This window comes from Stylophora pistillata, chromosome 13, assembly GCF_964205215.1.
Source record: "Stylophora pistillata chromosome 13, jaStyPist1.2, whole genome shotgun sequence".
In the NCBI taxonomy this organism is placed as follows: Eukaryota; Metazoa; Cnidaria; class Anthozoa; order Scleractinia; family Pocilloporidae; genus Stylophora; species Stylophora pistillata.
In genome coordinates, this window is record NC_142531.1 from 22,638,066 (window position 1) to 22,699,114 (window position 61,049).

The 61,049-nt window shown below is 39.5% G+C and overlaps 8 protein-coding genes and 1 pseudogene across 16 annotated transcripts in view; 4 read left to right on the forward strand and 5 right to left on the reverse strand.

Annotated features, from left to right (window-relative positions):
• Positions 1–3,244, reverse strand: part of LOC111345658 (GDP-fucose protein O-fucosyltransferase 4) — an 8,549-nt gene extending 5,305 nt beyond the window's left edge. The window contains exon 1 of one of the 3 annotated variants that reach the window (XM_088743297.1): positions 3,120–3,244. The gene's annotated coding sequence lies outside the window, so the exon portion shown is untranslated. The remainder of the gene's footprint in view (positions 1–3,119) is intronic. The other 2 variants (XM_088743298.1, XM_088743299.1) reach the window with 2 other exon arrangements.
• Positions 3,245–6,284: 3,040 nt separating this feature from the next.
• On the forward strand, positions 6,285–17,075 carry LOC148718195 (GDP-fucose protein O-fucosyltransferase 4-like). Of its 2 annotated transcripts, none has more exons than XR_015994767.1 (2): positions 6,285–7,007; positions 16,658–17,075. XR_015994767.1 is itself a non-coding variant. In XM_088743483.1 (2 exons), the coding sequence occupies exon 1, from the start codon at positions 15,081–15,083 to the stop codon at positions 15,888–15,890; it is 810 nt and encodes a 269-aa protein (XP_088599609.1). In that variant the 5' UTR covers positions 15,014–15,080; the 3' UTR covers positions 15,891–16,451; positions 16,658–17,075. The 2 variants fall into 2 exon arrangements, 1 of the variants encoding a protein (XP_088599609.1); XM_088743483.1 differs by lacking the exon at positions 6,285–7,007 and adding an exon at positions 15,014–16,451.
• On the forward strand, positions 7,015–10,019 carry LOC148718196 (uncharacterized). The gene is made up of 2 exons (XM_088743482.1): positions 7,015–7,621; positions 7,982–10,019. Exons 1-2 carry the CDS (start codon positions 7,500–7,502, stop codon positions 9,264–9,266), a joined length of 1,407 nt encoding a protein of 468 aa, XP_088599608.1. The 5' UTR covers positions 7,015–7,499; the 3' UTR covers positions 9,267–10,019.
• LOC148718197 (uncharacterized) lies at positions 9,395–11,571 on the reverse strand. The gene is made up of 2 exons (XM_088743484.1): positions 11,318–11,571; positions 9,395–11,178 (listed from the first exon to the last, which is right to left on the reverse strand). Exons 1-2 carry the CDS (start codon positions 11,489–11,491, stop codon positions 10,570–10,572), a joined length of 783 nt encoding a protein of 260 aa, XP_088599610.1. The 5' UTR covers positions 11,492–11,571; the 3' UTR covers positions 9,395–10,569.
• A 4,696-nt stretch (positions 17,076–21,771) lies between the features above and the next one.
• On the reverse strand, positions 21,772–29,918 carry LOC148718198 (uncharacterized; annotated as a pseudogene). Its single transcript, XR_015994436.1, has 16 exons — positions 29,885–29,918; positions 28,679–28,806; positions 28,157–28,259; positions 27,538–27,758; positions 27,312–27,443; positions 26,919–27,089; positions 25,260–25,401; positions 24,838–24,932; positions 24,652–24,735; positions 24,341–24,521; positions 23,967–24,062; positions 23,758–23,844; positions 23,592–23,643; positions 23,342–23,407; positions 22,745–22,923; positions 21,772–22,600 (listed from the first exon to the last, which is right to left on the reverse strand). The product of XR_015994436.1 is annotated as an uncharacterized LOC148718198 (transcript).
• Positions 29,919–33,059: 3,141 nt separating this feature from the next.
• Positions 33,060–38,580, reverse strand: LOC148718199 (core alpha-(1,3)-fucosyltransferase-like). Of its 2 annotated transcripts, none has more exons than XM_088743377.1 (2): positions 38,454–38,580; positions 33,060–35,031 (listed from the first exon to the last, which is right to left on the reverse strand). In XM_088743377.1, exon 2 carries the CDS (start codon positions 34,998–35,000, stop codon positions 33,849–33,851), a length of 1,152 nt encoding a protein of 383 aa, XP_088599503.1. In that variant the 5' UTR covers positions 35,001–35,031; positions 38,454–38,580; the 3' UTR covers positions 33,060–33,848. The 2 variants fall into 2 exon arrangements, with proteins under 2 accessions (XP_088599503.1, XP_088599502.1); XM_088743376.1 differs by having other exon boundaries at positions 33,060–36,753.
• A 3,927-nt stretch (positions 38,581–42,507) lies between these two features.
• LOC111343455 (GDP-fucose protein O-fucosyltransferase 4) lies at positions 42,508–50,087 on the forward strand. Of its 4 annotated transcripts, none has more exons than XM_088743971.1 (2): positions 42,508–43,222; positions 49,702–50,087. In XM_088743971.1, exons 1-2 carry the CDS (start codon positions 43,108–43,110, stop codon positions 50,085–50,087), a joined length of 501 nt encoding a protein of 166 aa, XP_088600097.1. In that variant the 5' UTR covers positions 42,508–43,107. The 4 variants fall into 4 exon arrangements, with proteins under 4 accessions (XP_088600097.1, XP_088600095.1, XP_088600096.1 ...); XM_088743969.1 differs by having other exon boundaries at positions 43,069–43,222; positions 48,873–50,087; XM_088743970.1 differs by lacking the exon at positions 42,508–43,222 and adding an exon at positions 44,998–45,154 and having other exon boundaries at positions 48,873–50,087.
• Positions 50,088–50,264: 177 nt separating this feature from the next.
• On the forward strand, positions 50,265–52,791 carry LOC148718200 (uncharacterized). The gene is made up of 2 exons (XM_088743966.1): positions 50,265–50,397; positions 50,754–52,791. The coding sequence occupies exons 1-2, from the start codon at positions 50,276–50,278 to the stop codon at positions 51,994–51,996; spliced, it is 1,365 nt and encodes a 454-aa protein (XP_088600092.1). The 5' UTR covers positions 50,265–50,275; the 3' UTR covers positions 51,997–52,791.
• LOC148718201 (uncharacterized) lies at positions 52,163–54,352 on the reverse strand. The gene is made up of 2 exons (XM_088743967.1): positions 54,095–54,352; positions 52,163–53,955 (listed from the first exon to the last, which is right to left on the reverse strand). Exons 1-2 carry the CDS (start codon positions 54,266–54,268, stop codon positions 52,879–52,881), a joined length of 1,251 nt encoding a protein of 416 aa, XP_088600093.1. The 5' UTR covers positions 54,269–54,352; the 3' UTR covers positions 52,163–52,878.
• Between the last annotated feature and the right edge of the window lie 6,697 nt (positions 54,353–61,049).

Genomic DNA, 61,049 nt, shown 5'->3' on the forward strand with positions numbered 1-61,049 from the left:
CTTGTTAATCATATAGTCAGGTAGTCCATAGAGAAGGGAATTGCAATTATCCAATTTAGATGTAATATAAGCATGAATCACAATTTCAGCAGTTTCCGGACTGAGATATTTTCGTATCTTACTTATGTTCCTTAGGTGATAGTACGAAGCTTGACAGACTTTCTTAACTTGCTCATCCATTGTTAGATGTTGATCGAAAACCACTCTTAAATTTCTTGTAGATTGAGCTGGGCTAATCTTTTCATCACCAACTTCAAAAAAACTGAGTACAGGAGATTGACTAAACCTGGAATTGACGAGTAACAATTCGGTTTTATCTTGGTTGAGCTTCAAGCCGTTCAATATCATCCATGAATCAATGTGTTTTACACACAATTCCACTTTAGATTTAACTGTTGATAGTTCATCTTGCGAACTTGACAAAAAAGACACACAAATTTTCGTGTCATCAGCGTATAAATGATATCGTAGACCATAGCTCTTAATAATATCAGCTATTGGAGAAGTATATAGTACATACAATAATGGGCCCAAAACAGATCCTTGTGGAACGCCATGTACCAATTTGCGAAACGTTGACTTGCAGTTTTCAATTTGTACAAACTGTTCACGGTCCATGAGATAAGACTTAATCCATTGGATTACTTTTCCTTTTACACCAAATCTTTGCTCTAGTCTTGACAACAGTATAGAATGGTCTACCGTATTGAAGGCCGCAGGTAAGTCTAATAGTAGCAAAACAATAGAATGGTTTGTAACAACAGCGCGCAGAATATCATTCTGCACTTTAACTAAGGCGGTTTCTGTAGAATGGAAAACTTTATAGGCAGAATGGAACATCTCACCCAAGTGGTGCTTCGTTATGTAATCGGTAAGTTGAACCGCCACAGACTTTTCAATGCTTTTAGAGACAAGGCTTAGGTTTGATACTGGTCTAAAATTAGCAAATTGGTTGTGATCAGCATCGGGCTTCTTTAGGAGAGGAGAGACAGTAACAATCTTGAGGGATTTACGTACAGTACTAGTAGCTGTATCGAGTGACATGTTAACTATCTTCGTAATAACTGGAAATAGCACTTTAACGCATCCTTTAAAGACGATAGATGGGATAGGATCTAAACAGCAAGATTTATTAGAAGATTTGGCGGCTACTCCACAATGTGTTTTTCTGTTACCTCAACGAAATCGCAGAATGACGTTGAAATTTCAGTAGGTGGCTCTAAAGTGAGATAATTGCTGATTGCATCTTGTTTAGCTAACAGTAAATGGTGGATTTTGTCAATCTTCTCCGAGAAGAAATCAGGAAATGAATCGGCCAGCGCTGCGTTGTCATGTCAGATAGGATACCTCTTGGGAGTTGATTTCTGCAAGAGCTTATTTACGGTAGAAAATACCACCTTTTCATCAGATGAGTGCTGTTCGATGATAGATGAATAGTAATCAGATTTTAGTCTAGCAGTGAGATTAACAACAACATCGCACTGGTTTACATAACGCAGACGATCAGACGGCAATCTTGTTAGCCGCCACTTTCGTTCAAGGTTCCTTCTAATTCTCTTCTGCTCAGTCACTTCAGGTGTATACCATAGAGCCTTTGGTCGAACTGTAATCCAACGATGTTTTACTGGAGCGTGTTTGTCAATTAGAGAGAGCAGTGTAGTATCATATTTATCGACCAGTGAGCTCAGATCAGTGCATTGTTCATCAGAGAAAGCATCAATAAAGTCAGTGCAAAAACTCTCCATATTCAAAGTGCGCAGATTTCGACTTGTTACCGGATACTAGAAGATACGAATGCCAAGTCCATGGCATTCACAAATACTGTAATGAGATAAGTGTAGTTTACTCTGTATGCTCCACTTGTCACCACTGTATCGGGATCGATCAGGTTTTAATAACTGGGATGCGAAAATGTATCGGTTTTGACAGTTTTGCATGCGGTCAATTTTCGGTTTTGATCGATTTATGTTTCGGTTTTTCGGTTTTGGATGATTTTTTTTTCTACGGTTTTGCGGTTTGGGCTCCAATGCCCCCCTCCTAAAGCAGCAAGGTTCACACTATTTTACGTGGAACGTGAAAGGGTGAGCTGGCGTTTGCCGCCTCATGCAAACGCGGTGCTACTGATCTCTATAGTCGGTAACATCTAAACATGGAAGACGGATGAAGCGAAAATTCTAGAGTGTCAATGATGTGAATGCCTGTTAATTTAATTAGTTTTTGCAGCAGACTACTGCTTCAAAAGGATCTTCCTCAATATGAACCAGTCTTCAAAGACAAAGAAAATTTCAAGAACATGAACTATAAGAATAGCCAAAAGAATAGCCACTATAAGAATAGCCAACATCAAAATCTCCTAAGCTTTTGTGCCAAATCGCTAAGTCTCCCCCGCAATATAGCGGCCTCGAGGTCACGCAATTCTTCGTTTACTCAGAGTCCTTGAAATTATTTTAAAGCCGAAGGGTCTCGGTAAAATGGCACGGTGTAAATCTCCGTTCGACCTCTGTCTAAAGATGTTGCTGTTACCATTTAGTGGCAGAAATGTCGCAGAAAAGTACGTAAAAGAGAGTATCCCAGTAACTCTGATGAAATGCAACAATTTTCTTCACATCATATACCATTGTATTAGTCCGAACAAAAATCGCAGTTTAGGAGCTACAACAATTTTGCCATGAAGACTGATTCTCTGAATCAGGGCGATCATACTAACGTCTCGTAAGTCTAAGATTTTACAAAATAACATCGATGAAAATCAATATGGACTTGCTTCAAAATGAAGGACCCTAACCCTCAAGATAAGAATCATGGCACTTGTCTTACCGGTAGCCCCTGTTACGTTTTGTTTTTAATTCGTTTTTTAACCCATTTAAGGCATTTTACAATGATTTAGCATTGGGAAATTCAAATAATGTGGAAGGTAAAAGTATATGCATACATCCTGCAAAAACTAAACTCCAATTTGGTCATCTGACTTCCTTTACAGCAATTTGTGAATACTCTGGCCTCTTTTGGGAGTAAACATACGCAATGAAAGGCAGTAGTTACCGGAATTAAACTTTCAATATCATACATTTTCCGGCATTTGCTTAACTTGATGAAAAGGAGAGAAGATTGGAACTCACCTTACCACAGTTAACTCAGGAGCTTAAAGTATAGACATAAAACACACGTGTGTTGTGAACGCTCGCCGAAATGCCTACGTTGAGCGGCAAACAACACGATATTTCAAGACCATCACGAACCAATATATCGTAGATGTAAGGCTGAGAGAATTCACACACTTGTACTTAACGCGAAATCTTAATTTAGACTATCGAAACTTATTTGTCACTTTATTCATGGCGGGGACTAAGTCCATTTTTCACTGAGTTTAGTTTCGCGGCAATTGTCTTCATCTTTATAAAAAACTGGTTGACTTTCTCGATTAATATATGTGATAAAAAATGAAAATGAATAAATATGCGTCAATGGCCAGACTTGAGGTTGAGATGGCTGGATATCGGCCGATTTCTTTTTTGCATTATTATAATATGGGCCAAGACGAATCTATAAAAGTGTAAAAAATAGAACGAGGCTAATATCCAGCCATCTTGACCGAACAAGCTTGGTCAATAAAGGATTTATTATAAAGCAAAAAGATGTTGCCTATTAATAAAAAAAGAGAGCCACTGTGTTTGTAGCACAATAAAACCCCCCTTCGGTTCCTCCTCGGGCCGGGAGGGGGAAGTACGGCTACACGTAGGCTAGATAGCACGCGATATTTAAAAAAAAAAAAAACAAAGAAAGCAAAGCAAAAACACAAAGGAGATTTGGGTCGGATTGGGTAAAAGACGCCGCTAGAAAACTTTATAACCAAAGGTCGTTCCGGTCAGTATCAGAATCTTGTTTACCCTCTGATTATCAAACTGTAACAGTTGCTTTCAAAAGGCAAAGGTCGATTAAAAATTTGACAAATGAATTATCGATCAGGCTACGCGTGAAAAGCAAGGTTCCTAATACGCTATAAACAACTGCTTAGAAGCTTTCCCAGTATTGCTTCGCAACAACAGCTAAATTGCATTATAGTAATTTTGTCGCTGGGAGAGATCTATTTTAATCCTTGTAACGAGTTTCGGAAAGAGCTCGATTTTTCTGCTCGTTCTTGCATAGTCAGCGCCACGAATGGACGTACGTGTCCCGGCAGAAATTGTTTCAAAGATCTTCGAGGTTAACCCACGAGTGGTTACAGTGAAAGATCAAGAGGATCAATTTTGACTCCATTGTTTTCGATTGTAGGCCGACGTCGAATGATCACCACGTTACACGTATGACGTCACGTGGCAACATAAGAAGCGCTTCGCCTGGTTCAGGGACCTCGAATGGTCCAATTCAATTTAAAAGTGCTCGCAAAATTTGGCCTTGGCTCGAATTGCTCGCAAAAATTACACGGGTGCTCGCTTGCTTGTGCTCGCAAAAGTTTTGTAACTGCTCGCATGCTCGCATTCTCGTTAGCATGTGCTCGATTGCTCGAAATTTCGTTCATCCTGCTTTTTAGTTATTTTTTATTTATATACAAACGATAATTCAGTTATGTTATGGTTAAAAAAAAAAAGGTTGAAACATCCTTACCTCTGGCTTCAGTCTTTCTTCAACAGTTCAGCCCGTAACTGTTTTGGAGGCGCGGTATATATTATCGGGAAAACGCACGAAGCTCCATGAAAAGCATTTACTTTATTAGTTAATTCTTTATCATACTTCATCGCCGCAGACTTTCTGCTGCTTGAGAGGGGTACAGTTCCGCAGTTCAAACATTAAAATTCTCATAGGAAGTTCGACATGACGGAAGGTGACATAATCCTATGTGGAGACAACATTACTTCTAAACCTTTGTTGATCTGAATTCCCATTTAATTGAGTAAATTATTAGGGTTTGTCGATATGATGGATTTTCCAGTGGGCAATGGGAAATGAAATGGAAAGTAGCAATAATAACTATTATAATCTGATGCCAAACGGTGGCATATGAAACCCGATTAAACAAAACAACATTAATAAAAACCCCCTCCCCTTGGGCTTAATTCACCGGCTTAGGGAAATTCTTCGATGAAATGTTGCTTTAGTTGTTTTGATCAGAAACTAAAAGCCTAGCCAAACGAGAAGACATATCTCTAAGCTATGTCTCCATGTCTCGAGGAAACACGAAAGAATTCTTCTCGAAAGGCGCCCGCGAAGGTAGAAAGTAATCTAGAGAAATATACTATCACCAGCACTAATTGACCTTCGGAGCTACTACTAGAGCTTGTCAGATCTGTACAGCTGTAACTGGTTAGATTCTAGAAGCCTCCAAATGAATAAAACTTCATTACGTTGAACTTTTTTCACTCAATCTGAAGCCCGAAATGCTTGTTAGATCGAATTTCACGTTATTTACATTTTATAGGAACCATACAACCGAAAAAAAAACAGACCTTCCATTTTAGCGTCGGGTTAGAAGAGATGGAAAACTTTACATCTCGGGATTTGGATTTACTACATCTTCTTGAGAGCTCTTGAAGTTCTTGAGCGTCCACCTTGACTGACCCACGTGAGGCTACGCGACGTAATAGTCCATTTTACGGTTGTGTGCTTGGTTGCCAAGCCTTTGAATGGGAGTGAGGCTAGAGATGACCTTGTTATGATACAAACCTTGCTGCCTTTCAAATGTAAATTTCTTTCAGGTCGGATTTTCACTATTGCTCAAATAGTGCTTTACTGCGAAGGATCGTGCACATATACGTAAATCACTTTGTTATCATGCTAAGTAGATACAGGTCTCTATCACAACAAGGTCATCTTTAGCCTCACTCTGAATCAAAGGCTTGGCAACTAAGTACACAACTGTAAAATGGCCTATTTGGCATCAAGCAGGGCACAATTGGTTGTAAGATGCTGTGACTGGTTGAACCGCCCTAGCTTTGCACCCATAATTCTGTTTTGTAGGTTTCAGCCAGATTATTAGCTGTTACTTGGCGCAAAACAACGTATCCTATTAATAGAAGACAGATTCCGGCTAGCGGAAAATTTACGAAGTACTCGAAGTGCTCGCTGCTCGCCATCTGTATTTTCTTATGTGCTTGCTGCTCGCAAGAAAAAATTGACAACTGCTCGTGCTCGCAAAAATAAATACACTGCTCGCATGCTCGCAAATGCTCGCAAAGACAATTCGATACCCCTTGGTCCCCCTCTACTAACTATGGTTTGCTTAGCATAACGTGGGACGCCATTAGTAGTTAACAAATGGATCAGAGGGGCGATACAAGCTAATTTGGGTTATCATTTACAAATTTTCTGTCTGTGTGCGAGGTTTTTTGTATATATTGTCTGTGTGTTTGACTATTTACAATTTTGTGAACGTGATTGCCTGTAATTTCATTCCGGGCACGTGTGCGGATGGCCAGGTTGACCGCGTTTCAAGTTCACGTCTCCAGGGAAAGCGTAAGAATATTACTTCATAAAAGCGTCGCGCGTTATAGCATGGAAAATGTTTGCTCGCGATCAATATAAATCTTTTAAGATGCTGGTGTTGCTTAGCCTACGAGTTGGCTCTCATTTTAGCGCTGCAGGCTCAGGACGCGGTTTTTTTTTTATTTTTTTTTTTTTATCTGCGCAAGTTTGCCAGGGCTCTGGCACAAATAAAGAGCATTATCAGCGTTAGGCCTAGACTTGTCGCTGGCTCGAAAACTTAGACGAATGACAATTTTAATACAAGCTATGTTCAAACTTTATTTCCACCTTTTTTGTAACTATTACAAGTTGCAACTGTTAAACCTGCATTAATTCAGAGGAAACTGTTTACTTCCCCTGTAGGTAGTTGCTTTATTACTTCCGGTCACATGGTAAAATAAAATATTCTGGTGACATATTCAAAAGCTTGGCCGGTTCGGTGACAGCATCTCGTCAACGCAATGTAACTTCAGTTGTGTGTTGACTTTGCAGTAAACCTGTTCGGAAAGTTGGCAAAAACGGAGAAGGTTCCTTAGCGGATATTAAGGGTATGAGATTTCTTCTTTCTCTATGATTTTATCAAAATAGTTTTCTGGTAACAGTCTGATTATTCCGATTCAACGATTCGATCCACTCGCACACATGGTTTTGAGGCATTCATACAACATTTTCAGGCACACTCTATTGTAAGTCGCTTTGCGAACCTGAATTTATAGAAATAGAAGAGTTGTTTTTAACAGAGCGGACAATTGGTGGAACTATATCGTCCTTAATAGAGTCCTAAAGTGCTTACGTCACGTTTCCATAGCACCAGAATTCTGTGGTCTAAACAAACCAATATGGCGTCCCTAGCGTGACACATTGTCGTTGACCTCGAGCACTTCAAGAGCTATAATAGCGCATTTTATCCTCCAATAATAGAAATAAGATAAAGAGAATCAAGATAACCTTTGGCCTTACTATTGAAGAGTATAATAAGCGGACAAAAGCACCTGGTGAGCAATAATTCGAGTCAAAACGCCACGGAGACGAAGTTTGCAATGGGCCAGTGTTTTCATCCAGATTGCAATCACACATCTGAAAGCCACTGCTGCCGATTCTTTTCGTTTCCAGACCAGAAAAAACATAAAACACTCTATGATAAGTGGATATCATTTGTAAGGTGAGTATTTTTCGAAAAATATATATTTCGATGCTGTACCATCGATTAGAAATAGCTGTTTTTTTTTTTTTATCTCAAACTGATTCACGATTAGCTGTTTCTCTGTCTCGTCTTATTTGTTTTCTCGCGGCTTCGCCTTTCCTTGTCTTCAGTCTTGATCTAAGATTATTTAGTTACTAAAAAACTATATGATAGTTGTGAGTATCAAAGCTTTTACACTAACTAGTATTAAGTAACAACCTCAGAGAAATACTCGCTTCGCATTAACGTCTTAGACTACAAGGTTAAGCATGTGACCAACTAAACTTTGGGTTTTTTAAGCGCAAGTATAGTAACTGCTTCTGTCTTTTTCTGTTATAGGAGAGGAGATAGAAAGCCCAGCAAACATTCGCGACTTTGCAGTTGTCACTTTAAAGATGGGCGAAAAGAAAATATGCCAACCATCAGTGACAGAAACAGGCACAAGCTGTTTGATAGTTTGGACTTGCTGCCAGGTACAGGACCAACACCTCCCAGTACACCTACCCCCAAGAAAAAACGGAAAGTGTCTGGCGAGCCCACGAAATTACCAACTGTAGCATCTGTGCTTGAAGAGATTAAAGAGAACTCTGAACCATGTTCCACTGAATGCTCACAAGAGGAAAAGACAAGTTCCAAAGAAGCTCTGCTGTCAATAGAGCTTGACATGACGTCAACAGAACTTGCTAAACACAAGGAAATGTCAAGTTACTATAGTGCACACTACTCTGCTAAGAGCTTGAGCCCTGAGATGATACGGATGGAGACAGGTCTACCCACTAAGGATGTTTTTGATATTGTTGTGGGATATGTTTCAAGATTCAAGGGTGAAATAAACTATTATGCTGGATGGAAGGTTGAGGCGATCACACCTGAGGACCAGATATTTAACACTCTGATGAAACTGAAACAAAATTATACCAATCTACATTTAGCCCAGTTGTTTTCGTGCAGTGTTGCAACTGTTGCTAACATCGTACTAACTTTTGTCCATGTTCTGCATTCTCTCCTGTTCAAAGACATCATGACAACCGTGCCATCTAGACAAAAGAACAAGATGTCTTTGCCATCCTCTTTCACTGAGTACAGCAGTTGCCGCATTGTGATTGATTGTACAGACATTGAAATTGCTGCACCTAAGCTCATGTCCCAGCAGAATGCTACATATTCCAGCTACAGGGGAATGAACTCTTTCAAAGTCATTATAGGGGTTGCCCCAAATGGAGTTATAACCTATGTTAGTGATCTTTTTCCTGGCTCAGTCAGTGACAAGGTCATGGTTAAAGAGTCTGAATTTTGTAAACATTTGAGTCCTGGTGATCTTGTTCTGGCAGACAAAGGTTTTCTCATCAGCGATATAGTTCCAAGAGGTGTTTCAGTGAACATACCACCATTTCTCAACAATGGAAAGTTTACAGAGAGTGAGGCAAGGGCGACGAAATCAATAGCTCGATGTCGCATCCATGTAGAGCATGCAAATGCAAGACTTAAGAGTTTTCGCATCCTTGGCTTCATCCCAGCATTTTTGAGGTGCCATGCTGACAAGCTATGCCAACTGTGCTCAGCTCTTGTTAATTTGCAGTATCCATTGATCAAGGATGGCTGCGAAGACTTTGAATTTGACTGAATAGAACTTTTTTTCAACTAAATTATAGTACAATGAGTTTTTAATATTATTTTTGTATTACTAGAAGCCCTACTGTAACAGATCAAATGGTATTGACATAGCTTTGGTCAAAAATATGATGTGGTTAGTTTTACATTTTTCTGATATTCATCTCCTTTATGTTCATTAATACAAACTACTATGTGTTCTGTGAAAATAGATTATAATGAAATCCAGTGACATTCTTAAATTGTCATTTCAACTAAATCCAGGTCAGGGGCATGTGACCAGTATGGAATTCTTTCGTCCAGTAGTTCCAAGTGTGAAAGTCGTGCTGGCTTAAAGGTTTTACTTTTGTGTCTGTGAAGCTGGGAGCCTGAGTCCAGGTGTATAAAACTAAAGCCACACTTAAATTAGCTTAAGGGATGGTGAGAGGTAGTCAGAAAAAATAACCTGTGTCTGCATGGATTTTGTTTTGGCTCCCTCCCCTTCCCTTTGCATTGCTATGCAAGCCTACTTAAGTGTGGCATAAGTTTTATGCACCTGGGCCCTGTTGAGTAACCAGGATAAGTGTTACCAGCTACCAGTAGCCATTGGTTGTAAAAAAAAAATTGTTTTAGCTTGCTTTCAGGAAGAATGTAATTTATTATTAAGTTACTATGCTAAATGGAAAAATGTGGGTTCTTTATCTTGTGTCTCTATCTGAGTGTAGAATATGTAATGTTATATTAAGAAATTAATGTATGAAATTTAAAAAAATACCTTTTAACAATAGCTATTGCCTATTTACATTAGCTCCCACTCCCCCCCCCCCCCCCCCCCCACTCTGATTATGTCCAGTATCTGTGCACCACTTTTCAAAGTTCTCCCTCGGTAATCTTTGGGAATAGTTGATGAAAGTAAAAATCACTCAAGGTAGTAATATTGTGCTCTCAAGATTCATCTCGTTCAATCTTGATAACTACACTATCCTTTGTGGTCCATACAACAAAGTAGCAGAATTTGCGCTTTGTCAGGAACATCTGGCCTTGACACTGATGCCAGTAAACATGTGTGGTAGACAGCGTATAATTCCCTTCCTTCTCCTCCAAGTAAAAGTCTTTGTGCCCACAAGCTTCCTTGATTGTCGCATTTCGATGTGTGTAGGGGCACTTACACTCAATCACCGAGTCGTCTCCCACAAGTCCATCAGGGGAAGCACCCAGAACTCCCGACTCGTGTAGCCAAAGGCCGGTCTGTACAGGTGTAAAGTTTGTGATGTTGGTGAAGGATTTCAGGGCCTCAGTCTCATTGTCCTGTCCCCATGCAATTGCTTTAACTCCACTCAAGTTGTATTCCCCAAGTAGTCGCTTGATAAGAGACGGTGTAACTCTTTTTGCCTGGAGGACCGAGCCAAATTACTGGCAGTCAGGCGGCCTCTACGAGCTTGGTGCCATGCAGGGCTGTTTCGCTGGCCAGCCGTGAGGGTGCTCACAACATTTATGGTTCTCTCCTCTACTTTTGCATTTTCAATCAAGTACTCTAATTGTTTTTCCTTCGTAGATGCCATAAGGAAACCTTCTGAGTAAATGATATCCTCAATCGTCTTGATCGGGAGAGGGGTAGCAGGTTGTGGTTCGGGACTCAAGATCCAGCAGGTCCCTGTAAATTTGCCATAGCGCTTTAGTTCGCTGTACAGCCACATCCGATCTTCTCGGCTAGGATCGCGCGCCAAAGGGCTGTAATCCTTCTTCTTCGGTGGCGCTGGAAACATCTGGCTTGCAGACTGTAAGCTTTCTGCCTTTCGCTTTCGTTTCCATTGGCATTCCAGGTCCGTCCTGCTAAGGTTATGGATGCCATAAATAAATATGGCTGCCGCGTGACTGCACTTGAACTTGCCGCGAGGACACTCGCATTCTGTGTTTTTTATTTCAAGGTTTTCATCGAGATAAATCTGATAAAAAGATAATTCGAAACAGACACGTAAGTTGCAATATATATTCCGCAATATAAACATTAAATTTGAGGTGAAATCGGGGTTGGGAGTTCTTGGAATTGAACACACGTGTTGTGATCCCAAATTGGCAACTTACTGTGACTTTGTAGTCCTTATTTCTCATGCTTGCTTGGACTTCACCTTTGATGACTCCCCTGGAATAAATAAAGCTTTGGACATGGTCTGATTTGAAGTGGTTTTCTCCGCGATCATGCGATTTCCGCTCTCCAGAAAAGAAAGAAACGAGTGAGCATATCGATAAAGACGCCATGTTTGAAGTACGAGTTTAAACTGTTTAGACCAGAAAAAAATGCTGTCATGGCAACGTGACGTCACACTTTAGGACTCTATGTTTGTGTGTCAAACAAAAAGAAGTTGTCACATGACGCCTACAAGGAATTCTGTCATTTCTTCGGATAATGTCCGTAGCCATGCACTTATACAACGGAGAAAAAGAAACAAACCAAGGACAGCTGATGAAACTGTACCGGCTTTGGGTTTTCTATCAACAAACTTAGAGTGTGCGTGTGAGAACGTTCCGGCGGTAAACGGCAAAATACCGGCTACTTATTTACATGTTATTGAATAAGAATAGCATCTATTGTGTTATACCTCGTTCTTCAAAGTCAACTCTTCATTTATTTTCAATTCTAGTTACCTAATGAAAGAGGGGTAAATGAACCCGGAAAATAGCATAGCTAATCTGGGAAGCTTAGTAGAACTAAGATTTATGCAACAGATATGGGAAAACATGAACTTATACATATCTGCTTGAAAATTAAAACATAAAGAGAGGACACGATCATTACATACAAAACAAAGGAATTAAAGAAGATCAAAACCGTAGTTTCTCGGTTAAAAGACGCACTCGGTTTCATAGAAAAGAAGGGGAATAGATATGATTTATGATAAAAATATAAAGCTTCAAATTAAGGACTTATTTATCAGCAAGATGATCTACATCAGCATGAACCCTCTATATGCCAAAAACTGTAAAAATTCAGTCGAAAGGTGTTTTTTTTAAATGATCGCTTTGGTTGGGATTTTGTTCCAGATTCTAGGTCCAAACCTTGTGAAGGATTGGTTCTGCTGTTTTGTTTGTAAATGAATTACATGATACTTATTATTAGCAGCTGCAGATATAGTGAGTACACCTAGTGAGTATAGGTTCTTCAGATTTTAAAGTACAAAATCGTGGTCGATATTATGTATCAAAACGCCCACTGATTTGCAACAGAGCATATCAGAAAGGAAAATATTTGGAAATACATGCTCAGAATTGCTAGAGAAGTAAATTAAGGGTGGAACTCAAGTCTTTTCTGAAGGATCAAGATTTATTTGAGATTTGTTTTTGAGGTTCGGTTCCAGACCACAAGGCCATATGAAAGATATGGCGGGACACTTGTAGCTTTGAAATGGAAGCGAAAAGCCAGACAGATATCTTTCTGACCAATCCTCCTGATTTTTGTCGCAAGTATAGGAATTTTGGTTTTTACAATATTCTCAAATCATTCACTGAACATAGCGGGTATATCTTATCTAGGTAATTGGTTATATCAACTAAGTTGAAATTGTAAATTGGCCACCGTAACGAGTTAAAAAGCTGACGTTTCGAGCGTTAGCCCTTCGTTAGAGCTAACTGACGCAGGGCCTTGTTACCCCCGCCGAAACAGGATCACAGTTTCTTTAGAAACTTTCACCCTTTATTCGTATATCTTGTCAAGTCAAGCTGTCTTTAACTCCATTTTGTTTTCAGAACGGTAATATCTGCACCCGAGGCTTGCATCGAGGTATGCAGCTTCAGAATACCCGTGTGGAATACCTGTGTCGAATATCCAGCCTGAATCATATAAACTTTCTGTTAGCTACGCAAGTTTTAAGAACAACATAAAAAAAGATAAGACACTACTAGATAAATTAAGTTTCGCGAAGGAATCATGCCTGATTACAAACAAGGATGATGACTTTTATTATTTCTGAACAATTTATTTAATTTATTTAATTAAATTTATCTATTTATCCTTTCAGTTACTGATAATAGATTACGATGGACATAGTAATTTTTACATACTCTTAATTTCTTATATACCTCACACTTGTATTTATCCTAGTTAATGCAATTAGACCTTAATGTTTTAGATAGGCAGGTCCACATCAGCCATTTTCTTTTACCAACCTGCATTAACAAATAAACTATGCATGTATGTACCACCTCATTTACATAAGTCGGGAGGCTTTGAAGAACGAGGCATAACACAGTCGACGCTATTTTTATTCAATTTAACCGTAATTTGAAAAAGTTTCCAACAGAGCGTTACCAGTCGTTTCGTGCCCACGGAAGATTTGTAGCCAGTCAGTTTCGTCGTTAATAAAGCGTGCTTTCCATGTTAATAAGTTTGGAATTAGGTTAGTTTTTGTTCCTGTTGATAACGAAAAAATCACAGTTAACTTGCGTGACACAATAATTAGCAATTATTCATAAGAAATTCACAAGTATTAAACAATAGCGTTTTTATTCAAAAGGTCCGGACGCACTGGACTGACAAAATTTTTTTGGCCCTTCCAAAACTTTCGACAAAATTTGTCTAAGCCAAATTTTCAATTTCTTAAGCGTGGGCGCACTGAGACAGCAAAATATGTGATAGCTACAAGTGTCAATCACACGGAAATATATACCATGGCTTGCGCGCTGTTCGCGGGAGAGGTTACATGGGATCTACGGAATTATGGGCTCATGGTGGTCTTTAACCTCTTCGATCGAACATGCTTCCTTGGCATATTATTGCTTGTATTCTATTTATTTTTTCTTCCCTGAATTCGTTCAACTCTAGCAGAGGCAGTTGCTACTTCCACTATGCCAGTGGAGGCTTCACCTTGTTCGACTGCAACTGGTTCTAGAGTACCACTACAGATTTGTCCGTAGAAGGCGACGAAGGCCTCATCCTTATTATTGAAACCAAACTAGGCCTTGAAATTCTTGGTTTGAAATTCATTTTGATAGGCGTCATATCCCCGAAGAATTGTTTTATCGCCAGATGAGAACGTCGCACGATACGTTTGACACTCTGTTGGCTACTCTTCGTCATAAGCTACAAAGGGAAGACACGCTGTTGTGGAACTGCGTCTCACCAGAAAATGTCTCGGCCATCGGACTATATCGCTTAGCACATGGCGGGTCATTCGAAAATGCAGGCATTGCAATAAATGTTAATAAAGCAACTGCTTGTGGAGCATTCAGTAATGTCTGAAATACTCCGACTAAAAATAGATCAGATTTTCTTGATTGACATTTTGCTTCGATTCATGGCGTGTAAATTGACAATTCTGTCAGATTTCATGCCTATCTGTGTCTCAAAAGGCAACGACCAGGTACGAAACGACTCAAGTGAATGGGTATGAATCGATCGGTAACCTTCCTGATATTGTCCGTTGACATATCCAAATCTATTGTCTTTACTAGGTTTGTGAATTTTGTTATTGACAGGTCATTACCAAAACTTATATTGGCGTCAAGAATGGTGGAGAAGTCCTTGGGCTCAAAATTACTGCTTTTTCTCGTTTTTGCGATGATAGTCTTTTTATGGCATCTCGAAGGAAATTATTCTACAGAGAAACTTACACCTTATCCTCCCATGCATGTTAAGATGAAAATACAGAGTACTTTAATTCCCGAAAAGAAGAACTCCATCGAAACAGAACCGTTGTTAATTATTTTCTGGACAACTGTTTTCGGTATTGCGCCACACTATGAGCTTGTATATTATAATGGGAGTGACTGCCCTGTGGCCTGTTAGGTCACATCTGACCGTTCTCGAGCCAGAGAGGCAGATGGGTTCGTGGTTCATGCCAGGGATTCAAACATGATACCTCCGAATGAATCTGTACCATGGATCCTTTACACACAAGAAAACCCAGTGTATACTCCCGTAATGAAAGACGCCAAGTTTATGTCCAAATTTAACTTGTTAATGAGTTACCGTTTAGACTACGATTTCCCCGTCCCAGTCGTTCCCATGCCTCAATTAACACCACCACTTCCATTTAGGGAAAAAACGAAACTCATTATGGCAGCATTTTCAAATTGTGAGGCTGTGCGGACGGAATACATGAGACAATTAATGAAGTTTGTGCAGGTCGATTCTTATGGAGCTTGTCTAAGGAACAAAAATGATCTTGTGGGCCGATATGGATCTAAGAATGGAAAAAACTTCAAAGAATTAAAGGGTGAATTAGCCAGGCAATACAAATTTTTACTGGTATTTTTTAACCAGGACTGTGATTATTTTGTCGATGATCAACTAATCCATGCCCTGAATGCAGGCGCAGTTCCCGTGGTAATGAGTACAGATAAATTGGACGAGTTCTTGCCCGGAAATCTTAAACAATCCGTCATTAAAGTCCATGACTTTAAGACTCCAAAAGATCTTTCAGATTATCTTAAGTTCCTTAGCACAAATGAGACAGAGTATAACAAGTACTTGATGTGGAAATCGAAAGGAATAGGAAACATCACTGGAACCGCCATTGGAAACTATTGGAAACCAAAGTATCCTATTTATTGCCAGATCTGTGTGGCGCTTTCAGAAGGACGAATACACAAGGAAGGACTGGCATCAATGCCGTGTAATGCGAGGACTTACGAAAATTGGGGCATAACAAAGGGGGCCTGATTGTCATTTTTCGTAGAGGTCATGGGTTTGACTCTTGTACAGGCCTGAATTTTTTTCAGGCTTTGATTTTATTAGTGCTTAAGTGACTGCGAAGATTCGCATTTTAATTTATTAATTCGCGATTCATATATTCACGGTCAGAAGTAAATGTCTCTGTGGAAAATGGGATCACGCTGTGCAATTAATGTTTTTATGGTAAATCACATTGAACCTTACGTGTGATTTTCATATTAGTTCATCTTGCTGAAGGGACTTGCTATTGAACCTCATTCGACGAAATCGAGTCGCGCTGCATGCTGCAATATTAACAGCAGATGTATTCGCCTTAACGATTCTTCTGTAGACCACGAGTGTGAGTAAAGTCCAGAAAGTTGCATGTGATCAGTAGCAACCTTAAACCGGTGGCGTGATCATGATGCTTCCCTTGTGTGTCAACAAAGCGAGCTGTCATGAATCCGGTGAATCAAAAATGGCGCAGAAATAAGCACTTTTTTCCTATTTCCATCTATTTAGGGAATGTTTGTAGACCTCTCAAGCAAAAGATATTTAAGATTTCCAAAGGTGAGCCAGTTTTTTTATTTCTGGCTTTGTAAATTTTAACGTTAAGGGTGGTAACAACTCATAGTGTCGGTTTATTGGGCGTGAGAAAGGAATGTGAAATTTGAATGAAACAAAGTGAAGACGCTAGAGTGCAAGACTGATGAACTGTTTGCTCTTTTTAGCATTTAACTCTGACGTGATGAGCTTTGTAACCCTTTTTTACGCAGATACTGAATTTGAAATGCTGTTACCAAGTACGGCCGGAGAAATATCTGCAGTTTCTGTTCTTTTACTACGAACACACACGGGGGAACGTTATGATTGAAGTGCAAAGGGTCCTTACTCTGGCATTGCACCCTTTGTGTCATGATGCAATGAAGGGGAATCGGTGTTTTCGGTCGCTTTTATGAATGGCCTTGTAGGCAACTTCTTGTCAGTCACTCGACATAGATCAACTTCTTAAGGCTGACTTCCCTGATAAGGTGCGACAACGTTTTAGAACTGTGCATAACCAATTGTAACGTGGTTTTTAGAAAATAAGTCTCTTCCTTTTGTAGTTCTTTTGGTTTGGTTTTTTAGCTAATGTGTGAAATCTCAGAAGGCTATAAAAGAAAATAAAGCACTGTTCATTGGGCTTTACAAATACCATTGTCTATCGCATAGTTTCATAACAAAGTTAAGAATACAGCACCATTCGCAGGTATATTTTTCTCTATTTCCATTCACGGCCTTTTTTTAGACCCGAGTTTGGTGTTTTAGCCAACAATAAAATATGCGTTAAACACAGGGTTACTTCCATTATTACATACATGCGTATGCCAATTGTAAATGATATGTTTTAAGTGGCTTAATTTTATGACACTTAGTAAACAGTGTCACACTTGCTGCGTCTGTTGAGGGCATTCGGAAAACTGATCATTAAATGGCTTACGCAGCTTCCCCCTCGAGTATCGTCACTATCTTCATTCAAGCAGTAGTCCAATTCAGGGTGACTAAGCTATGTACTTATAACGCTTGTACTTTACACGTCAATCAATTAGTCACTTAATTAAATATTGTAGTTGATCTTCCTCCACGAATGAACCCGTCTGAACATTTACCCTAATTCTTGGCATTCAACAAGAGTGGCACGTAATAGCACTTTAAATTTTTTAGGATTAAGTAGGGGGAAAAACAGTCACCGCTATTCATTTTCTTTGTGTTGCGCCTACTTCTGGTTAAACGAGGACTTTGTTGCTGTGAAAACCAATTAAAAGACGAAATGAAGACCATTATGGCCCGGGTTTTTCTTGGTCCTTAGCTGATGTAAAAACCCTGGAAAACTATGTGTGTTTTAAACGGTGAACGTTCCCAGGAAGGTATCATTCAGATCATTAGAAACAAGTTCAAGCAGACGTGAATTTATCCAAATTAGTCTTCTCGAACAATGAAAACTGACTCACATTTTTGTGATTTCTGTGGTATATTGGCATTCACCTGCTTAAACCGATTTGAAAAAAATTGTCGTTTTTCCTCAGCTTTCCTTTGTTTGACATGGGATATCAGCAATGACCGTTTTGGACCCATTTTAGCGATATTGGCCAGTGTCAACAACTTTCATAAGATATTCATGGGATATCGGCATAGACCCATGTTGACTGAATTGGCCCATTTGAGTTATATTGGCAAGTTTCAACAACTTTCTTATGACTTTCATGGGATATCGGCATAGACCCGCACTTGGACCGGCCCATTTTAACTGAGTTAGTCCATTTTAGCGATATTGGCCAGTTTCAACAACTTTCAAAAGATTTTCATGGGATATCAGCATAGACCCGCACTTGGACCCATTTTACCTCAATTGGCTCATTTTTTAAGATATTGGCCAGTCTCCACAACTTTTTTATGACTTTCATGGGATATCGGCATAGACCCGCACTTGCACCCAATTTCAACAACTTTCATATGATTTTCATGGGATATCGACATAGACCCGCACTTCGACTCATTTCAACTAAATTGGCCCCTTTTAGCGACATTGGCTAGTTTTAACAACTTTCTTATGACTTTCATGAGATATCGGCATAGACCGCACTTGGACCCATTTTAACTAAATTGGTCCAGTTTAGCGATACAGGCCAGTTTCAACACCTTTCATATGATTTTCATAGGATATCGGCGCAGACCTGTACTTGGACCCATTTTAACTAAATTGGTCCAGTTTAGCGATACAGGCCAGTTTCAACTCCTTTCATATGATTTTCATAGGATATCGGTGTAGACCTGCACTTGGACCCATTTTAACTAAAATGACCCATTATAGCGATATTGGCCAGTTTCAATAACTTTCATATAATTTTCATGGGATATCGGCATAAACCCGCGCTTGGACCCATTTTAACTCAATTGGCCCATTTTAGCGATATTGATCAGTTTCAACAACTCTCTTATAACGATCATGAGATATCGGCAAAGACCCGCTCTTGGACCGGCCCATTTTAACTACTGAATTGGCCTATTTTAGCGATATTGACCAGTTTCCAGAAATTTCATAAGATTCTCATGGGATATCGGCATAGACCCGGACTTGGACCCATTTTAACTGAATTGGCCCAGTTTAGAGATATCATTTGGCCAGTTTCCACAACTTTCCTATGATTTTCATGGAATATCGGCATAGGCATAGACCTGCACTTGGACCGGCCTATTTTAACTGAATGCACCCATTTTAGCGATACTGGCCAGTTTCAAAGACTCGCTTGTGACTTTCATGGGATATCGGCATAGACCAGCACTTGGACCAGCCCATTTTAACTGAATTGGCCAATTAATTTAGCGATATTGGCCAGTTTCAACAACTTTCTAATGACTTTCATGGAATATCGGCATAGACCAGCACTTGGACCCATTTTAACTGAATTGGCCCATTTTAGCGATATTGGTCAGTTTCAACAACTTTCTTATGACTTTCATGGGATAGACCCGCATAGACCCGCATTTGGACCGGCCCATTTTAACTGAATTGGCCCATATGAACTGATTTGGCCCATTTTAGCGATATTGGTCAGTTTCAACAACTTTCTTATGACTTTCATGGGATATCGCAATAGACCGCACTTGGACTCATTTTTACTAAATTGGTCCACTTTAGCGATAGAGGCCAGTTTCAACAACTGTCGTATGATTTTCATAGGATATTGGCGTAGACCCGCACTTGGACCCATTTTCACTAAATTAGCCCATTTTAGCGATATTGGCAAGTTTTCACAGACTTTCTTTTGGTTTTCATGGGATATCGACATTGACCCGTTCTAGGCTTATTTTTAGCGATATTGGTCCGTTGCCACAGACTTTCTTTTGATTTTCATGAGATGTCGGCATAGACCCGTGTTAGCTAGACTCAATTTGCGTTATTGGCCAGTTTCCACAGACTTTCTTTTAATCTTCATGGGATATCGGCATTGACCCGTGTTAGACTCATTTTTGCGATGTAGGCCAGTTTCCACAGACTTTCTTTTGGTTTTCATGAGATGTGGGCATTGACCCGTGCTAGACTCAGTTTGCGATATTGGCCAGTTTCCACAGACTTTCTTTTAATCTTCAAGGGATAGCGGCATTGACCCGTGTTAGACTCATTTTTGCGATATAGGCCAGTTTCCACAGACTTTCTTTTGGTTTTCATAAGATGTGGGCATTGACCCGTGTAAGACTCAATTTGCGATATTGGCCAGTTTCCACAGACTTTCTTTTAATCTTCACGGGATATCGGCATTGACCCTCGTTAGATTAATTTTTGCAATATAGGCCAATTTTCATAGACTTTTCGTTTTCATGAGATGTCGGCATTGACCCGTGCTAGACTCAGTTTGCGATATTGGCCAGTTTCCACAGACTTTCTTTTAATCCTCATGGGATATCGGCATTGACCCTCGTTAGACTCATTTTAGCGATATTGGCCAGTTTCTACAAGTTTATTATAGCCTCAATGGGATGTTGTTCTTGACCCGTATTTAGGTCCCGCTTTAGCAATTTTAGTCAATTTGCCCAAAAGGGGCCCTGATTTTCATGGGATACTTAGACACGTCAATTTTAGTGATTTTTTTTTCCAATTTCTGCGACTTTCTCGCAGCTCTTATGGGATATTGCTATTGACTGCACTTGGTTCAATTTTCCATTTTCGTCTTTAATAATAACTTTGCAATGATTGTCATGGGATATCGGCATTGAACCAGGTTAGACTTATTTTTGCGATATTGGCCAGTTTCCACGGACTTTCTTATGGTCCTCATGAGATATCCGTATTGACCCGCACTTGGACCCATTTTAACTAAATTGGCCCATTTTAGCGATACAGGCCAGTTTCAGCAACTTTCAAATGATTTTCACGGGATGTCGGCATTGACCCGTGTTAGACTCATTTTTACGATATTGACCAGTTTCCACAGATTTTCTTTTGGTTTTCATGGGATATCGGCATTGACCCGTGTTTGAGTCATTTTAGCTATATTGGCCGGTTTCCAGACGTTATGGTCTTCATGAGACATCTGCATTGACCCGTGTTGGACTCATTTTAAGCGATATTGGCCAGTTTCCACAGACTTTCTTATGGTCCTCACGAGATATCCGGCCCGCATTGACCCGAAATAGACTCATTTAAGCGATATTAGCCAGTTACCACAGACTTTCTTATGTTCCTCTTGGGACATCAGCAGTGTTAGACTCATTTTAGTGATATTGGCCAGTTTTCAAATTTTTCGTAGGTTTTTCATGGGATATTGCTCTTGGCCCGCATTTAGGTCCCACTTTAGCGATCTTGGTCAGTTTGCCCAAGAAAGGGGCCCTGATTTTCATGGGACACTTGGACAAATCTATTTTGGTGATTTTGTCTTATTTTCTGCGACTTTCTCGCGGCTGTTATGGGATATTGCTATTGACTGGGCTTGGTTCAATTTTCAATTTTGTGCTAGTCACCTTCCGCAACTTTTTTATGATTTTCATGGGATATGGACTTGGACTTACTTCGTTGATATTGGCCAGTTTTAGTAACTTTCTAGTAATTTTCACTTGGACAAATCAATTCTGGCGATATTGGCCAATTTCTGCGACATTCTAGTGGCGCTAATGGGATATTGTATTGATTTCCGCTTAACTGAATCACGTAAAAATGCACCAAATAATTGTAACTATTCATCATTGTTTTACGTATAAACACTTGGGCCAAATTGCTGGAACGGCTTTAATTTAAACAGGCTAAAAACGTCCTAACAAAGTGACCAGGCAAAGTGCGTTAAGGCAGCAAGGAGGAAAAAAGGAGGTTGTATTAACTTCTGGAGGAGAGCTCTTAGTTGTCTTGCAATGTGACTGACTGATTAACCTAGAGTTTATTTTGTTTTTGTTTGCAGATTGGTAACATTTTTTCGTAGCTTCACGTTTATGAGTGAAAAAAAAAGGAACAGGCAGCTGAGACGATTCACAAGTTAACATTAAGATATTTCTGTGTCGAAATCTGAACTATCTGAATCGGATGCGCTGTCACTTCCGTATTCGGCATAAAGAACGGAACGCAAGTCCTCAAAGATTTCACTTTGGCCGAGCTGTTGAACTACGTCAGCTTCATCAGTGTTATCATCGTCATCTTTTTTAACCTCCTCATCGTCATCATCGGAATCCACTTCAGAGAAAATTCCAAGATCAAACTGAGCTTCACATTTCTTATGGCCACCAGCACCTCCAGAAAATAGACCGTGGAGATGGTGAGTGCATACGGAAAGCTCATCCATTTTAGTGCAAGCAATAGCAAGCAATGCACGAGCTCGCTCCGAATCCTTCTGTTCTATCAGCTCCTTTGACCATGCGTCCAATACCTTCAACTTTCCCTCAAAATGACTGAACATTCGGACCATTTCTTCTTTGGTGTTGGCTATTTCCTCTTGGCATCTTTTGCGTACATGGACCAAATCAATGAGTTGCCTCTTTAAACAATAGGGGACAGTAGAATGCGACTGGATGTCATCGTTAAGTGCAAGCCATAAAGGACTGTCGATGTTTCACGCGTCTTCAACTGACATTGTGGAAGGGTATTTACAATCCAACATGTCAACGTTTTGTTTTGTATTCCTTGACCAGCTGTTTAATGGCTCCTGTTGCCTTCGTGATCTGCGTACAAAGCCGTTTCGCAATGGCTTGTCCATCTGAAGAATTAACACGACAAAAGTCAAAATGATACCATCAAAAGCCGAGACTTACAGCTATCATTTCGCTACGATATGACACTTACAGCTCCAATTGGGCTTCTTGACGACAAATGTTGACACCTGAACATATCAATGCAATACCTGCATATTTCTTCATCAGTTGTAAGAGAAACCACCTTTCTGAGAACTTAACCTGCATGGACAACAACAGGTCCTCTCGACGCTTGTCTTGCAAATCGCGGAGGTATGCAATATACATGCTGCTGTCCGGAGACCACCGGGGTTGGCCGCTTTCAAGGTTCTTTAGCGGTTGATCCAACCTATTACCGCCAAAAAGGGAAAAAGTGGAGAAGCCAAAATCATTTTTGAAATTAAATTGCTTTTGGTTTGGTTCTGCATTGCTTTGCAATGCCATTGCCAAACAACCGTGAGAATCAAGTAAAATACCATTGCTTTGCAATGCCATTGCCAAACTTGCCGCGACAATCAAGTAAAATACCAATAACGACTTGCACGTTTGACTGCGTGGCATTGTCCATAATTCTTATTGCTCGATTGCCTGACTGTTTCAGGTCTCGTAGTATGATTACCTATTTGTAGACGTTGTGGCTGGAAATGATTACTTTGGTTTTGTTTTGGAAGATCTCATTTCTAAACTGTTCTAATAGTTTGATGTAAATATAACTTAGTTCTCAGACTAGGAGAGTAACTTGCAGGATCCAAAAGATGGTTTCTTACCAGTCAAGCTGATCGGTCAATATTTTCCAAGTTTCAGATCCCGGGGAACATTTTTGCAGGTTTGTTCTGTAAATGAACGGTGTGAGAAATTCAGTGGAAAAATTTCAGAAAAATGGAGATGAATGACAGAGAGCCTGGTGATGGACCAAAAAGTGACATAATTCTTGCAAAATTCAGAAACTAAATCACGAGTTGCACATTTGGAGTAAACTGCCTTATATGAAAACCAAATCCTCATGTCACTTCATACCGTACACAGAAGAACTGCCTCAACTTGTCTGGGTAATCGTCTGGTGATGAACCTTTCAAGAAGAAAACGTCCAATCCAAATAACTTCCCCTCAATAAATATGCGACGTCAGATAACATTAACAACACCCGATCTCCATCCTAGTTAAACAGAAAATTTGTACGTACTAGCTTTTCTTGTGCTGGCCGCTTTGTTAGCCGTAAATTTCTCCATCATACTCCACTCTGAGATGCTGGATATGTCCACCTTAATACCTTGGTAATGGAAAAAACACCAAAATCAATAGTAAAACGGGGCTGTATCATCATCTCGACATCCATATATATATTGGAGGGATAACATAAAAATATGACAGATAGTAATAGCAAACCCCGACCTGTTCCGTTCAACTCCTCAAGAAGCAAATTTAGTTGCTCTTCAGTTCCTTTCTCCATTTCCACTGCTTTCTTCAAATGGTCACGAAATGGTTCACCTAAATTTTTGGGAAAAAAAAAATCAGTGAATAACAGCAAGATGATGATGATGACTTTATTTAAACTCGGATGAAAATGAGGCTTGTTAGGCCTCTACCAATAGAGATGCTAATATACCGAGAAAAATATATGAATATAAATTACAGAGTGGTTTACGAAAACGACTGGTTTACGTAACGACTGGTTTACGAAAACATCACAACGGAAATCGGTCACAAAAGGATATATTCTGGTAATGACCACATTTGTAAAACGTGAAGATTGACAGCAACATTACCAAGGTTCGAAATGGACTTTTTTGCGTAGTGCATCAAGAAGTCAGTTAAGGTATCAACTCGATGGGCTGGAGTCATTTCTTTCGTTACTTTTGCTGTTGGCCTTATGTAAGACCACTGTCTCTCCATCACCTCGCCATCACTCAACCCGAACCCTTCTAGCCTTCTTCCGCTGCAGTTAACCTAGTGTTATAATGCAAAAGAACAAAAAATGAATCATGAAAACATTAGCTGCTTTGAAGTAAGGATGCATGTGTTCTACAATAACTATTAACTCCTCAAAAGTATTCAATGGGCATATCTTTCAAAATACCTGACAAGAAACTATGTGTCCATAGCAGTGAAATGCTGGTATCGCAAGAGTAACATTTTCTAGCAATGTTTCCTGGTGCGTATTCTACAGTGCAGATAAAACAATACAACAATCGTTTAACAAGCAAAAATACTAGAGTACCACGACCAAGACTTGATTGAAATAAAACTGCAAAACAAATCTTACTCTCAAATGTGTATCCAGCACACGTGCAGTATCGTAAAAGAAGCGAATGTTGATAGCTTTGTCTTGTACATGACAAATACACAGCATTTCCAATCCTGTTTGATAAAATTATAATCATCATTAATCACCATTTGCATGCTGTAATTGAATCGTGCCCTAGTTTCATTGAGTGCCCTAATGTAATTGGTTTATAACACAGGGTTACACTATACAGCTGTACGTAAGTAACACATAAAAATCTTTTTTTGGGACCCAACATTGGTCATCTAAACTTGCTACTAAGAAAGTAAGTTGTCTCTGAATTTTTACATCTTACAATTTAACATTAAGTAACTCTATAAATTACATATTGCTTGACAATAGCCAAACGAAGATGTAAATATAAGTTTTAGTATATGGTATTTCGTTTCGCATGTACATACTCTTCTCCTCTCCTTAAGCTGAAAAACTTGAGTAGCACCTCATGCTTACAGCCTCCTCCAAAGAGGGCCGTCTCATCCAGCTTTGTGGAATTGTTCTTGGAGCGGAGATATTGGACCCAGCTTGAAACTGCTTACATTGCTCCTACAACAAAAAACTTTGAACTTAAATCTTCAACTTCCTTCACATCTTTCCAATTGAAGGTTTCAAATTAAACCATACTTAATAAAGATAATAAACAGTTCAGTACTGTTCTTGAAGCTCACAATTCACAAGGTTCCTGTAAAGTTTACATACTAGCAAACTAACAATATATTTGAGCAACATGTGTTTTGGAATGGACTAGTACAATTAGAAATTAAACATCACATGATGGAAAAGAGGGCAAGGAAAAAATTAGCAGAAAACAATCATCACTTCTCAATTTGTAATCAAATTCAAAACTTAGACAACAAAATAAATTTACTGCTTGACAACCCCTCCTCTTTTATTTGGGCTTGGGACCAGCAAGAGTGATGGTAGACACCCTTGGCAGAGTTAATTGTGCAAGCATATATCAATATATTACCTTTAAAGACCATAAATTAATTACAAAAAAGAAGAAACAAACTTTACTTGAAAAAAAAAAAGGATAAAATCAAAGAAAAGAGAGGGCTGCAATAAAGGTTATGTACTGTTCTTAACCTGAAAATTCCCAAGGTTCCTGTAAAGTTAACATAACAAACTAACAATATATTACAGCTACATGTATTTTGGGCAGACTTATAAGCAGCCAGAACCAAAGTAACCAACCCTTCAAACTGTACTATATTTGATTAATACAACACCTTCATATATAATAATAATAATAATAATAGTAATAATAATAATAATGTCATTATAGATGTACTTGGAGGATGGTCTAAAGTTATGGAAACTGAAATGAAGGGCTTCTTTGGTACAAAATACAAAGAAATATTGCTGAGAATGCAGAAAGCTGTATTCTGTATTAAGTAGCACTCTGAACATTGCATGAACATTTAAAATGGTTACATCGTAAGAATTTTAAAGACATTATGATTTGGTTTCTATGAACAGTATTTTATGAACATTTTAAGTTAAGGATATTTTAAGAGCCGAACAGTAAATCATGAACATTTAAAAAAAAAAAAAAAAAAAACATCTTAGTATTGGGCCAATTGACACTTTTATCGTTTAATATTGATCATTTATATTTAAGTAGTATTAGATATTATTATAGTTAACAGTCCTGTCATGCAGATAGGCTACGAATTTTCGCCCTATCTTGCTTAGCTCACTAGCATCCAAACATGTATACTGCAAAATAATAATAAAAATAACAAAGACTTTATTTATACAGGGTAGCACATAATAGCCACAGGCTAATAAACTCATGGCCCTGACTTAATCAACTAATTACAAGTTAAAAATAAAAAAAACACTTAAAATTACCAAAAAAAAAACATGCAAAAAAAAAACAAACCAAATCATGCAAAAAAAAATGCAATGTTTTACAGTATTACATGCAATGAACATAATTGTTACTTTTGGTATCTCGTTGCAATGGTTGGGTAGTAGGATAAGTAATACTGGGTAACAAAAGGTAAGGATAAAGCAACAACACACAAAATAAGGGGAAAAGATGGTCTTAGTTAACACACTGTTGACTTGCTGCTTGGTCTTTTGCTGTAATTAGCTAGAAATGTGTCTACTTTTTCTTGGCTAATAAACAGTTCCTCTCCATGATTGGAAGACTTTCCACTGGTTTCAGCACTGCATTTGTGGACACATCCAAACAATGCACCAATGGAGACAAATAAACTTCCATTCTTCTATAATCGAATGCAAAAAAGCAAAATTAAAAATGTCATGTTAGAAATATTTCTTAAGCCAAAATAAATTAAAAAATGAGGAAATAGCTCCTGCTGAGAAGATCCAAATTGATGTTTCTTGTGTAAAGTAATATCATGTCATTCATTATGCCTACATATACAATGATTTTCTTAGATTTACTATGCTAGAGATTAGTCACTGAAGGATAACTCTACACAAACCTTAGGACATGCAGGACATTCATGATCATTCTCATAACGAGGATTGAAATACTTCAGATTGGTGAACATGCTGGACATAAACTGGAACACACAGAAACAATCTCCAACAAGGAGCCGGTAAATGTCCTTTATCTACAGAAGAACAAATCATTTATTTATTGTATAACTTAAGAAGAAAAATTGTATTCCTGAGTATAAGATAAAAAATTTCTAAATGAATACTTACGTAAACCTTGGAAGCAGGTGGGACCAACCATTGTAGTGCCTGACAAATTGATTTTAAAGATACCCTACATTCTAGGAAAATGTATTGGAGCAGGACCATGAATCCAAGGTCAAAGGCTACCTGGGGTTGTTTTGGTGTAGATGGCCAGAAATCATTCCTGATCAGGGTTATGGCTTCTGGTTCATGCTCACAGCATTTGATTTTAATGAGATGCTGCTTCCCTGTACAAAGACAAACAACATAGTGTGTCCATGCTGCTCTTCTTCTATTGTTTATTAATTCTCACCCACACTCAAGAAGAGTGATAGTTATTCTCATGAAAATGAAAAAAGACTCAAAAAATGCAAGCTTCTGCAATATACAGACACCTGTCTAGGTTATAATAAACCAGACTTAGTTATGGAAAATTTGCAGTTAACTTATCAGTTACTCTCTGTAATGTCCTTGCTACAAACCTTTCTAAACCAATATAATCAACACCTTAAAACCAGTAAAAACAGAAATAAAGACCTTCCTAGAAGGGGTAACCTAAACATTTAAATAAAAGAAAAGAACAAGAAAAAATGGAATATAAATCAGAATATAATAGTTACAAATTGCACTGCTGTCAGTTACTTACCATGCAAGCTAACAGCCATAATATCATGCACATATCCATGATCCAAGTTGTTAGGTGTAGTCCAGACACACTCATCAAACTGATATGGTACAAATCTTTCATCCTAACAGTATATTATATCCTTTGTTATTAAGTGACTAGAAATCACTTACCCCTTAAATCAGCCAACTCTTTCAAAATTTCCAAAAACGGACTTAACTACGTTCTGAATCCAGGGAAAACTACATGTACATTTGCAAGAAAACATAATGCTCCCTGCTCTCGCTTTTTCCTCTGTACAAAAATGGGACAGGTTTTACTGACATAATACACATTGAAGTTGAGAAAAACTACATAAGTTTTAAAAAGTAATAGTGCAGTAACAGTAAGAAAAAAGAAAAAAGGTTGCCGCCCTGAAATAAAAACCACAAGACAACATACAACAAATGAAACTGGCAAACGGCCAGTAAAGGTAGCTGAGGAGGTTGTGCTCCGAAAAACTTAAATTCACCTTCCAAACCTCTGGGTGGTGTAGTGATCTACCTCCTGCGCGAACCAAATTGATGTACTTTTCACACATAAAGTGCCCAGGACTGCAGTCAAGGCATCTGCCGCATGCCTTTTCTTCACAAAAAGGAATGACACACATCTGCTCCAAAGGCAAAGCCTGTCTTGTCAAGAGTGCTGAGACAAGCAGCTCTCTTGCATTGAGCCAGGACGCAGCCAGCGTGGCTTTCCTTTCATGGTAAGCTTTCAGCTTGCGCCTCAGCTGTACTTTTGTAACCTTTGATTTTTTTTTAGTTCTTAAGCCATGAGGTTCGTCAATATGAGGAAGGTCCTCTTGATCTGGAGAAAAACCTCTGCCCGCATTCAAAGAAGATCCGGCGACCACAGACGTTGAATCAATAAATTGCTGGACAGCATATCGAACAGGAACACTCAACTTCGCCTTCCTCACAGCTTTTCCCCCTTTGAAAGTTACTAAATTCAAATTATTTTTCGATCTAAAATCTCGTTTAGGAGGCATAATGGTATCTAAATCGCGTTTCAAGGGGTTAGCTGGCTGTGATACCTAGGCCCTAAGAGAGTGTCTCTGTAAAAGCGGTCCGGTCGATTTTGCTCGAGACAAAGATTTCCCTCATTTCTTGTGTGTTGTAAGACATTCATGTGCCTATACTAAAACCACAATCCGTTTGATCGGATCTCTTTATTTTTCAAAGTTTTACAGAAATGAAATTTCACTCGAGCGAAGGCCTGTCGTGACACTTTTCAAGACTTTAATTTGAGACAACTTTGGAGGACAATTTAAAAAAAACTACGGAACTCAGCAAAAAACAAATACCACAGCCATGTATATTCATCATCATCATGTTCATTTGTTCAAGCAGGTTGAATTTATTGGCACCTGTATAAGCTGATGTGGACCTGCTGTTTCCCACCCAACCCACCCAGGGGAGGACATCCAGCACACAGCACACAGTATATTAATTCTACCTTATCCATCGAGGCGACTTTCATGAACATCACATTTCAATCAAAGAAACAGGAAGATTTGAATGACACCTTATCGGTTCGCTTCAGTCACACATGCGAAAACCAATAAAATTTAAGGCAAATTTTTGAAAAAGTGAGGCATTCTTAACTGATCCAACTAACATAGCTAGGAAGAACACGCCATAGAAAAGGTAACTACAGAAAAAAACTTTGCGGCACGACCTTTGGGAAAACTTTATAACTCCACAAACTTACCTGATTTTTGGTAATCTCCCAGTTTGGCCGCCATTTTGAAGGACTTGTAAACATGAAGCGTAAAGGTCGGCACACATGAGGGGACTAGTCCCTGCGTCTAGTCCGTGCAACTAGTCCCGAAGACAAGTCTTTGAAGGGTTTACACGAGGGGACCGGTAGCAGGGACTAGTCCCTTAAGGCGTTCACACGAGGGCACTCAATTGCACAAGAACATAGGAAAATTAAGAGGCAAATGATGTTTCTTAGTCTGGAGCGTTACATGAAAACAATTAAAATTTGGTAACTTTTCATTGTAGCACTTTTAAACATCAACGCAAACGAACTACATTTATTCAGTCAGATTATTCATGCTTTAATGTGTTCCGTTTTTGTTTTTTTTTATTTTATTTTTAACAGACACAGAGTCAAATAGGGTAAAAAAATTCCATCAAAACGGCTCCAAGACATCTGTATATGTTTACAAAACTAGAAATAGTTTTTTTATTCTTCAGTTGTAGAAATCTAGAAGTCAGGGAAAATTCATAGAAACTGCAATGTTTCCAAATACCGGAAGTCACGCATCATACTGACCCGTGATTGGCTTATTTACCGTTTAGTCGTAGGGACTGGTCGCACAAACAGTTCACACGAAGGGACAAATATTTGCTTCATGCGACAAGTCCCTGCGACTGGTCGCACGAATTCAAACCAGTTTGAATTCGTGCGACCACTCGCAGGGACCAAATTTTGGTCCCTGCGACCACAGAAATGTGTAGTTCACACGAAGGGACTAGTCGCATGAAACTGGTCGCTGGGACTAGTCGCAGCCGTGCTACAATGAAAAATAGTGCTACAATGAAAAGTTACCATATTTTAATTGTTTTCGTGTAACGCCCCAGACTAAGAAACATCTTTTGCCTCTTAATTTTCCTATGTTCTTGTGCAATTGAGTGCCCTCGTGTGAATGCCTTTAGGGACTAGTCCCTGCTACCGGTCCCCTCCAAGCGACCATTTCTTCCATTCCGACCTTTTAACAGATATAAACCAAGCAGGTAGATCTAAAACCGTCTGAAATACATACGGAAGCAATTCAAATGAACTTTTCTTTCAATTCAAGCGGTAAAATTTGCAATTGTTTGTTAAACTTACCATTCCTACATTTCCAAGCGACCATTTCTTCCAACAATTCAAACACTACAACTAGTGTTCGAATTTCCCTCGTCGATTCCACCATAAGAAATAACCTGTGTCACCCAAGCTTCGACTCGAATGTAAAGTACGAATCACATAACACAACTGCGTCATCTTCGAGGCAATATCAGCCTGGTTTTTTTATTTTCTTATCGACAAGAACGGCGATCACGAAGCGATTACCATGTTTACCTAATAAACGAACCGCTGACCAGCCTCTAAGAGAAAACAGTACGGCTCAGTGGTGAGGGGGAGGGTGAGGGGTGGGTGCGGGCAGATTATCAGAAGATTTTTGGGAACATTCGAATATATTCATTAAAGCATCATAATATGCATTACGATTCTCAGTCTTTGTGCAAAAGCATGCTTTGTGTTGCAGATCTAGAGAACTTTTGTTTTGCTCCGGGTATTCTTTTTCTCTTTAAATACATTTCGTTTCAAAAAGGATCGGCATCAGTTCATATATTTATAAACAAATCTTTACCATGTACTGTAAATAAATGTGTTCAGATAATCGAGATAACCACTGAACCTCTTGTATCGCATCAGTGGTAAAGTTTCTCGTCTTTGCTCAACTCCGAGAGCGTGGAGCGGCAAAGACGCGACACACGAGTCACCAATCTCGCGGCTTCTCCATGCTCACAGGATACGCGTGACCTCACTATATTTAAGAAAAATAAGAAACTGCTCGCAGTCTGTATTCTGTTTAACTATTTCATAGGAGTGACGCGAGTCTCTTCAATTGAGTGAGAAAGTCACAAACCCATTCTTTGCCTAGCGAGCGTAACCACAGACCACTCACGAATTGCTCCCTTGGCGCGGAAATCAGTGAAATCATATCGAGTATACAAAGTTAGAGCGAGTTCCTTTAGACCTCCCGAACACGTATCGGGTTGGCATCAATTATAAGTACAGGAAAAAGTCTTAAAATCTGCTAAATAAATTTGTTTTATACTTTCTGAGAAGTTAAAGAAATTCGGGAGCTTTCCTACAAAGAAACAAAAATGGCAGGTAACCGACTTAGTTTTTCAGATAATTTACAATAACTGAAAATTTGAGTGTCTGTTTGTGGACCTTACGTCTTGCCCAACAATATAGTTGCAAAGATGTTTATAGTTTGCCCACACGATTAAGCTCTTTTCTTGTAACCTGTCATCGTTTCGAAAACACCACGGCAACGGAAAACCTTTCCGAGCCTCCTTAAACACCGTTGTTGTCCAACCACACCTGTATTGTTTTTAACAGAGAACACTTGCGTCCCATGTATTTGCCCAGTGGTGTTTTTATGACATTCAGGCCACACCTCATAAACTTCGTGATCCCTCGTAGACCCCAGGTCAGTGGTTAGCGGAGAAAGTTTGCTCCAAATCTCAACACGAAACATACTTATAAAGAATTGTAGAGGGTAACTGAAGTGAAAAAGAAAAGGCGTCCTGCATAGTAGTCTTTCAAATTTCTTTTTAGCCAACAGGGAGTCGTGCAGAGGCATGGGGCGAAAGCAACCAAAAATTAGGAGCAGACCGACGGAAGGAGCTTATTTAGCCGGCCTTTTCCATGTTTTTGTATATACAAGCGTGGTACACCAAACATTCGGTTTACTTATAAAACTCTTTGTCGTTGTCGTATGAAAAAAAATGGACAATAAATTTGAAAATGAAAACGGAATAGGAATATAGTGGCAAGACAGATGCAACGTAGATAAGTTTTAAGACGGAGCACTATATTTCGGCTGGCCAAACCAGCCTTCTTCAGGTGCCTGAAGAAGGCTGAAGTTCTTCTGGTGCCTGAAGACGTTGTATCGGTCTTGCCTCTATATTTATATTCATTACTTTGGGCCGATAAGATCATGGCTGATCCAACGTACAAGGTGAGGATTATCGCTCACGGTTGCTTGCTAAACATTTCAAAAAGAATAGGGTTTAGTGATAAAAGGTCAGATCGATTAAAGGTATGAGCTGAGACTAACATGATTCACCTTACAATTTTATGTGGAAAACACTCAAAATTGTATATTGCTAGTTTTATTAACGCCATACGTAAATGACATTGGTTACTGTTGCGGAAAATCATATTTTAGAGTCAGCTTTGAATATAAAGCAATGATTTTGCATGCATTCTTGGTAACAGCAGAAATGACTTAAACAAAACATTCCAAGTACAGTGTTCATTCCGTGCAATGGGGCATAAATAAAAGGTTCTCGTAAAATAGACACTTTATTTTATACCACAGAAGACAAGCAAAAAGTAATATGGGTACCCCGATTAAAAATACATCGATAACTCTATTAATTAATACCAGTCCTGATTTAAAGGAAAAAGTTATGTGAACAAAATAAAAATAGTCTGTACCACTAAGCATGCCTTCACGGTTTAGCAGCATCATCATCACGCCACCGGTTTAAGGTTGCTACTGATCACGTGCAACTTTCTGGACTTTGCTCACACTCGTGGTCTACAGAAGAATCGTTAAGGCGAATACATTTGCTGTTAATATTGCAGCATGCAGCGCGACTCGATCTCGTCGAATGAGGTTCAACTGCAAGTCCCTTCAGCAAGATGAACTAATATGAAAATCACACGTAACGTTCAATGTGATTTACCATAAAAACATTAATTGCACAGCGTAATCCCATTTTTCGCAGACACATTTACTTCTGACCGTGAATATATGAATCGCGAATTGATAAATTAAAATGCGAATCTTCGCAGTCACTTAAGCACTAGTAAAATCTAAGCCTGAAAAAAATTCAGGCCTGTACAAGAGTCAAACCCATACCTCTGCGAAAAATGACAATCAGGCCCCCTTTGTTATGCCCCAATTTTCGTAAGTCCTCGCATTACACGGTATTGATGCCAGTCCTTCCTTGTGTATTCGTCCTTCTGAAAGCGCCACACAGATCTGGCAATAAATAGGATACTTTGGTTTCCAATAGTTTCCAATGGCGGTTCCAGTGATGTTTCCTATTCCTTTCGATTTCCACGTCAAGTACTTGTTATACTCTGTCTCATTTGTGCTAAGGAACTTAAGATAATCTGAAAGATCTTTTGGAGTCTTAAAGTCACGGACTTTAATGACGGATTGTTTAAGATTGCCGGGCAAGAACTCGTCCAATTTATCTGTACTCATTACCACGGGAACTGCGCCTGCATTCAGGGCATGGATTAGTTGATCATCGACAAAATAATCACAGTCCTGGTTAAAAAATACCAGTAAAAATTTGTATTGCCTGGCTAATTCACCCTTTAATTCTTTGAAGTTTTTTCCATTCTTAGATCCATATCGGCCCACAAGATCATTTTTGTTCCTTAGACAAGCTCCATAAGAATCGACCAGCACAAACTTCATTAATTGTCTCATGTATTCCGTCCGCACACCCTCACAATTTGAAAATGCTGCCATAATGAGTTTCGTTTTTTCCTTAAATGGAAGTGGTGGTGTTAATTGAGGCATGGGAACGACTGGGACGGGGAAGTCGTAGTCTAAACGGTAACTCATTAACAAGTTAAATTTGGACATAAACTTGGCGTCTTTCATTACGGGAGTATACACTGGGTTTTCTTGTGTGTAAAGGATCCATGGTACAGATTCATTCGGAGGTATCATGTTTGAATCCCTGGCATGAACCACGAACCCATCTGCCTCTCTGGCTCGAGAACGGTCAGATGTGACCTGACAGGTCACAGGGCAGTCACTCTTATTCCATCTAAGCTCAATGTGCGCCTGACTTCCAAAAATAGTCGACCAGAAAACAATTAACCACGGTTCTGTTTCGATGGAGTTCTTCTTTTCGGGAATTAAAGTACTCTGTATTTTCATCTTAACATGCATGGGAGGATAAGGTGTAAGTTTCTCTGTGGAATAATTTCCTCCGAGATGCCATAAAAAGACTGTCATCGCAAAAACGAGAAAAAGCAGTAATTTTGAGCCCAAGGACTTCTCCACCATTCTTGACGCCAATATAAGTTTTGGTAATGACCTGTCAATAACAAAATTCACATACCTAGTAAAGACAATAGATTTGGATATGTCAAGGGACAATATCAGGAAGGTTACCGGTCGATTCATACCCATTCACTTGAGTCGTTTCGTACCTGGTCGTTGCCTTTCGAGACACTAGACAGGCATGAAATCTGACAGATTTGTCAATTTACACGCCATGAATCGAAGGAAAATGTCAGTCAAGAAAATCTGATCTATTTTTAGTCGGAGTATTTCAGACATTACTAAATGCTTCACGAGCAGTTGCTTTATTAACATTTATTGCAATGCCTGCATTTTCGAATGACCCGCCATGTGCTAAGCAATATAGTCCGATGGCCGAGACATTTTCTGGTGAGACGCAGTTCCTCAACAGCGTGTCTTCCCGTTGTAGCTTATGACGAAGAGTAGCCAACAGAGTGTCAAACGTATCGTGCGACGTTCTCATCTGGCGATAAAAGAATTCTTCAGGGATATGACGCCTATCAAAATGAATTTCAAACCAAGAATTTCAAGGCCTAGTTGGGTTTCAATAATAAGGATGAGGCCTTCGTCGCCTTCTACGGACAAATCTGTAGTGGTACTCTAGAACCAGTTGCAGTCGAACAAGGTGAAGCCTCCACTGGCATTGTGGAAGTAGCAACTGCCTCTGCTAGAGTTGAACGAATTCAGGGAAGAAAAAAAAAATAGAATACAAGCAATAATATGCCAAGGGAGCATGTTCGATCGAAGAGGTTAAAGACCACCATGAGCCCATAATTCCGTAGATGCCATGTAACCTCTCCCGCGAACAGCGCGCAAGCCATGGTATATATTTCCGTGTGATTGACACTTGTAGCTATCACATATTTTGCTGTCTCAGTGCGCCCACGCTTGAGAAATTGAAAATTTGGCAGAGACAAATTTTGTCGAAAGTTTTGGAAGGGCCAAAAAAAATTTTGTCAGTCCAGTGCGTCCGGACCTTTTGAATAAAGACACTATTGTCTAATACTTGTGAATTTCTTATGAATAATTGCTAATTATTGTGTCACGCAAGTTAACTGTGATTTTTTCGTTATCAACAGGAACAAAAACTAACCTAATTCCAAACATGGAAAGCACGCTTTATTAACGACGAAACTGACTGGCTACAAATCTTCCGTGGGTATGAAACGACTGGTAACGCTCTGTTGGAAACTTTTTCAAATTTCGGCTAAATTGAATAAAAATAGCATCGACTGTGTTATGCCTCGTTCTTCAAAGCCTCCCGACTTATGTAAATGAGGTGGTACATACATACATAGTTTATTTGTTAATGCAGGTTGCTAAAAGAAAATGGCTGATGTGGACCTGCCTATCTAAAACATTAAGGTCTAATTGCATTTACTAGGATAAATACAGGTGTGAAGTATATAAGAAATTAAGAGTATGTAAAAATTACTATGTCCATTGTAATCTATTATCAGTAACTGAAAGGATAAATAGATAAATTTAATTAAATAAATTGAATAAATTGTTCAGAAATAATAAAAGTCATCATCCTTGTTTGTAATCAGGCATGATTCCTTCGCGAAACTTAATCTATCTAGTAGTGTCTTATCTTTTTTTATGTTGTTCTTAAAACTTGCGTAGCTAACAGAAAGTTTGTATGATTCAGGCAGGATATTCCACACAGGTATTCCACACGGGTATTTTGTAGTTGCATACCTCGATGCAAGCCTCGGGTGCAGATATTACCGTTCTAAAAACAAAATGGAGTTAAAGACAGCTTGACTTGACAAGATATACGAATAAAGGGTGAAAGTTTCTAAAGAAACTGTGATCCTGTGTCGGCGGGGGTAACAAGGCCCTGCGTCAGTAAGCTCTAACGAAGGGCTAACGCTCGAAACGTCAGCTTTTTAACTCGTTACGATGGCCAATTTACAATTTCAACTTAGTTGATATAATCAATTAGCTAGACAAGATATATCCGCTATGTTCAGTGAATGATTTGAGAATATTGTAAAAACCAAAATTCCTATACTTGCGACAAAAATCAGGAAGATTGGCCAGAAAGATATCTGTCTGGCTTTTCGCTTCCATTTCAAAGCTACAAGTGTCCATCCATATCTTTCATATGGCCTTGTGGTCTGGGGCCAAACCTCAAAAACAAATCTCAAATAAATCTTGATCCTTCAGAAAAGACTTGAGTTCCACGCTTAATTTACTTCTCAAGCAATTCTGAGCATGTATTTCCAAATATTTTCCTTTTTGATATGCTCTGTTGCAAATCAGTGGGTGTTTTGATACATGATATTGACCACGATTTTGTACTTTAAAATCTGAAGAACCTACTCACTAGGTGTGCTTCGATTCAGTCTTAAAACACTATATCTGCAGCTGCTAATAATTACTATCATGTAATTCATCCACAGACAAAACAGCAGAACCGATCCTTCAAAAGGTTTGGACCTAGAATCTGGAACAAAATCCCCGAGTCTTTAAAATCACAACCAAAGCAATCATTTAAAAAAACACCTTTAGACTGAATTGTTGCAGTTTTGGCATACAGAGGGTTCATGCCGATGTAGATCATCTTGCTGATAAACAAGTCCTTAATTTGAAGCTTCATATTTTTATCATAAATCATATCTATTCCCCTTCTTTTCTATGAAACCGAGTGCGTCTTTTAACCGAGAAACTACGGTATTGATCTTCTTTAATTCCTTTGTTTTGTATATAATGATCGTGTCCTCTCTTTATGTTTTAATTTTCAAGCAGATATGTAGAAGTACATGTCAGTCCCATATTTGTTGCATAAATCTTAACTCTACAAACCTGCCCACATTAGCTATGCTATTTTCCGGTTCATTTACCCCTCTTTCATTAGGTAACTAGAACTCAAAATAAATGAAGCGCTGGCTTTGAAGAACGAGGTATAACACAATAGATGCTATTTTTATTCAATAACATGTAAATAAGTAGCCGGTGTTTTGCCGTTTACCGCCCGAACGTTCTCACACGCACACCCTAAGTATGTTGATAGAAAACCCAAAGCCGGTACAGTTTCATCAGCTGTCCTTGGTTTGTTTCTTTTTCTCGGTTGAATAAGTGCACGGCTACGGACATTATCCGAAAAAATGGCAGATTTCCTTGTAGGCGTCATTTGAGCAAGACAGTGACAACTTTTTTATGTTTATACATCGCGAGTGAAGCGTTTCTTTGACGCACAAACATTAAGTATGATACAGTTCCACCAATTGTCCACTCTGTTAAAAACAACTCTTCTATTTCTATAAATTCAGGTTCGCAAAGCGACTTATAATAGAGTGTGCCTGAAAATGTTGTGTGAATGCCTCAAAACAATGTGTGCGCGTGGATCGGGTCCTTGAATCTAAATAATCGGACTGTTACCGGAAAACTATTTTGGTAAAATCATAGAGAAAGAAGAAATTCTCATACCCTTAATTTCCGCTAAGGAACCTTCTCCGTTTTTGCCAACTTTCCTAACAGGTTTACTGCAAAGTAATACACAACTGAAGTTATTGCGCTGACGAGATGCTGTCAGCGAACCGGCCAAGATTTTGAACATGTCACCAGAATATTTTATTTTACCATGTGACCGGAAGTAATAAAGCAACTACCTACAGCGGAAGTAAACAGTATCCTATGAATTAACGCAGGTTTAACAGTTCCAACTTGTAATAGTTACAAAAAAGGTGGAAATAAAGTTTGAACATAGCTTGTATTAAAATTGTCATTCGTCTGAATTTTCGAGCCAGCGACAAGTCTAGGCCTAACGCTGATAATGCTCTTTATTAGTGCCAGAGCCCTGGCAAACTTGGGCAGTTAAAAAAAAATAAAAAAACCGCGTCCTGAACCTGCAGCGCTAAAATGAGAGCCAACTCGTAGGCTAAGCAATACCAGCATCTGATATTTTAGTTGAAAGATTTATATTGATCGCGACCAAACATTTTCCATGCTATAACGTTCGATGCTTTTATGAAGTAGTATTCTTACGCTTTCCCTCGAGACGTGAACTTAGAACGCCGTCAACCTGGCCGTCCGCATACGTGCCCGAATGAAATTACAGGCAATCACGTTCACAAAATTGTAAATAGTCAAACACACAGCCAATATATACAACAAACCTCGCACACAGACAGAAAATTGGTTAATAATAACCCAAATTAGCTTGTATCGCCCCTCTGATCTATTTGTTAACTACTAATGGTGTCCCACGTTATACTAAGCAAACCATAGTTAGTAGAGGGGGACCAAGGGGTATCGAATGGTCTTTGCGAGCATTTGCGAGCATGCGAGGAGTGTGTTTATTTTTGCGAGCAAGAGCAGTTTCCAAATTTTTCTTGCGAGCAGCGAGCACGTACTTAAGAAAACACAGATGGCGAGCAGCGAGCACTTCGAGTACTTCGTAAATTTTCCGTTAGCCGGAATCTCTCTTCTATTAATAGGATACGTTGTTTCGCGCCAAGCGGCAGCTAATAATCTGGCTGAAACCTACAAAATAGAACTATGGGTGCAAAGCTAAGGCGGTTCAACCAGTCCCAGCATCTTACAACCAATTGTGCCCTGCTTGATGCCAAATTACGTCGCGTAGCCTCACGTGGGTCAGTCAAGGTGGACGCTCAAGAACTTCAAGAGCTCTCAAGAAGATGTGGTAAATCCAAATCCCAAGATCTAAAGTTTTCCATCTCTTCTAACCCGACGCTAAAATGGAAGGTCTTTTTTTTTTTCGGTTGTATGGTTCTTATAAAATGTAAATAACGTGAAATTCGGTCTAACAAGCATTTCGGGCTTCGGATTGACTGAGAAACGTTCAACGCAATGAAGCTTTATTTATTTGGAGGCTTCTAGAATCTAACCAGTTACAGCTGTACAGATCTGACAAGCTCTAGTAGCAGCTCCGAAGGTCAAATAGTACTGGTAATAGTATATTTCTCTAGATTACTTTCTACCTACGCGGGCGCCTTTCGAGAAGAATTCTTTCGTGTTTCCGCGAGACATGGAGACATAGTTTAGAGATATGTCTTCTCGTTTGGCTAGGCTTTTAGTTTCTGATCAAAACAATTAAAGCAACATTTCATCGAAGAATTTCCCTAAGCCGGTGAAGCCCAAACGATCGAGGGTTGTTATTGATGTTGTTTTGTTTAATCGGGTTTCATATGTCTCCGTTTGGCATCAGATTGTAATAGTTATTATTGCTACTTTCCATTTTATTTCCCATTGCCTACTGGAAAATCTATCATATCGACAAACCCTGATAATTTACTCAATTAAATGGGAATTCAGATCAACAAAGGTTCGGAAGTAATGTTGTCTCCACAGAGGATTATGTCCGGCCTTCCGTCATGTCGAACTTCCTATAAGAATTTTAATGTTTCAACTGCGGAACTGTACCCCTCTAAAGCAGCAGAAAGCCTGCGGCGATGAAGTATAATAAAGAATTAACCAATAAACGAAATGCTTTTCATAGAGCTTCGGGCGTTTTCCCGATAATATATACCGCGCCTCCAAAACAGTTACAGACTGAACTGTTGAAGAAAGACTGAAGCCAGAGGTAGGGATGTTTCAACCTTTTTGTTTTACAAGGTGTGGAAGGTGGAGAGTTTTTGAACGCGATCGTCCAATATGGTAATGGTAATGGTTTATTAGATATGAATTCGGCACTAAAATGAAATACTTCATATTTACAAGAAATTACAAAAAATATTTACAAATCAAATGAGACCGTATAAATAAAAATTTTGCCAGGGGACTGGGTTACCGGCTCACAAGATTCTATTAACAAATTATTACAAATGTGATCTAAGTCTATTGCGATAATTCATTAAGCTTTGACGTAATTGCGGGAAAAAATCTTATTTGAAATCGTTTCGTCCAACATTTAAAAAGAGTCAAGTTATTGCTGGAGCGCAGCTGACGGCCGTGTGCGTGTAGTCTTTTCTGTGGAATTAATGATGACAACTGTGAGTTTTTAATTTTCTTGAACTGTTCGAGGCAAAGACGTTCCCTATTTTCTTCCAGTGTGGGGTAATTCAAAACATTTACATGCAGTTCTGTAAGAAATTAGTGGTTCGATTATCCTGAACGCTCTTCTTTGTATCTGTTCTAAATTGTCCACAAGGTAAGATGGAAGGCTAGAATGCCATACAGGGCATGCGTACTCCAAAACAGAACGTATTAGAGCAGTATAGACACTAAGTAAATCCTTGGGTGGAAGGCCATTGCGGCGCAGGACACGAAGGATATAAAGTCGCTGAGCAGCTTTCTTTGTAATGCTAAGAATGTGACTACGCCATTTTAGATCATCCTGAATGAGCACTCCTAGGAGCTTGTGACTTTCAACTACTTCAATTGAGGTGTTACTGAAAGAGAATAAAGAGAAATGCTAGTTGTTTTGTCATTAATTGTCATCTTTCTAGCCATAGTTTATGTTGCCATCTAAGCGAAGGGTCCATTGACCCTAATCGAAGTCACGAGAACGAATTAGTTTGATTATAGAAATTCATTCAACTTGAACGCCAATGTTTTTCCAACTCGAGCCAACCGGTCTTTCAGTACGTTCGGGCAAATAATGCGGCCGGGATAACGCCATAGTCAGATTATCGACCATAAGGCTGGCGTAAAGACTAAATGTCTTAAAACTTCCCTTGATGTTACAGATCAACAACAGATGCATCTTTAGCCTTTAAAAAGAATTTTCAACAAGTACCTGTTTAAATTTTTTTGCTTGTAACAACCGAGTTGATCTTGTAAATTGGCCACCGTAAAGAGTTGCGAAGCTGATGTTGCCTTTGTGCTTGATATTCTTCCACGCGTGAATAGTTGAAGCGGTACTATTGACCCTGGAAATGTTTTCTTCCACAACCTGAGAAACGTTGTCGGCGATTTACCAAGCGTGGCTTCGTTCATCCAAATAATGCAAATTTTGTTGTTCTCTTGGCGGCCTCTGTTCGCTTTTATTTTTTTTCCAAACGGCCTGTAAATCTGAAATGAAAGCGAAAAGCCTGACAGATATCTTTCTAACTTTTGCTATTGCTGTTCATATTCGAAATGTCGCTGTGACGTCATCAAAACATTTGTACTGACTAAAAAATCCTGTGTCTGAGTTTTGCAATTTTGGTCCGAAATCCTACTTGTGATTTCAAATGACTCGTGCTGTAGACGTGTGATTTTGAAATCACGCATATGATTTCAGAGAAATTTGCACTCCACTCTTCACTGAGTTCAATACCACTAGTTACCGAACAACAAGAAATAAACCTAGTGTATTAAGGTGTTATTTTTTCTGTAATAAATCTCCTTGTTTAAAATTTTTATTTTATTTGGCTTATGCCAAACTCAAACTTGATGCACATATGATAATTTTCTCCTCACAATATTCTTGGCTCAGTTCATTAGCACTTGCTTGAAACAGCCTAGTGTAGTCCAACGTAAATCATTCGGGCGTACCCACAATTACTCGACGAAAGCGAAGGGAACATTTTTTAATAATCCCGAGACGAAGTCAAAGTGCTTAATCAGTTACATAACGCGCGCTGTCACTAAATAAGAGTGTGTGTTTCATCAGAGTACAAAACACGGAGCTAAGCTAAAGCTCTTTCGCTGCCAAATTTGTACAATGTATGACCGTTTCCCGTACTTTTCTTTAGCTCTTCCTCGTTAATCGACACATTCGGTACAAGCGCGGGGAGGCAAGTGGCAACAGAATAACCAAACAGAGGTTTGCTAACATGCCAAGCGCCATAATCGACGACTGAATTATAACTTGAGCAGAGACAAAATCACCAAAGAGAAAACAAAATGGACCGTTCAAGTTTTCACGTTTATTTGGATTGTCAATTCAGTACGTACGCACAGTAGTAAAGCACACGGCCAACACTCGTATAGTTCTACAGTTTTGTGCTAAAAAACAAAACAGTACCAGACAGGAATTATGAAAAATATAACGAAACTGGCACGAATGTTAAAAGTTGATACAAATCATGGTGTCAGGGCAACTGCGATCATCCCGTGGTACATCGCGGCTAACTCATCTTGGTAATCTCAGGCAAAACAATATTTAAGTCACGTGGTTAAAAGCTGCGTCGGCTTGATGACTGCATTTCGTCAACACAGAGTAATTTATGTTGTGTGTTATGCCGGACTTCGAAGCAAACCTGTTAGGAAAGTTGGAAAAAACGGAGAAGGTTCATTAGCAGAAATTAAAGGTATGGGAATTGATTCTTTCTCTACGATGACTTTACCAAAACAGCTTTCTGGTAACAGTGAAATGATTCCGATTCAACGATTCGATCCATGCGCACACATGGTTTAAGGCATTCATACAACATTTTCAGGCACACTCTATTGCAAGTCGCTTTGCGAACCTGAATTTATTGAAATAGAGGAGTCGTTTAACTATCGGACGATTGGTGGAACTGTATCCTTATTTCCTATGTCAAAGAAACGCTTCCTTCGCGTTGTATAAACGAATGTAGGGCAAGATTTCCTTATGACCCCATACTTCATTATGCATTCAATTCTTGGATAAAGGAAAGCAGAAGCAATACGGCTACGCCATTTACATGTCATTAAATAAAAATAGCGTCTATTGCGTCTCAGATTTGTTTTTGAAGTATGGCCCCCGACCACAAGGCCATATGAAAGATATGGATGGACACTTGTAACTTTGAAATGGAAGCGAAAAGCCTGACAGCTATCTTTCTGACCAATCTTCCTGACTGATTGCAACTATGGGAATTTTCGTATTTACAATTTTCTCAAATCATTCATTGAACATGGCGGGTATATCTTGTCAGGTCGAGCGGTCTTTAACTCCATTCTTTTTTTAGAACGGCAATACACACGTAAATGCAAATTTGAAAATGCTATACGACAGAGCGCTACCAGTCGTTTCGTATCCGCGGACGATTTATACCCACAGTCAGTTTCGTAGTTAATAAGGTGCGTTTTCCATGTTAATAAGGTTGAAATAAGGTAAGTTTTTATAATTGTCGATAACGAAGAGAAAACATCATGATTATCTTACGTACACACTAATTAGTTATCATTCATGAGAAATTCACAAGTATACAATAGTGTGTTTTTATTCAAGTTATGACACTTACTTGGCATCAGGGAATAATTTGATTGTTAACCTGTTCGCTGTATGCTTCTGAGTTTATCACCATATATTATTACGGTACCAATATTACCACTCTTTTTTTAACAGTCTTGTCTAACTAATGTGAATCACTCGTACCTACTCAAACAGGTCTTTATTTACGTTTTCATGAGTCACAATTCGGCCGGAGAAACATTCGACTACGTCACGTGTTTTTTTACACTTTGTTGTGCTTTAGCCGCTTCCTGCGTGCTTTACAACCAAACAGAACACAGTTAAGGCTTGTTTGTATATTAGTTAACGAGGAAAGTCTCTAAAGAAACTGTGGTGCAGTATCGGTGTAGGGTGTTACCAGATCACTTGGTTTTTATCAAGTAAGTTAAAACTGTAATTAGTTCCGTTAATTAGCCATTTGTCAAAGCGAATAACGAAGGCCTAGCGCTCAAACGTCAGTATTAGAGATTCTTTACGCTGGCTACTTAACTTTAATAACTCAGTTGATAAAACCAAGCCATTCATAGGAATAGTATGCGCGTCTTAAGCATATAAGAATCAAGTTATACGAACTTTATTCGTTACGGTGGCCAATTTACAATTTCAACTTAGTTGCTTTAACCCTAAGCGTGGAATTTAATGTTCAAGCGAAGACTTGAATATTTATGTTGACAGAAAAACTTTAAAATTCAAAATAAAACTTGAATGCTGAAAATAAAACTTGAATGTGATAATAAACCTTAAGTATTGAAAGTAAAACTTAAATATTGAAAATGAACCTTGAATGTTGAAAATAAAACTTGTATTTTTGCGGGGATTTTACGCCATTGACTGCTCTGCAGACGTCGCCAATAGAAAGTTGCACGTGATCGGTGGCGTGATCTTAAGACGTTACAGTTACGTCATCAAAGCCGGCTCTCTGAAGAAGCCGTTTTATTTCCATCCACCGAGGGAATGTTTATAGACTTCATAAACAAAAGATAACATAGAAAACTGGGGGAAACCACTAGAGTAAAGCATCAATTCACTTTGTTTATCAGAGGTAAGCTTCACCTCGATTGAACGTTTGTTATGCCACGGATGAGTAAACGTTGAACTCGGCCGTCGAATGAAGAAAAAGATGTTTTCCTCGTAGTCACGCACGTGGTACAAGGAAAAAATCCTATAGCCTCGCGAGCAATCCAAAGCCAAGCATCGACTTTCAGTCGCGTTTCGAAGTTTTTCCACAGAGCAACAGAGAATTCCATGCTAAGGTAGCCGTTTATAGTATGGCTTACGGTTATTCGCGAAACGAAACGAAATGAAAATGCATAATTTTCGAAATAGAAATCTGTAATTTGCGAAAAGGAAATCTGTAATTTTCGAAACGAAAATCTCTGCTGAAATCTCTACAGGCTGGAAGAATGAATCGGTCAGTTCACCACAAGTGTAGATTGCATACGCAGCCTACAGACGATAGATTTTATATATGTAAAAGTGACGTCTTAACTATAGACCAGTTTTATGCGCTCTTGTCTTTACGAGTGCAGCTCAGGAATATGCTTAATAAAATAATTATTGCATTCGGTTTTCACATGATAGCGATAATTATCAAAGCCTCTGTTTGTGTTATCTGCCTCAGCCTTCGGCTTCGGCAGATAACCCAAACTTTGGCCTTGATAATTACCGCTATAATGCTCAACCTCATCCAATAATTGTTAATTATTATTATTCAACTGAGCTTCGCAGAGTACAAATAACGCCCAAGACGAGTACAAATATCACGCGATATTTGTACTCCAGAAATATCCGCGAAATTCGCCCGCACTGAAATAACAGCTTTGTGTGTTGGATAATAAATCTCTTATTTAACAACCAAACGTCTAATAAGATATATTTATTATCCAAATGTGTTTCGTAGAGTACAAATAACGCGCGAGACGAGTACAAATATCACACGATATTTGTACTCCAGGGCCCAGTTGTATAAAGGGTGGATAACGCTATCCACCGGATAAATCGCTATTCGGTAGATAAGTGATAGCAAAACATATAGTGTGAAGGTGTAGTCTGATCGTCCGGGTGAGTGTAGTCCTGAGAAGGACTGTTGTCGGTGGTAGTGACTGACGTTTCGACAACCTGTGCGGAAGTCATCATCAGAGTCAAGTGAATGACTGTTGTCAGTAGAATGTTCTTATTCCAGTTCGTGTAAAATGATCGGTTGGTTTTGCCGTGATGTTATTGGCTGTAAGACTCAAGTGACGTAAGTCGGTCGTGATTGGTCTGTTTCGATCTGTCGGTAAAGTTAGGTCGTTCTTTTTCCCTCGTTTGTGATGTTTATGTCGTGAATGAGTCGTTTGTATGGAGCGGGTAGTTGTTGACATCTGTTTAGGGGAGTCTGTTCTAAGTTAGTAATCCAGCTTTCCAGAGTCGGTCGTTGAAAATAGTCAGTGCTGTAGGTTAGGCATTGCGCAGAGTCCCAGTCAATGTTGTGGTTGGTAAGTCGATGGTGTTCAGCAATGTGATTGCTGACATCACCTTTCCTCGTCGCCCGTCTGTGTTCAGTCAGTCTTGTTGTGAGGTTTCTGCCAGTCTCACCGATGTAGGAGGCTTGGCAGTCGGAACAATTGATCTTATAAATCGTTCCCTGTCTGTTCCTCGGTTCGTCTTTGTCTTTAACGTTGGTTAGTAACTGAGGTAGTGTGGTGATAGGTTTGTGGGCGACGTGGATGTTGAAGGGTGGTAAGATGTGCGAGATGTTTTCAGACATGCCTTTTATGTACTGTATGGTTGCTGTAGTCGTAAGGGTTGCGGTGTCGTTTGTTTCGGTAGTGGTGGTGGGTCGGTGAGTGTTTCGTCGGATGAAGTCGTTGTCGTAGTTGTTCTTTGAAAAAACACGGTGAAGGTATTTGTTCTCGTCGGATAAGCTGTCTGTCGAGTCGCATACTAGTTGTGCGCGTCGTTTTAGAGTTCTGATAGTTGTGGCTTTGTGTGTGATGTAGGGTTTGTGTGATGTACAGATAGTGTTATCCACCCTTCGAACAACCGGGGCCAGAGATATCCGCGAAATTCGTCCGCATTGAAATAACAATTTGGCGTGTTGGATAATAAATCTCTTATTTAACCTTTTGTTGTGTATTATTAGCTGTGGTTACACCAGACCTTTTGCCCACGGGAAAGTGAGACTTTACCCACGGGAAGTCTGTTTTGTGCGTGACCTCTATTCCCACAGTGAAACTGCCCATGGGAAATTGCTATGGATACATCAAAAAGAACAAAAGAATTACCCATGACGTTTCCCGAACTAAGTCGTGGGGTTTAGCAGTGGTTTATCTAACCACAAGAGTAGTTCGACCAGTCGTATGGAAGAGAATAGTAAATCCGGAAACCGCAGCCCATGCTGGGCATTTTTGTGGTGTTGCGCTGAAATCGCGGCAAATATCTTCGCAAGTACCAAATTCAAGACACACGGCATCAAACATGGCCAACTTTCGAGGTTCACATTAAGTATATTTTACTCGTCTTTGCTCTGAATACTCCAATAAAAACCATAAGTTTCGCGGTTTGTGATCTCCATGATGAATTAATTTCCCGCAACTATGGGAATTTTCGTATTTACAATTTTCTCAAATCATTCATTGAACATGGCGGGTATATCTTGTCAGGTCGAGCGGTCTTTAACTCCATTCTTTTTTTAGAACGGCAATACACACGTAAATGCAAATTTGAAAATGCTATACGACAGAGCGCTACCAGTCGTTTCGTATCCGCGGACGATTTATACCCACATGTCAGTTTCGTAGTTAATAAGGTACGTTTTCCAGGTTAATAAGGTTGAAATAAGGTAAGTTTTTATAATTGTCGATAACGAAGAGAAAACATCATAATTACCTTACGTACACACTATTTAGTTATTATTCATGAGAAATTCACAAGTATACAATAGTGTGTTTTTATTCAAGTTATGACACTTACTTGGCATCAGGGAATAATTTGATTGTTAACCTGTTCGCTGTATGCTTCTGAGTTTATCACCATATATCATTACGGTACCAATATTACCACTTTTTTTTTAACAGTCTTGTCTAACTAATGTGAATCACTCGTACCTACTCAAACATAATCGTTTATAATCGTAACGGTGGCCAATTTACCATTTCAACTTTGTTCATATATATTCAAATTATTACGAAATGACTCAACTGACTGGGTACGAAATGACTCAACTGACTGGGTACGAAACGACTCAACTGACTGGGTACGAAACAACTCAACCGACTGGGTACGAAATGACCCAACTGACTGGGTACGAAATGACTCAACTGACTGGGTACGTAACGACTCAACTGACTGGGTACAAAACGACTCAACTGATTGGGTACGAAGTGACTCAACTGACTGGGTACGAAACAACTCAACTGACTGGGTACGAAATGACTCAACTGACTGGGTACGAAATGACTCAACTGACTGGGTACGTAACAACTCAACTGACTGGGTACGAATGACTCAACTGACTGGGTACGAAATGACTCAACTGACTGGGTACGTAACAACTCAACTGACTGGGTACAAAGCGACTCAACTGACTGGGTACGAAATAACTCAACTGACTGGGTACGTAGCAACTCAACTGACTGGGTACAAAACGACTCAACTGACTGGGTACGAAACGACTCAACTGAATGGGTACGAAACGACCCTTAATCTTTCTGATACTGTCCGTTGACCATATCCAAATCCATTGTCCTTACTAGATATGTAAACTTTGTTCTCGACAGGTCGTTACCAAAACCTATATTGGTGTCAACAATGAGGTCCTATCGCTCAGGAGTTCTGCTTTTCTCGCTTTTGCGATGATAGTCTTTTTATGGCAGTTCCAAAGAAAAAATTCTGCACAGAGAGTTACTCTTGAGCCTCCCACGTATGTTAGGATGAGCCGAGAGAGTACTTTGATTCCCGAAAAGAAGACCTCTATCAAAACAGAACCGTTGTTAATTATTTTCTGGACAACTGTTTTCGGTATTGCGCCACACTATGAGCTTGGATATTATAATGGGAGTGACTGCCCTGTGGCCTGCCAGGTCACCTCTGACCGTTCTCGAGCCAGAGAGGCAGATGGGTTCGTGGTGCATGGCTGGGATGCAGACATGATACCCCCGAATGGATCTGTACCATGGATATTTTTTACACAAGAAAACCCGGTGTATGTTCCCAAAATGAAAGACGCCAAGTTTATGTCCAAATTTAACTTGTTAATGAGTTACCGTTTAGACTACGATATACCCGTCCCAGTTGTTCCCATGCCTCAGTTGACACCACCACTTCCATTTAAGGAAAAAACTAAACTTATTATGGCAGCATTTTCAAATTGCGAGGCTGTGCGGACGGAGTACATGAGACAATTGATGAATTTTGTGCAGGTCGATTCTTATGGAGCCTGTCTAAGGAACAAAAATGATCTAGTTAGCCGAGGTGGATCTAAGAACGGAAAAAACTTCAAAGAATTGAAGAGTGAATTAGCCAGACAATACAAATTTTTACTGGTATTTTTTAACGAGGACTGTGATTATTTTGTCGATGATCAACTAATCCATGCTTTGGATGCAGGCGCAGTTCCCGTGGTAATGAGTACAGATAAACTGGACGAGTTCCTGCCCGGCAATCTTAAACTATCCGTCATTAAAGTCCGTGACTTTAAGACTCCAAAAGATCTTTCGGATTATCTTAAGTTCCTTAACACAAATGAGACAGAGTATAACAAGTATTTGACATGGAAGTCGGAAGGAATAGGAAATTTCACTGGAACCGCTATTGGAAATGTTTGGAAACCAAAGTATCCTATTTATTGCCAGCTCTGTATGGCGCTTTCAGAAGGACGAATACACGAGGAAGGACTGGCGCCAATACCGTGTAATAGAGTCCTAAAGTGCTTACGTCACGTTTCCATAGCACCGGAATTCTGTGGTCTAAACAAACCAATATGGCGTCCCTAGTGTGACACATTGTCGTTGACCTCGAGCACTTCAAGAGCTATAATAGCGCATTTTATCCTCCAATAATAGAAATAAGATAAAGAGAATCAGGATAACCTTTGGCCTTACTATTGAAGAGTATAATAAGCGGACAAAAGCACCTGGTGAGCAATAATTCGAGTCAAAACGCCACGGAGACGAAGTTTGCGATGGGCCAGTGTTTTCATCCAGATTGCAATCACACATCTGAAAGCCACTGCTGCCGATTCTTTTCGTTTCCAGACCAGAAAAAACATAAAACACTCTATGATAACTGGATATCATTTGTAAGGTGAGTATTTTACGAAAATATATATTTCGATGCTGTACCATCGATTAGAAAAAGCTGTTTTTTTTTTATCTCAAACTGATTCACGATTAGCTGTTTCTCTTTCTTGTCTTATTTGTTTTCTCGCGGCTTTGCCTTTCCTTGTTTTCAGTCTTGATCTAAGATTATTTAGTTACTAAAAAACTATATGATAGTTGTGAGTATCAAAGCTGTTACACTAACTAGTATTAAGTAACAAGCTCAGAGAAATACTCGCTTCGCATTCACGTCTTAGACTACAAGGTTAAGCATGTGACCAACTAAACTTTGGGTTTTTTAAGCGCAAGTATAGTAACTGCTTCTGTCTTTTTCTGTTATAGGAGAGGAGATAGAAAGCCCAGCAAACATTCGCGACTTTGCAGTTGTCACTTTAAAGATGGGCGAAAAGAAAATATGCCAACCATCAGTGACAGAAACAGGCACAAGCTGTTTGATAGTCTGGACTTGCTGCCAGGTACAGGACCAACACCTCCCAGTACACCTACCCCCAAGAAAAAACGGAAAGTGTCTGCCGAGCCCACGAAATTACCAACTGTAGCATCTGTGCTTGAAGAGATTAAAGAGAACTCTGAACCATGTTCCACTGAATGCTCACAAGAGGAAAAGACAAGTTCCAAAGAAGCTCTGCTGTCAATAGAGCTTGACATGACTTCAACAGAACTTGCTAAACACAAGGAAATGTCAACTTACTATAGTGCACACTTCTCTGCTAAGAGCTTGAGCCCTGAGGTGATACGGATGGAGACATGTCTACCCACTAAGGATGTTTTTGATATTGTTGTGGGATATGTTTCAAGATTCAAGGGTGAAATAAACTATTATGCTGGATGGAAGGTTAAGGCGATCACACTTGAGGACCAGATATTTATCACTCTGATGAAACTGAAACAAAATTATACCAATCTACATTTAGCCCAGTTGTTTTCATGCAGTGTTGCAACTGTTGCTAACATAGTACTAACTTTTGTCCATGTTCTGCATTCTCTCCTGTTCAAAGACATCATGACAACCGTGCCATCTAGAGAAAAGAACAAGATGTGTTTGCCATCCTCTTTCACTGAGTACAGCAGTTGCCGCATTGTGATTGATTGTACAGACATTGAAATTGCTGCACCTAAGCTCATGTCCCAGCAGAATGCTACATATTCCAGCTACAGGGGAATGAACTCTTTCAAAGTCATTATAGGGGTTGCCCCAAATGGAGTTATAACCTATGTTAGTGATCTTTTTCCTGGCTCAGTCAGTGACAAGGTCATGGTTAAAGAGTCTGGGTTTTGTAAACATTTGAGTGCTGGTGATCTTGTTCTGGCAGACAAAGGTTTTCTCATCAGCGATGTAGTTCCAAGAGGTGTTTCAGTTAACATACCACCATTTCTCAACAATGGAAAGTTTACAGAGAGTGAGGCAAGGGTGACAAAATCAATAGCTCGATGTCGCATCCACGTAGAGCGTGCAAATGCAAGACTTAAGAGTTTTCGCATCCTTGGCTTCATCCCAGCATTTTTGAGGTGCCATGCTGACAAGCTATGCCAACTGTGCTCAGCTCTTATTAATTTGCAGTAGCCATTGATCAAGGATGGCTGCGAAGACTTTGAATTTGACTGAATAGAACTTTTTTTCAACTAAATTATAGTACAATGAGTTTTTAATATTATTTTTGTATTACTAGAAGCCCTACTGTAACAGATCAAATGGTACTGACATAGCTTTGGTCAAAAATATGATGTGGTCAGTTTTACATTTTTCTGATATTCATCTCCTTTATGTTCATTAATACAAACTACTATGTGTTCTGTGAAAATAGATTATAATGAAATCCAGTGACATTCTTAAATTGTCATTTCAACTAAATCCAGGTCAGGGGCATGTGACCAGTATGGAATTCTTTCGTCCAGTAGTTCCAAGTGTGAAAGTCGTGCTGGCTTAAAGGTTTTACTTTTGTGTCTGTGAAGCTGGGAGCCTGAGTTCAGGTGTATAAAACTAAAGCCACACTTAAATTAGCTTAAGGGATGGTGAGAGGTAGTCAGAAAAAATAACCTGTGTCTGCATGGATTTTTTTTTGGCTCCCTCCCCTTCCCTTTGCATTGCTATGCAAGCCTACTTAAGTGTGGCATAAGTTTTATGCACCTGGGCCCTGTTGAGTAACCAGGATAAGTGTTACCAGCTACCAGTAGCCATTGGTTGCAAAAAAAAAATGGTTTAAGCTTGCTTTCAGGAAGAATGTAATTTATTATTAAGTTACTATGCTAAATGGAAAAATGTGGGTTCTTTATCTTGTGTCTCTATCTGAGTGTAGAATATGTAATGTTATATTAAGAAATTAATGTATGAAATTTAAAAAAATACCTTTTAACATTAGCTATTGCCTATTTACATTAGCTCCCACTCCCCCCCTCCCCCCCCCCCCCCCCACTCTGACTATGTCCAGCATCTGTGCACCACTTTTCAAAGTTCTCCCTCGGTAATCTTTGGGAATAGTTGATGAAAGTAAAAATCACTCAAGATAGTAATATTGTGCTCCCAAGATTCATCTCGTTCAATCTTGATAACTACACTATCCTTTGTGGTCCATACAACAAAGTAGCAGAATTTGCGCTTTGTCAGGAACATCTGGCCTTGACACTGATGCCAGTAAACATGTGTGGTAGACAGCGTATAATTCCCTTCCTTCTCCTCCAAGTAAAAGTCTTTGTGCCCACAAGCTTCCTTGATTGTCGCATTTCGATGTGTGTAGGGGCACTTACACTCAATCACCGAGTCGTCTCCCACAAGTCCATCAGGGGAAGCACCCAGAACTCCCGACTCGTGTAGCCAAAGGCCGGTCTGTACAGGTGTAAAGTTTGTGATGTTGGTGAAGGATTTCAGGGCCTCAGTCTCATTGTCCTGTCCCCATGCAATTGCTTTAACTCCACTCAAGTTGTATTCCCCAAGTAGTCGCTTGATAAGAGACGGTGTAACTCTTTTTGCCTGGAGGACGGAGCCAAAATTACTGGCAGTCAGGCGGCCTCTACGAGCTTGGTGCCATGCAGGGCTGTTTCGCTGGCCAGCCGTGAGAGTGCTCACAACATTTATGGTTCTCTCCTCTACTTTGGCATTCTCAATCAAGTACTCTAATTGTTTTTCCTTCGTAGATGCCATAAGGAAACCCTCTGAGTAAATGATATCCTCAATCGTCTTGATCGGGAGAGGGGTAGCAGGTTGTGGTTCGGGACTCAAGATCCAGCAGGTCCCTGTAAATTTTCCATAGCGCTTTAGTTCGCTGTACAGCCACATCCGATCTTCTCGGTTAGGATTGCGCGCCAAAGGGCTGTAATCCATCTTCTTCGGTGGCGCTGGAAACATCTGGCTTGCAGACTGTACGCTTTCTGCCTTTCGCTTTCGTTTCCATTGGCATTCCAGGTCCGTCCTGCTAAGGTTATGGATGCCATAAATAAATATGGCTGCCGCGTGACTGCACTTGAACTCGCCGCGAGGACACTCGCATTCTGTGTTTTTTATTTCAAGGTTTTCATCGAGATAAATCTGATAAAAAGATAATTCGAAACAGACACGTAAGTTGCAATATATATTCCGCAATATAAACATTAAATTGGAAGTGAAATCGGGGTTGGGAGTTCTTCGAATTGAACACACGTGTTGTGATCCCAAATTGGCAACTTACTGTGACTTTGTAGTCCTTATTTTTCATGCTTGCTTGGATTTCACCTTTGATGACTCCCCTGGAATAAATAAAGCTTTGGACATGGTCGGATTTGAAGTGGTTTTCTCCGCGATCAAGCGATTTCCGCTCTCCAGAAAAGAAAGAAACGAGTGAGCATATCGATAAAGACGCCATGTTTGAAGTATGAGTTTAAACTGTTTAGACCAGAAAAAAATGCTGTCATGGCAACGTGACGTCACACTTTAGGACTCTATGCGAGGACTTACAAAGATTGGGGCATAACAAAGGGGGCTTAATTGACCTCATTGTCATTTTTCGCAGCGGTTATGCGTTCAACTTACATACAGGCCTGAATTTTTTTCAGGCTTTGTTTTCATTTCTGCTCATTTAATAATCCGCAGTTCATATATTCATAGTCGGAAGTATATGTCTCTGCAAAAAAATGTGATTACGCTCTGTAATTCTTTTTGTATAAATCACATTGAACCTAGACTTGTACTGAGTTTAAGTAAGTATTCGCATATTTCTCCTGCGCTTTGTCAATTTCACTGGTTTCCAATACGACATCGTGTTCATTTTAAGATCATAATTTTAACATTTAAAACTATTCATAGATGGGCACCTAGGTATATCATTGAACTAATTAACATCAAGCCTAGGTCTGTATATAATCTTAGATCAAATCAAAGTTTATTACTTGACCCTCCTAAGGGGAAAATGCTTGCCACGTTGGGGGACAGATCATTCTCTGCTGCTGCCCCGTACTTATGGAATGCTCTGCCAGCTCAATTACGTGATATTCAATCATTTTCCATTTTTAAATGTAAGCTGAAAACTTATTTATTTCGTGCAGCTTTCTCAAAGTACCCTGTCTGACAATTACTTTTATTAGTATTACTAATTAAGTTTCTTATTAAGATCCTTATTCCTAGTTAAGATCCTTATTATGGATATTCCATATTATTCTTATTTTTAACATACATTGTTAATATTAATGTACATGTAATTAGTTTTATAAATTTGAATTTACTGTAGTATTCTAAGTTGTTAAGCGCTGTTGATCATAGAATGAAAATAGCGCTCTAGAAGTTATTAAATTAAACCTTACGCGTTATTTTCATATTAGTTCATCTTGCTGAAAGGACTTGTATTTGACGGTCAATCGACAAGATAGAGTCGCGCTGCAATATCAAACAGCAAATGTAAATCGCATCACGGCTCTTGTGTAGATAATGAGTGTGAGAAAAGTCTAAAGAGTTGCATGTGATTAATAGCAACCTTAAACCGGTGGCGTGATCATGATGTTTCCCTTGCGTGTCAATAAAGCCAGCTGTGCTGAATCCGGTTGATCAAAAGTAGCGCAAAACTTAGTACTTTTTTTCCTTTTTAATCTATCAAGAGAATATTTGAAGATCTCTTAAGCAAAAGGATACTGAGAGAACACCGAGATCAGCAACTGGAGTAGGGCACAAGCTCACATTGTGTTACTTAGGTAAGCCTCACCGCAATTTAATTATCGAACGTTTTTTATGCGGCTTTTGTGTACAATTTGAGCACAGATGTCGAAGCAGAAAAGGGTACAAATGTTATTTGTTTAGGCACGGACGTAGTACACAGACTCCTACATCATTGCGAGCAATCCCGAACCCAAACATTTGGTTTTTCAGCTTCGAAGCTTTGCCACTGAGCAACAGAGAATTTCCTGTTGAGTTAGGCTATTACGAGCTGGAAGGTAGTGAGTTTTTGACCGCGGTCCTCAATTAAAGAGAAATGCTAGATGTTTTGTCAGTTGTCACCTCTCTTGCCGTAGGCTTATGTAGCCATCCAAGCGAAGGGTAGTCTCCCTAGCAGCCGTTTGTTTTGGATGTCACGCAACGCTCCCCCAAAAGAACGGCTGCTGACATTCGAACTACATTCCTTTCTCATTGTCCTTGCGGTTTGTTCGCGGTCTATTGAACAGACCAATCACATACCAGAAAATTTGAATGACGTAAGGTTTCACGCGAAAATGTGGATGTGGCAGATGATCTAGCTATCATGTCGGGAGAAACACTGAAGAAATTTGTCGATGAGAGCTAAAAAATGTTTCACATGTTCATCGTTGTGCCCTGGTAAAGATAGAGTATATATCTTTGGGAAAACTTCTCACAATTTCGTTGAAATTATAGAATCTACGCTTAACATAGACGTCAACTGCTACGCCATTGACACGAACTCTAGATTGTTTGAGCGGTTGTTAAAGTTTCAGCGAGCAACTGAGAAAGTAGAAGAAGCTAAAAACTGGACTGAAACTCTTTATTCGCACTATTTCAAGAGGTTACTACAGATTATAAAAGTCAGAATATATAAGAAATAGTAATTTACATCAATAATCAAAAGTAAATACAAGACGCCTTTCAATCTAGGCCAAGGGCTAAACGCTTGCTTCGACCTACAGATGGAGATCAGGAGGAAAAAATTGAAGTGCGTGCTTGCCGTCAACAAACCGGGCGAAGGCTTCGAGAACACTGCAATTTAGGTCGGCCAACGTCTCCTAAACTACTTGTACTTCTTCATTTGCCAGTCCGCTGCTAGCTGGAGCGAACCCGATTAGTTATGTTCGTGGCTTCTTATAACCGATACAGGAAATCGGCCCGAATTATCGAGTGTTTCCGCACGTTGGTACAACGCAACAACAATAACAATAATATGACCACTTTCATCTGTAACATTGTCAAACACGAGCGGGAATGCTTGATTTCCCGGATCCTGTAGACAACTTAACAAAAACATCTTCTTTCTCGACTAAGGCTTTCCTAATTGCAAGCTTCTGGTGAGCATTGAGCTCGAAAATTTTGAACTTTGACGACGCTTTGCGAAAAGCTCCTTCAAGCACCGCCATTTGTCTTGTGTTTTCCACATGAGAATCGCGATAGAAAACGATATCTGACTGGACGAGTCTCAAAAGGTTAGTCTGGTGCGAAAAGGTTCCTGAAAGTGGAACCCGAGCTGTGATTGGCCAATTCGGAGAAAGGAATGTAGTTCGGTTGTCAGCAGCCGTTCTTTTGGGGGAGCGTTGCGTGAAATCCAAAAAAAATCGGCTGCGAGGGAGACTAACCGAAGGGTGCATGAACCCTAATTATTATGGCTGTGTCTCACAAGGACTGGGAACTACCGAATTCACGAATTTGATTGGCTAAAATCAATATTGAAAGCGGTCTAGATTTTCCCATCTAAACCGGCATCTAGACCAGTCTAGAAAAAAAAAGTACAAGGAATATAAAAAATTGGCATATAAGACATAGCCATATAACAAACATCTTACTAACCGAGCTAAGTCGGTCTGTATGGGAGAATCTTGACCTCGGTCGCTGGTACAGACCTCACTGCGTTCGGTCTGTACTGGCGACCTCGGTCAAGATTCTCCCATACAGACCTCCCGCTCGGTTGATAAGAACTAATTGAAGCTACGAGAAGAAACTATTCCAATTATAGAACTACGCTAAACTTGGACACCAGTTTTTTTTCTACCTTGAGCCAACCGGTCGTTTAGTACTGTCAGTACATTATGCCGTGGAGAATGTCATAGCTAGATTATCGAGCATAATGCTGGCTAAATGACTAAATGTCTTAAAACCTCCCTTGGTGTTACAGCTCAACAAGAGATATCTTTGGTTTATTAATTGAGTTGATCTTGTAAATTGACCACTGTAAAGAGTTTCAAAGCTGATGTTTCGAGGGTTAACCCTTAGTAATTCGCTCTGCTTTTATGCGCTTGATACTAGTTCGTCCGCGCGTGAATTGTTGGAATGGTGCTTCTGACCTTGGAAATGTTTTCTCCCACTCTATGCGAAACATTGTCGGCGATTTACCAACGTCGCTTCGTTTACCAAATCATGCAAATTTTGTTGTTTTCTTTGCGGCTTCTGTTCCTACAAAGAACTAAAGAGTAAACTAATTAGCCAGACAATACAATTTTTTACTGGTATTTATTTAACCAGGACTGTGATTATTTTGTCGATGATCAACTAATCCATGCCCTGAATGCAGGCGCAGTTCCCGTGGTAATGAGTACAGGGAGAAAAATATTTTGGGGGCCACGGTTTTAGCTAAAACCGTGGCTCCCAAAATGTTTTTCTCACCTTGCCTTACACGTGTTAAATTTTTCACAGATTTTTCACAACTTCGCCTGTTCCTGTTCGTAAGTCCGGCCAAGCCTTTACGGTCATCGGCCCTTGTAACTCTGGCTTATAAATACAGGCGTTTAGTCACACTTGTAAAACTCCCTGAAGAAGTCTACGACAGTTAGACGAAACGCGTAGGAAAAGACAAGAAGTTTTACAACTAATGTTCGCAGAAGTGCTGCTCACTAGTCTATAATTAAAAAATACTTCAATGATTTGGCAAACAACGCCTTTTCAAATCCTAAAAAGGTTTGGTATTTTTTTTCGTTTAAATCTCGTACCAAACGATTACCCGATGAAATGTCTTATCAAGGGAACAGGACCACCGATGACGCACAAAAAGCTGAACTTTTTCAACATTTCTTCAATTCAATTTATACAGGTCACTCCTCTTGTGAAATATCAAATGCATTAACTTTGAACCCTCTGATCAACAACCGCTTAAGCACTATTGTGGTGACCACTGAAGAAATTATTAAGTTGTTATCTTCACTTGATATATCTAAAGCTCCTGGTCCTGACAATATGCCTACAATTGTTCTCAAAAAATGCGCAAGTACTTTAGCTCCTTCAATAACTGCTTTTGAACATGAATATACGTATGATGCACGATCCTCGCAGTAGATAGCGCTATTTAAGCAATAGCGAAAATCAGACCTGAAAAAGATTTTTTTTTTTTTTTTTTTTTTTTTCAGGTCTGATTTTCGCTATTGCTTAAATAGCGCTATCTACTGCGAGGATCGTGCATCATACGTATCTAATACCGCAGTTCATATATTTCATTGTATCTAACATAAATATAGTTTATATCTGACCACTTGCAGCCCAGAGGCTGAATTACGGGTGCAGTGTAAGGTTGAGAACAGACGTCAGCATATCAGGCGCCTCTGGCTGCCGTTTCAGTCTATCGATCTCACCTTCCCAACCATCCCACCCCAGGGGAGGACATCCATCACACAGTAATCTCGTGTGTGGGAAATTAACGTCTCCTCCCCCAACCCTGCAGGAGACAGGACCTCCATTTATTCGTCCCTATCCGAGAAGACTAGAATATCTAACCCTTTCTTGATGTCATAGAAAGGTAGCAAATTCTTCTCGATTATTTTAAGACCTTGAGTGTTGGTCCGGCAGGGGCTCGAACCCTCGACCTCCCGCACAACAGTCTAGCGCTCTATCCATTGAGCTAACCGGGAGGCGGTTATAAACTCTTCTTTCGTCAATGGTTATTGTTTATCATCATCGAAACCCGCAAATGTTTGTCCTGTTCATAAGAAAGAAAAGAAATCTGAAGTAGAAAATTATCGACCAATCTCTTTAATGGTCTTTAATGCAAATATTGGCAAAAGTCCAAGAGTGATGTGTTCTAAATCATCTTTTGGCGCATATTTCTCCCTGTTTGTATGACATGCAGCATGGCTTTCTTAAAGGTCTGTCATGTACAACTCAACTGTTGCAAGTCCTCCACGAACTTGGTCAGACTCTTGATAGTGGCCTCGAAACTGATGTCATTTATCTAGATTTTTCTAAAGCTTTTGACTCTGTGTGTCATGCGAAACTTTTGTCAAAGCTTCGCAAGTTTGGAATTGACGGTTTACTGCCGGACTGGTTTTCGAGTTATCTCATTGGGCGACAACAGCGTGTTGTCGTAAATGTTAGTTTTTCAACCTGGAGTATAGTTAAGTCAGGTGTTCCACAGGGATCAATTTTAGGCCCCGTACTGTTTTTGATGTTTGAAAATGACATGCCGAATGTTCTAAAGTCCTCGTCTCTAGCTATGTATGCTGATTACTCGAAATGCTTCAAAACCATCAAAGCTGCATCTGATATCTGTGACCTCCAAGATGATTTAAACCTCCTCTGCAACTGGTCATCCTTAAACGAACTGTACTTCCAGCCTATAAAGTGTCACAATCTGAAAATAAGCCGAAAGAAAACTAGCTTACAACGTATATATAACCTAAACAATACCGCGATAAATCTTGTCACCAAAGAAAGGGACCTTGGGCTTACAGTCACTAAGGACCTCACATGGAACCAACATATAATTCAGACTGTCTCTAAAGCTAACAAACTTTTGGGATTTATTAAGAGAAATTGTCATACAATTCAAAATGAAAAAACTTTAACTTTATTATACTCTTCTCTGATAAGATCGCATTTTAGTTTCGCTTCACAGGTTTGGGCCCCACAGTCATAATTATAATTTATGACTGTGGGTCATAAATTATAATTATGACTGTGGGTAATTATAATTATGACTATGACTCTATAATTAGATACATATGATGCACGATCCTGTGCGCAGGATCGTGCATCATGTGTATCTAACACCGCAGTACAAAATATATGAACTTCATACATTTCATTGTATCTCATTTATCACTTTCACAGGTTTATTACGAATCAACTTAACGGCCTGCTCCCAGTTGGCTTGTTAGCTCAATTGGTAGAGCGCTGCACTAGTATCGCAGAGGTCAGTGGTTCGAGTCCCGTACAGGCCTGATTTTTTTCAGGTCTTATTTTCGCTATTGCATAAATAGCGCTATCTACTGCGAGGATCGCACATCATACGTATCTAATACCGCAGTACAAAATATATGAACTTCATATATTCATTGTATCTCATTTATCACTTTCACAGGTTTATTACGAATCAACTTAACGGCCTGCTCCCAGTTGGCTTGTTAGCTCAATTGGTAGAGCGCTGCACTAGTATCGCAGAGGTCAGTGGTTCGAGTCCCGTACAGGCCTGATTTTTTCAGGTCTTATTTTCGCTATTGCATAAATAGCGC

What these genes read in the sequence shown, in the direction of transcription:
- LOC148718195 (XM_088743483.1), top strand. Translation starts at nt 15,081, where the DNA reads ATGATACCTCCGAATGAATCTGTACCATGGATCCTTTACACACAAGAA.
- LOC148718200 (XM_088743966.1), top strand. Translation starts at nt 50,276, where the DNA reads ATGGGCCAGTGTTTTCATCCAGATTGCAATCACACATCTGAAAGCCAC. An exon ending in AACTGGATATCATTTGTAAG is followed by an intron (nt 50,398 to 50,753) that starts GTGAGTATTTTA and finishes TTTCTGTTATAG; the next exon opens with GAGAGGAGATAGAAAGCCCA.
- LOC148718199 (XM_088743376.1), bottom strand. Translation starts at nt 35,126, where the DNA reads ATGGGTATGAATCGACCGGTAACCTTCCTGATATTGTCCCTTGACATA.
- LOC148718196 (XM_088743482.1), top strand. Translation starts at nt 7,500, where the DNA reads ATGGGCCAGTGTTTTCATCCAGATTGCAATCACACATCTGAAAGCCAC. An exon ending in AAGTGGATATCATTTGTAAG is followed by an intron (nt 7,622 to 7,981) that starts GTGAGTATTTTT and finishes TTTCTGTTATAG; the next exon opens with GAGAGGAGATAGAAAGCCCA.
- LOC111343455 (XM_088743969.1), top strand. Translation starts at nt 48,948, where the DNA reads ATGATAGTCTTTTTATGGCAGTTCCAAAGAAAAAATTCTGCACAGAGA.
- LOC148718197 (XM_088743484.1), bottom strand. Translation starts at nt 11,491, where the DNA reads ATGGCGTCTTTATCGATATGCTCACTCGTTTCTTTCTTTTCTGGAGAG. An exon ending in ATAAGGACTACAAAGTCACA is followed by an intron (nt 11,179 to 11,317) that starts GTAAGTTGCCAA and finishes TCTTTTTATCAG; the next exon opens with ATTTATCTCGATGAAAACCT.
- LOC148718201 (XM_088743967.1), bottom strand. Translation starts at nt 54,268, where the DNA reads ATGGCGTCTTTATCGATATGCTCACTCGTTTCTTTCTTTTCTGGAGAG. An exon ending in ATAAGGACTACAAAGTCACA is followed by an intron (nt 53,956 to 54,094) that starts GTAAGTTGCCAA and finishes TCTTTTTATCAG; the next exon opens with ATTTATCTCGATGAAAACCT.